Here is a 72,089-nt window from a genome sequence, read left to right on the forward strand (position 1 = left end):
TTACTTCAGTTAACCAGACCTATGACTAACCTTGGTACTGGGATTCTGAAGTCATATGGGTACCATGGTCCCCCTGGTGGCATTTTGTTCTACCTGCTGCCAAAGTACCTGGGAAGAATTAAACCACCTTTTCAGGGTGGGTCTTGACAACCTAACCTTAGAAAGTATTGCCAATGTGGCATCCATAAACTTTGTAACAGGGTAAGAGTGTTTGTCTTTAGTACTTAGATTAAAGAGAAAGGAAGATTAATAACAAAAAAGAACAACATCATGGTTTTCTTGATGAAAATTCAGGGAAAGATGGGAATAATGAGAAGAAATCATAGGGGTAAACTGTGATAGACTTTATTATTGAATGACATTGAGAAATATTAATGAGAGATTAGAGAACATGGAGACCATGCTTTCTCCATGCATATTGATTTAGGCATCTCTGCAACACATAGGTGCTACTGAATTGAGAGATTTTTTTGGATTCCCTTGATTATTATTGTTGTTTAGTTGTTTCAGTCTTGTTCAACTCTTTGTGACCCCATTTGGGGTTTTCTTGGGGAGTGGTTTGCCTTTTCCTTCTCCAGCTCATTTTACAGATGAGGAAACTGAGACAAACAGAGTTAAGTGACTTGCCCAGGGTCACACAGCTAGTAAGTATCTGAGGCAGAGGGGGGTGGTGTAGAGTGTGTTCAGGGAAGACTAGTACCTCTGGTGTGAGGGCTGCTGAGCCTTTTCAGGGCTGCTCATTCACCTTTGGTGTCCACCTCATCCACCTAACTCTTACCTGTGGCTCCAACAAATTGTAGCATGCCACACTCTGGTAAACCATTTCAGCAGAAAGGCTAAACCAGGCTGAGGGTAACTAAGGAGTCTCATATACATCAGCGAATTAGGGGGGTGTTTGCCCCAAGCATGTGAAGACTTCCCCTGGTGGAATGGGCAGATGAGAACAATTTGTTCCAATGGCCATGATGGCAACTGAAGCAGGTGCTGTGGAGCACTTAGAGCTTGATTAGACATCGAAGATGCCAAGGTCATCTACTGCATCTCAATCTATCACCAGTCATCTTGACTCTGTCCTGCCACTGGAATGTGATAACTCTGGAAGAGAGAGTGAGGCCGGTGACTTCATGCAACTCTGCCTCACTTAAATCCAATTTATGCATGAGTCAAAATACATCACCCATATAATTTTTGCTGTTCTCAGAGTCCTGTGGTGACAGGCAAGTGATGAAGCAGCAGGTGCAGATACACTGGGAGCTATAGTCACAACCCTGCACACAGGTGTCCCAGGCCATAGGGTAATCTTCTCACTGGAAACAGTAGTGGGATTTGGCAGCCCCCTAAGTGTCTAAGCAGCCTTTTAAGGATCGTACTGCTCACCTCTTGGTGTGAGGAAGGGGCTAGAAAAGGTGCCCTAAAAATTGCCTGCTTATCCAACCCTGGTCTGATTACCGTGGCAGGCTGGGATCCCACCATGTGGTCAAAACACACACAAAAAAATGTATGAAAACTTCTATAAAGATGTTTCCACTCACCATCAGTACATGGAATGTGCACACATTTATAGATAATATAAAATCCAGTAGACCTGAAAGACAAACTGCTCTTGTTGTGAGAGAACTCAGTAAGTATCATATCCAAATAGCAGCCCTGAGTGAAACAAGGCTGGCAAATGAAGGCCAGCTTACTGAAGTTGGAGCCAGATACATGTTTTTCTGGAGTGGCTACAGTGCAAGTGAGTGCCTTGAAGCTGACGTAGGTTTTGCAATCAAAACTAATCTAGTCAAGAAGCCTTTTTGCCTACCAAAAAGAGTGAACAAGAGGCTCATGATGATGCAATTACCACTTGCAGGAAAATGCCACACCACCATCATCAGTGACTATACTCCCACCATGATGAATCCTGATGAGGTCAAAGAAAAATTTTATGAAGACCTGGAGATCCTGATCACCAGTATACTAAAAGAGGACAAGCTTATAATTCTGGAAGACTTTAATGCCAGAGTAGGCTCAGTCTGCCAGACATGGCAGGGAGTTGTGAGGGATTGTCTGATGTTGGCTACGTGCCACGTGGGGGTTGTGGCGAGGAGGGGCTAGGAAGGTATATAAGGGGGGTAGGGATTGGAGCGCTTGCTGGCTGCTGCTCTCTTGCTCCTGCTCTTGCTTTCCTGCTTGGCCTTGCTGTGATGGTCTCTGAGTAAAGTTCGAGTGCTTGCACCTCCTGATCGGCTTGTCTCTATGTTTATCTGGGTGGGCTCCGAAGACTGGTAGGTGTGACCCTGGCAGCCTGCTCCTGTTAGGAGGAGAGTGCATGGCGTGGCCGGCACAGGGAGTCCTTGAGAGAAATGGAGTTGGAAACAGTAACAGCAACAGTCTACTGAAGACTTGTGCAACTCATGACCTTTTCATCACCAACACTGTCTTCCATTTACCTAAATACAATAAGACTTCATGGATGCACTCTTGTAGCAAACATTGGCATTTAATAGACTATGTGATTGTAAGGAGAAGAGACAGATAGGATGTGAGAGTGACAATGTGTGTGGCACAGAGTGCTAGACCAATCATAGACTTCGTCTCCAAGCTAAATATTCCTATTCAAGAAAACTGAGTCCCCAAGGCAAAGTGACTACCAGAAGAATTAATATAAACAGATTAGAGTGCTTCTCTGAGCAGGAATGGTTTGTTGCTAACTTGGAGGCAAAGTTGAGCCAACACACAGTTGGCAACAGTGGAGCAGAAAAGGAATGGGCAGCTTTCAGAGATTTAGTATACAGGACTGCATTTACTCCTCTGAGACAGAACACTTGCAAACATCAAGACTGGTTTGATGAAAATGATGGGGAAATTCAGAAGCTGCTACATAAAAAATGAGAACTCCACAGGGTTTACCAGCAGGATAGTTCATCCATCTCTAAGAAGGCAGCATTTTATTCCATCAAAAGTAAGGTCCATGTAGAATGTAAACAGTTCAACTTTAATAAGTTCCTTGTGATTTCTCTTTCCTGTTTACTTTTTCATGCTTCTCTTGAGTCTTGTATTTGAAAGTCAAATTTTCTATTCAGCTCTGGTCTTTTCATCAAGAATGCTTGATGGGGCAGCTAGGTGGCGCAGTGGATAGAGCTCCAGCCTTAGAGTCAGGAGGACCTGAGCTCAAATTTGACCTCAGACACTTGACACTTACCAGCTGTGTGACCCTGGGCAAATCACTTAACCCCAATTGCCTCACCAAAAAGAAAAAAAAAAGAATGCTTGAAAAGTCCTCTATTTCACTGAACGTGAATTTTTCCTCTGCGGGATTATACTCAGCTTTGCTGGGTAAGTGATTCTTGGTTGTAATCCTAGTTCCTTTGACTTCTGGAAAGATGATATCTGTAACTCATGAGACCTTTCTCAGTATTAGGGTAGTAGGAGGGAATATATATAAACACAGGGCACAAGGTGAGTTGAATATGAAGGGATGATATCTAAAAAATAAAATTAAGGGATGAGAGAGGACTGTATAGGGAGGAGAAAGGGAGAGGTAGAATGGGGCAAATTATCTCACATAAAAGAAGGAAGAAAGAAAAAGCTTTTACTGTGGAAGGGAAGAGGGGAAGTAAGAAGAAATGAGTGAATCTTACTCTCATTGGATTTGGCTCAAGGAGGGAATAACATATACACTCAATTGGGTATAGAAACCTGTCTTACTCTACAGGAAAACAGGGGGGAAGGGAATAAGAGAGGGGGATAATAGAAGGGAGGGCAGACTGGCTGAGGGGATAATCAGAAGCAAACACTTTTGAGGAGGGACAGGGTCAAAGGAGAGAATAGAATGGAGCATGGGATAGGATGAAGGGAAATATAGTTTTTCACAACATGGCTATTATGGAAGTGTTTTGCATGACTCCACATGTATAACCTGCATTGAGTTGCTTGCCTTCTCATTGAGGGTGGGTGGGCAGGGAGGAAGGGAGAGAATTTGGAACCCAAAGTTTTAAAAACAAATGTTAAAATTTTTTTTTACATTCAACTGGGAAATAAGATATACAGGCAATGGGATATGGAAATCTATCCTGCCCTACAGGAAAATAGAAAGGGGAGGGGATAAGAGAAAGTGGGATGATAGAAGAGAGGGCAGATTAGGGGAAGGGGTATTCAGAATGCACACCATCTTGGGATGAGGGAAGGGGAGAGATGGGGATTAAATTTGGAATTCAAGATCTTGTGGAAATGAATGTTTGAAAACTAAAAATAAATTTAAAAAAGTAAAGTACAAGCAAAGCTTAGAAAGATGCAGGATTCTTGGCTCAGTAAGAAAGCAGATGAAATTCAGTTTGATGCTGATAGCAATAATCCAAAGTGCTTGTATGATGCCCTGAAGGCTATTTATGGGCCAAAGACCTATAGTGCATCTCAACTAGTCAGTGCTATTGGAGCCACATTGATTTGTGATAGGGACATGATCCTAGAGAGATAGGCTGAACATTTCCATGGTGTTCTCAACAGACCATCATGAATCAATACTGAAGCCACTGGTCATTTACCTCAAATTGAAGTCAATCCCTCCCTAGTTGAAGTTACGACTGAAGAAGAGGTTTTGAATGCCATTAGGCTCCTTTCTTGTGGCAAAACACCTGGTGCTGATTCTATTCCACCTGAGATTTACAAGGCATAGGGTCCATTGCTCATACAAAAGCTGACTGAAATTTTCCAGGTTATATGGCAAGAGGAGGTTATCCCTCAGGAGTTCAAGGGTGCCTCAATTTTCCATCTCCACAAAGGTAAAGGAAATAGATTGTCTTGTGACAATCATGGGGGTGGTTGTGTCTCTTTTTAAGTCATTGCTGACAAGATCATTGCCAGAGTCCTCCTTAGTAGGCTAATCCTTCACCTGGAAGATGATCATCTACCTGAGAGCCAGTGTGGCCTCAGAAAGGGCCAAGGAACAGTTGATATGGTGGTTGCTGCCTGACAACTCCAGGAGAAATGCCAGGAACAAAACAGAGGTCTGTACACCATGCTTGTAGATCTGACCAAGGACTTTGATACTGTCAGTTGTGAGGGTTTATGGAAAATTATGTCAAAATTTGGTTGCCTGGAAAAGTTAATCAGTATTGTATGTCAATTTCATGATGGCAAGCTTGTCCAGGTTCTGGATGATGGACAATGCTCTCATGTTTTCCCAGTCACCAATGGAGTGAAACAAGGCTGTGTGCTTGCTCCCACACTTTTTAGCATGATGTTTTCAGCCGTGTTGTCAAATGCCTTCAATGAGGATGAACATGGCATCAAGGTCAGCAACTGTACTCATGATAAGTTCTTCAACTTGAAAAGGCTACATGCCAAGACCAAAGTGAAGGGAGTATTGATGCATGATTTCTGTTTGCAGGTGACTGTGCACTCAATGGAGCCTCTGAAGTTGAGATGCAACAAAGTATGGATCGATTCTCTCCTGCCTGTGCTAATTTTGGCCTAACAACACCAAGAAAACACAGGTATTACATCAGGCAACACTATACCACCCATACATGGAACCATTGATTACAGCTAATGGATAAGTTTTGAATGCTGTGGATAAGTTCACTTGCCTTGGTAGTATACTTTCTAGGAATATACTCATTCGTAATGAGGTTGATGTGTGCATTGCCAGAGCTAGCTTAGTGTTCAGGTGGCTCTGAAGGAAAGTTTGGGAGAGAAGAGGTATTAAACTGACTACCAAACTGAAGTTCTGCAGAACCATTGTGCTGATCTCATTGTTGTATGCCTGTGAAACCTGGAAAGTATACTAGGGCCATGCCAGGAAACTGAATGGCTTCTGTTTGAATTGTCTTAGGAAGATCCTGAAGAACACCTGGCAGGATAAGATACCAGATACTGAGGTCCTTTCTCAAATTAAACTGCCAAGCATTCAAACTCTACTGCATAGAGTGCAGCTATGATGGGATGGCCACATTGTTCAAATGCCAAATGTATGCTTGCCTAAAAGACTATTTTATGAAGAACTCACCCAGGGCAAGCATTCACATGGTGGTCAGAAGAACAAAGACACTCTCAAGGTCTATCTTAAGAACTTTGGAATTGATTTGTGACATGGGAGACACTGGCACAGGACATCCAGCATCGTGTGTCCTCATCAGAGAAAGGACTATGCTTTATGAACAGAGCAGAATTGAAATAGCTCAAAAGAAATGTGAGATGCACAGATTTAGAGAATCCACTCCAAATGTTCACATGGACTATTTGTGTTCAACCTGTGGTAGAGCATCCCAAGCTCATATTGGTTTGATCAGCCACAGTCAGATGCATCATACTTGAATCTTACATAGTGATGTCATTTTGGTCCTCTTTGAGAATGGAGGACAACAACCAATCTGAGGCTGAATTTGAATTCAAGAAGGTTGGCACTCTATCTGCTGTGCCACCTAGCTGTCCAATGAATCAATCAAGTTATTATTAAGGACCTCCTATGTCCCAGGTACTATTGAATTAATTAACAAGTAATTATTAAGTACCTCCCTATGTTCCAAGTCCTGGTGCTAGGAAGAAGATTGGCTTGGAGTATAGAAGGCTCTCATAAGGAGCCTTTTGTTCTGCTAAATCATAAAATGTTTGAAACTGAAAGAATTGTAGAGAGCACGTAATCCAACCCCCGCACTGAACAACCACTTTTTGAGCATAACCAGATATTCAACCAGTCTTTAATCCATCTTAGTGTAGTGTTAGCTAATCATCTTCTAGTTAGGTGACACAGTAAATAGAATGCTGGACTTAGAGTCAGAAAGTTATTGTTGTGGAGTCATCCTTATTTGTATCTGACTCTTCATGATACATTTGGGATTTTCTTGACAAAGATACTAAAGTGGTTTGCCATTTCCTTCTCCAGTGTATCCGTTTTGTGAGGCAATCAAAGTTTAAGTGACGAGCCTAGGATCACACAGCTAGGTGATGTCTGAGGCTGGATTTGAACTCAGGTCTTCCTGATTCCAAGGCCAGTGCTCTAGCATGGAGCTACTCACTACCTCCGAGTTTTGTTGTTGTTTGGTCATGTCCACTTCTTTGTGACCCCGTTTGGGGTTTTCTTGGCAAAGATATTGGAGTGGTTTGCCATTTCCTTCTCCAGCTCATTTTACAGATGAGGAAACTGAGGCAATGTTAGGTGATTTGCCCAGAGTCACATGGCTAGTAAGTGTCTGAGGTCAGATATGAACTCATGAAGATGAGTCTTCCTGCCTCCAGGTCTGGCTTTCCATCCACTGTACCACCTAACTTCCCAGGTGGCACAGGAAATAGAATGTTGGACCTGGAGTCAGAAAGAACTTAGTTTAAATGCAGCCTAACACAGTTGGATAAGTTACTTTACCTCTGTTTGCCTCATATTCCTCATCTGTAAAATGGGGAAAATAATAGCACCTATCTCACAGGATTGTTGTGAAGATCAAATAAGATTTGTAAAACTCAGTATAGTGTTTGTCACATAATAGCTACTATGTTAATGCTATTATTATTCTCCATAGGAATATGAGATACTTTAAATGTTTTGTTAAAATCTGGGAAGCCTAGATGTATAATATTCTATGCTAACCTACACCAGGTTAGCAACCCTATCAAAAAAAGGAAATAAAGTTGGTGTGGAATGACCTGTTCTTGATATAGCCATGCTGGCTCTTTGCAATCATTGTTTCTTTTTCTAGATATTCATTGACCATCTCTTAAGTGACTCATTCTAGATTTTTCCCAAAAGTAGAAGTCAAGCTCACTGGTCTATAGTCTATAGAGTGTTTTTTTCTTCCTTTATTGAAAACTGGGACAATTGACCTATTCTGATCTTGCAGTATCGCTCTAGTTTTCCACATCTTTGAAATTGTATTGACGATAGTTCGGTAAACAAATCCACTAGCTCTTTCAGCACCCGAGAATGAAATTCATATGGGTCAGGTGACTTGAATTCATCAAGGGCACCTAAGTGCTCTCTTCTCAGTTTTTTACTTAAGTCATTTTTGTTCTAGCTCTTCCACTGCAGATGCCATTCTCAATGGCAGATAAAACAGTAGCAAAGTAACTTGAATAGTTGTGCCTTCTCCCTCTTGTTAGTTATTATTGCCTCACCTACCTCAGGAAAAGATTCTCTTCTTTCTGTGATCTTTTCTTTTTTTCCCCAAATACAGTTTTACAAAAATGCTATCTTATTGTCCTTAACTTCCCTTGCCAGTTTCAGCTCAATCTATTCTTTATCTTTCATGGTACTCATTTAACATTGATTACCATTCTCACAGGACCATGTTATACTCTTATATTCGTCTTTGGTTACCTACCTTTGTTTTGGCCTTTCCTTTTAGAAATATTTTATTTTTTCCAATTAAATGTAAAATTTTTAAAAAATTTATTTTAAAAAATTTTGGGTTCCAAATTCTCTTCCTCCTCCCTCCTCCCTCATTGAGAAGGCAAGCAATTTGATATGGGTTATACACATGCAGTCAAGAAAAACATATTTCTGTATTAGTCATGTTATGAAAGAAAACACTGACAAAAAACCCAAGAAGAAATTTTAAAAAGTAAAAAATAAAGTATGCTTTGATATACATTCAGACTCAGTTCTTTCTCTGGAGGTGGATAGCAGTTTTTATCATGAGTCCTTTGGAATTGTCTTAGATCATCGTATTGTTGAGAACTGCTAAATCATTCACAGTTGATCATCATGCAATATTTCTGTTATTGTGTACAATGTTCTCCTGGTTCTGCTCATTTCATTTTGCATCAGTTTATTTAAATATTTCTGGCTCATCGTTTCTTATAGCACAATAGTATTCCATCACAATCAATAATACAACTTGCTCAGTCATTCCCCAATTGATGGACATCTCGATGTCCAATTTTTTTTTTACCACCTCTAAAAGAGCTGCCATAAATATTTTTGTAAAAATAGATCCTTTTCCCTTTTTCTTTAATCTCTTTGGGATTCAGACCTAGTAGTGGTATTGTTGGGTCAAAGGATATGCATAGTTTTGTAGCCCTTTGGCATTGATCTAATTTGCTCTCCCGAATGGATGAATCAGTTCACAACTCCACCAACAATGCATGAGGGTCCCAATTTTCCCACATCCCTTCCAACACTTGTTGTTTTCCTTTTCTGTCATATTAGCCAATCTGATGGATGTGAGATGGTACCTGAGAGTTGTTTTAATCTGCATTTCTTTGATCAATAGTGATTTACAGCATCTTTTTTTTATATGGCTATAGGTAGCTTTGATTTCTTCTTCTGAAACTGCCTATTCATATCCTTGGGACATTTATCAATTGGGGAATAACTTGTATTCTAATAAATTTGACTCAGTTCTCTATGTATTTGAGAAATGAGGCCTTTATCAGAGAAACTTGCTGCAAAATCCACTCCACCCCTTTCCCCCTGCACAGTTTTTTGCTTTACTTCTAATCTTGGCAGCATTGGTTTTGTTTGCAAAACCTTTTTAATTTAATATAATAAAATTGTTCATTTTTTATCCCATAATTCTATCTCTTTTTTTGGTCATAAATTTTCCCTTATCCATAGATCTAATAGGTAAACTATTCCATGCACCCCTAATTTGCTTATGGTATTAACCTTAATGTCTAAATCATGTACCCATTTTTACCTTATCTTGGTATATGGTGTGAGATATTGGTCTATACTTAGTTTCTGCCAAACTGCATTCCAATTTTCTAAGCAGTTTTTGTCAAATAATGAGTTCTTGTTCCCAAAGCTTAGATCTTTGGGTTTATCAAACACTAGATTACTATGGTCATTTATTATTGTGTATTATGTATCTATTCTATTTCACTGATCCACTAACCTATTTCGTAGCCAGAATCAATCTTCTGTTTCTTTGAAAAATATAAGTTGGTTGATGTGCATCCCTGTGCATCCACATATATCTTTTAATACAACTCTTGATTTTTTTCCTTCTCATTGGAATGGTTTCCCTTTTTGTCTTCAGAACTTGAATCTTAAGTGTCTCTTATCCCCCTTGGATGACTTCCTCTAGAGTTGATAGGGTTTTCCCATTCTTTTTCTGAACCCTTTGAAATCTACTTTCCCAAAGTCTATAACACATGGTAGATAATGCTACAATTTCCTCTCTTTTTCTACCATAAACTCTAGAAGGGAGTGATCACAAGTTATGGTCTCTTAATTGCCAAATCCAATGGCTTTTCTTACTCTTTGTCCTTTTTGATCTCCCTGTAGCCTTTGATACTGTCAATCATTCTCTTCTCCAGGATGCTCTCTCCTTTCTCGGTTTTCATGGCACCTCTGTCTTTGTCCTCTTCCTACCTGTCTGAGTTATCTCTCCCAGGCTTCTTTGCCAGATCTTCCTCCAGGTCAAGCCCACTAGTTACAAGTGTTTCTCTCCCTCTCTCCAAGGGTAGACCCCTTTATATCATCTTTCTAGGTGATCCCATTAGCTACTTTGGGTTCATCTATCTCCATGCAAATGATTCTCAAAGCTACTTGCTCAGTCTTGACCTCTGTCCTAAGTTCCAATTCTGCATTATTGGCTGTCTATTGGAAATCTTAAATGTTTGTCTTACAGGCATATCACTTTTAATGTATCCAAAACAGAGCTCATTATTTTTCTTCCCAAATGCTCCTTTCTTTTGAACTCTCATTACTTGAGGGTACCATCATCCTCCCAGTCACTCAGGCTTAAAACTTGGGGTGGTCCTCAGCTTTTCATTCACACTCACCCCACAGATTCAATCTGTTCCCAAGTCTTGTCATTTCTACCTTCACATCAACTCTTATACACATATCCCCTCCTCTCCACTAACATAACCAGCCCTGTGCAGGTCCTCATTGCCTCATGCCTAGACTATGGTAATAGCCTGCTGGTTGATCTCCCTACTTCAAGTCTCTCTCCATTCCAGTCCATCCCCCAATTGGCTGCCAAACTGATATTACAGGTTGGACCATGTCACTCCTCCTCCCTCTAGCCTACCCTGCAAACCCCAGCCATATAAACTTTTTGTGGCTCTCTATTACCTACAGGATCAAATATGAAGCCCTCTGTTTGATTTTTGTAATTGCTACAAAAATTATGGTAGAAGGCAAGAAATGAATAACTTTAGTGATGCTCTATAGAAATGAAAGATTGATCTAATACAAACAGGTGAAGGAGTCTTATGTGTTTCTAAATACCTACCATAAACCAAATCATTGGGACTGGACCATCATGGGCATTTGGTTTGTTTTAAGAATTTCATTAGAAGTAATATTTATTGTCTACATGGTTATCTTTAGATTAGGAAGGTGACTTTGGGAAGATGTTTCCTAAAATATGGGTACCAGGTTCCTTTCCATATTCCATCACTGAGCCTTCCATAGCCCCCTCATTCCCACTTTCTTCCCTTCCAGGGAACAATTGAGTCTTTTCTGACCCTTCTTTAATGTTCCAAATTTCTCTCTTAGCTGTGTTTTTGACTTTCCAGAATGCAATCTCATGTCTCAGCTTCAGTCTCATCCTGGGATCTCCTACTATGCTGAGCTATGTCTCCCAATGCTTAGCTCCTCCTGGGACCTGCATTTGGAGAAGAGGCCCAAGCCAGTTAACCTTCATTCTTTTTCCAGCTGTGTTTCTGACTTTCTAGAATTCAACATCATGCCTCAGCTACAATCTCTTCTTGGAACCTTCCTCAATCTCTGGGGCCTCCTCACTCTGGAACATCCCTCCACCATGCTAGTCCCATTCTCCTATTGGTAAGTTCCTCTCAGAGCCTCTATTTTGGGAAGGGCCCAGGTCAGTCAATCTTCATTTTTTATTTCTCTCCCAGTTGTGCTTCTGATTTTCCATACTTTTCTATCATTCGCCCATTTGAGTCCTTTTGTCTTCCTAGTGTTTCCTCCTATTCCCCTTTTCAGTCCCTTTTGTGTATTATCTCCCACTCTATTAAAAGTAATAATTATAGTGTAAGTATATATATAGTATATGTACTTATACTATATATATGTGTGTATATATGTATACATGTGTGTGTAGATGACTTTAAGTTTTGCTTTACCAAATATTAACTCATTTTATCTTCACAACAACCCTGACAGGTAGGTGCTATTCTTATCTCATTTTACAGATGAGGAAACTGAGGTAGTCAGAAGTTAAGTGACTTGGGCACACAGTAAATATCTGAGGCCTAATTTGAACTCAGGTATTCCTGAGTCCAGGCCCAGAACCCTATACACTGCACCACCTAGCTGTCTAGGGAAGGAACTGTCTTTTTGCTTATATTTGCGTCCCTAGCATTTTAGCACAGTTCCTGGCATATACAGTAAGTGCTTAATCAATACTTCTTGCTTACCTTTCCTTGACTTTGGTTTTTAAAGCCCTTTGCAATTTGTCTGCTCCATACCTAGTGAGAATCAGATTCAAAATAGAATTTCCCCTTGTTGATCTTTCCATTTTTGAAAGACAAATAATCATTAAGACAAATTTCTGCTAATGAGAGAGAGACAGAGAGACAGAGAGACAGAAAGAGACAGACAGAGAGAGAAGATTCCAACAGATTTCTGAATAATTGAAATCTACTCCCTTTTGCTTCAGTTATTCATGGGGGGTCTTGGTGACTCTTTTATTCATGGAATTCCTTGAGAAACCATGCTGAAAGGAGGCCTTTCCTTTCAGTTAAGACACACAGCCCTGAAAATTAGCTTTTAGTCCTTGATCATTTCATTGCTTCTTTCCTGTTTAGTTGAAGGGAGTGAAGCCTCTGACCTTGGGAGTTTCAAATGTTGGAGAGTCATGGGAATCTGGGAGTAGGAATCCAGGCCATGTTTTATAGCCGGCACAACATTGATGTCCTGAGGAACAATGAGTGATCTTTGCTAGTGAGCTTCAGGACCCCAGGACAATGGAAGGATTCACACAGCAGTCATGGCACAGCTGGACATGAACTTGGTGAAACCAATACCATGTAGGAATTGGTCTAATTTGTCAGCCTATCCCTTCTCCTCCTTGCCTCCCAAGACTGAGGCTGTATAGGGGAAATCATGCCCCATGATCAGTGATTTTGTGGTTCAAATAAATATCTCTTTGTAAAGGCTAAAAAAACAGATAATCAAAGTCCCCTCATAACTACTACATGTGTTTCTGTCCAAGGCTTATGCTCAATTTCCCAAACTTTTCATCTATTTCATTTTTATCCACATGGTTTATAGTATACCCTAATGACAAAATTACTTGTTTCTCCTCCTATTAATCTTCAACAACCTGCTCTCCACCAATGCTAAACCTATCCTATTTCTTGAATTTTTTTTTCCTTCTTGTCTTTCCTTCCTTCCTTCCTTCCTTCCTTCCTTCCTTCCTTCCTTCCTTCCTTCCTTCCTTCCTTCCTTCCTTCCTTCCTTCCTTCCTTCCTTCCTTCCTTTTCTTTTGTATCACTACCACTATCTCCACCACTGTTCCATTATAACTCTCTAAACCCATGAAAAAAATAAGTCTTCTCTTACAGTAAAGCATAGTCAAACAAAATAAATCCTCTCATTGGCCATGTCTGAAGATTTATGTCTCAATCTGTACATCTAGTCATCACCTCTGTTCCAAGAGTTGGCAAGTATGCTTAATCGTCGTCATTCTTCTGGAATCATTATTGGTCAATGCAATGATCACAGTTCTTAAGTCTTTCAGGGTTGCTTTCTTTTATATTGTTGAAGGCATTGTATAAATTGTTCTCGTGATTCTTCTCACCTTACTCTGTATCAGTTCCTACAAATCCTCCTAGGTTTCTTTTGCTCCATTCCTTTTGCTATTTCTTATTACACAACAGTAGTCCTTTATATTCACATACCATGATTAGTTCAAACATAGCCAAATGTTGGGCACTTACTTCCTTCTAATTCTGTGCTTCAACAAAAAGTATTCCTATAAATTTGTTTGTGCATGTGAGTTCTTTCCCTCTTTCTTTGACTTATTTGTGGTACTTGCCTAGTAGTGACATTGCTGGGTTTAAGAAAGTGCATAATCCAGTGCCTTTTGGAGTATAGTTCCAAATTACTCTCCAGAATGGTTATACCAATTCATTGCTCCAGCAATAGATCATTTTTGTCTTACCTTTTTTAATTCCTCTAAAAATTGCCATTTCACTTTTTTTGTCATTTTTGCCAATCTGATGTGTTAGGTGAAACCTCAAAATTGTTTCATGTTGTATTTTCATTTTCATTAGTGATCTGAAGTATTTTTTCATGCAGTTGTTGATTGTTTGCATTTCTTTTGAGATTTGCCTATCAATTTCCTTTGACCATTTATCTACTGGGGAGATGAATGACTCTTGTTCTTTGGTATTTCCATTAATTCCCTATATATCTTGGTTATCAGTCAATCTGAGAAATTTACTGCAATAATTTCCTCCAAGTTCATTTTTCTTTCTAATTTCAATAGTATTGATATTGATTTAGTTTGTTTTTCAATGTTATGTAATCAAGCTTGTCCACGTTATGTTAAATTATAACCTCTGCCATTTGTTTGATCAAGAATTCTTCTTCCATCCATATTTGTAAAAAAAAAAACAAAACCCTGTATTTTCCTGCACTTCTAATTTGTTCATTGTATGACCTAGTTTATATATCAGGTTATGTTTTATTAAGGTCATGTTTCCATTGACCAAATATTATGTTGTATGGTATGAATTGCTACTCTAAATTTAATTTCTGTCAGACTTCTTCCCAATTTTCTTAGTAGTTTTTGTCAGATATTGAGTCCTTACCCTAGTAGTTGGAATCCTTGTGCTTATTGAAAACTGGGCTACTATGTTATATTGCTTTGGGATCTTGTGTACATGGTGACTTTTCCATTTAAAAAAATTTCCATTTTATCCTCACAACCAAGCTAGGAAGTAGGTGCCATCATTATCCTCATTTTATAGAGGAAACTAAGGCAGGCAAAGTTTAATTGACTTGTCTAGGATCACATGTTAACTCATTTAAGTAAATGTCTGAGGCTAGATTTGAACTCTAGGCCTAGTGATCTATTTATTGTACCACCTAGTTCTCTAGGTAAGATGTGGTACTACTGCACTAGTTCCCCTTCCTTCTTACCCTTTTTTTTCATTATTTCCCTCATGATTCTTGATAAATGATAAGGTAGCACTTTTATAATTTCATTGGAATGGAATTGGATCTTTTAATTAATTTATATAGTGTTATCATTTTTATCATATTGGCATGGCTCAACGATCATCAATTATCATCTTTCCAACTATTTGCCTGCTGCTATTCCTATAAGGGCAGCTAGGTGACACAGTAGATAGGGTGCTTGGCCTGGAGTCATCTTCCTGAGTTCAAATCCAGCCTCAGACACATACTGTTTGACCCTGAGCAAGTCACTTAACCCTGTTTATCTCAGTTTCCTGAACTGTAAAATGAACTGGACAAGGAAATGGCAAACTACTCCAATATCTCTGCCAGGAAAACCTCAAATGATGTTACAAAGAGTCAGAAACAACTGAAAAACAACTGAACAACAAAAATTTCTGTAAAAAATATTTTGTAGTGGTATTCATGACTGTATCTTGGTAGGAAGATTCCCAGCTATTTTATATATTCCAGAGATATTTTGAATTTGTTTTATCTTCTGTTGGATTTTATAGGTAATATATGGAAAGGTAGATTATTTTGTGAACTTTATATTATGCTGCTTTATTGAAGTCACTGATTTAATTACTTAGTTGAATCTCTAAGTAAAATATAATATTAATTGCAAAAGCAATAATTTTGTTTCTTGTCTGCTTATACTTATTCTCCTAATTTATTTCACATTATTGCAATAACTACCAATTTAGAACTTTATCAAATAATAGTGGTGACAACAGAGACTCTTATTTTGCCCCTGATGCTGACTATGGCTCTTTAGTACTTGCATTCTTTTTTGGCTGCTTACAACTTTTTCTTTGACATAGAAACCATGGATTTTGGCTATGATATTCCTTGGTGGTTTTCATTTGGTGTTTTAGTCAGGAGATGATCTATTTTCATCTTTCCATTTGTTTCTAGCAGATTCAGCCAGTTTTCTTTGAGGATTTCTAGAAACATGTTATCCAGGTTTCATTTTTGGTTATAATTTTCAAAGACTCCAATGGTTATTAAATGATCTATCACCATAATCTAAATCAATTTTTCAAAATAGTAGATAAATTACATTTTCTTCTCTCTCACTGCTTTCTCCCCCTCTCTCCAATCTTTTGACTTTCTTTTAAGATTTCTTGCCTCATGGAGTAATTGAGTAACATTTTATTTTTTCTTTCAGAAAGTCTATTAATTAGGTAAGGCTTTCCTTTCTGCTCCAAACTATTACTTTCCTTCTATTATTTTTTCTCAAGAGCTGCAGGTCATTTTTATCTTTTGCTTCATTTATTTTAGTTATTCTTGTTCTCATTGTGGTCAAACCTTTTTTTTTGTTTATTTGTTTTTGCCTATGAATCTTTGCTTGTACTTGACATGGAGTTAGTCTCTTTTGGTATTACATTTCAGACTTTTTTTTAAGTCATCATATTTCTTCAACATATTAAGTGTTTTCTCCTGTTTATTAATTTCTAGCTGTAGTTTCTGGATTGGGACTCTGTACTAGGACTAGATTCTGCTTCCTCCTCTCCTGACTATTTAGTACTTAAGTAGAGTGGGCTGACTTTGCTTGGTCCCCCATTGCTTCTGCAATCTGGATCAGGAAGCTGCTATTGCAATTTGGATCAGGAAGTTAGAACTGGATCCCACTATCTTATGGATTCCCTGTCTTTTGAGTCAGTCTCTTTATGACCCAATGAAGATTTTGTCCTTGATTCTTTTCTATCTTTGCTTAACATAGGAGTTGGCTTTACCTTCTGCTATGGCCCTGACAAGCCCCAAACAGATGTCATGGATTATAGTGGTGAAGAACTCCATCTCAGGCCACCTGGAAGCCTGAGAAAAGGCTTCGTGGTCTTAAAGTTATCTGGATATTATGCTGGCCCTATCTTTTGTGGAGCAACCACAGAAGTACTGGATTCAGGTTTTTTGGAACCTCCACCAGTATTAGGGCTGGTTGGGAGGTGCACTGGTGCTTTCTCCTATTGTATCTCTGGCCTGGGCTACCTAGGCACTGTGGCCCTAAGCATGGTTTCAGGCCTGTTGGTGGCTGTCCTCTCCCACACTCCTATTCCCTGTGGTTAGTGTTGTGTAATATCATACACTGATTAATATTAGCCTGCTCTTACATGCCCATGCAGGTGTTCATTATCTCATACACATACTAAGATGTATAGAGTGTGTGTGTGTGTGAACTTGTGCAATGAAACTCTTTACAAAATTCAGGAGCATATGAAGCAAGCAAAAGTGTTACTTTGCAGGTTTGTGTATTTTATGTATTACAAAATATAACAAGCCAGAACAGGTATACATATAAATGGTTGGTTGGTTGGTGTCCTTCGTTCTTGAAGACGGCCAAAATGACATCGCTATGTTGGGGTCAAGGTACAATGTGTCTGACTGTGGCTAATCTGACCAGTATAAGCTATTTATCTATTATATATTTATGTATTAGTATTTATTAATGTATTGCATATTTAATTGTACACACACACATATGTAATACATAATTTGCTTGTGTGCTATTTAGTATAAAATTGTCTTTCCTTGAAGTAATCTATCCAGTGGTATTTTCTTGCTGTTATAACACACCTACATAATCAGAACTTATAGCCCCCTCATCTGGGCTCTAATTTTCACAATATACTCTGTCATTTTTACCCAATCATCTTTCCTTTCCTAAGGTCTTCTTTGTTGGATTATCACCCATGTTTTATTTTCTAATTAGAGATCTGTCCCCTTTCTCTCTCTCCCTTCCCACCCCCTGCCCCCACCATTGCCTTCTCTTTATATATACTTCTTCTTGGTGATTCCATCAGCTTCCTTGGAATCAATGATCATTTCTAAGCAGATGATTTTAAGATATACTGTGTATCTTCCACCCTAGTCTCTCTTCTGAGTTCCAATCCTGCCTCACTAATAGTTTATTAAACATTTCTTTTTTCTTTTTTTTTATTTGAAGGCAAGTGGGGTTAAGTGACTTGCCCAGGGTCATACAGCTAGTAAGCATCAAGTGTTTGGTCTGAGGCCGGATTTGAACTCAGGTCCTCCTGACTTCAGGGCTGGTGCTCAATCCCTGTGCCACCTAGATGCCCCTTATTAAATATTTCTAACTGAATGTCCAAGGACAGCTAGCCAGGCTTGGAGTCAGGAAGACTTCAGATTCCACTTCAGAGTTCAAATTCCACTCCAGACACTTACTGTGTGACCTTGGACAAGTCACTTAATCCTGTTTGCCTTAGTTTCATCATCTGTAAAATGAGCTGAAGGAAATGGCAAGCCACCCTAGTATCTTTGCCAAAAGAAACCCAAAAGGGGTCATAAAGAGCTGTTCATGACTGAAAAAATGACTAAACAACAAACTGAATGTCCCATAGCTATTCAATATGCCCAAAAAACTAGTTATCTTTCTAAATTCATCTCTCTAACTTCCATATTTTTGCTGATGGTACCACTATCTATTAATCACCCAATCTGCAAACTCATTTATCCAGGCTTTCTTTTCCCTCAAACTCTACATCCAATCAATTACCAAGCCTTATCAATTTGATCTCCAAAACATGTTTTTTATCTTCCGCCCCCACTCACAAGGCCCCCACCCTAATTCAGCCCTTATTGTCTCTTCTCTGGCCTATTATAATTATTTCCTAATTGGCCTTCTAGTTTCCAGTTTGTCTCCTGTCCTACCCATCCTCATAGGGTCATAGTTTGAAGAGTTGGAAATAATCTTGGAGGATACTTACTCCAATTATCTCATTTTACAAGGAGGAAACTGAAGCCCAGGGAGGTTAAATGATTTGCCCTACAAGCTATCTCTTTTCTCGTGACTAAGATTCAGGATTCTAGGCCTCCTGAAAACTGACAAGACACAAAATTACTATCTACTATGAAGTTGGACCTTGTGGGATGACCTCTGCCTCCTTCATGGACATCTCTCCAACTACTGACAGTCTGACTTGAATCATTTCTTAATGATTAGTATTCTCTTATCCCCTTAGGTTCTTCCTATCTAAGTGATCTGGAACCTTGGCTGCTGATGTACAAAGCTTGGTCCCCCATCCCCAAGTGCCCTAGTGTCAGAGAAGGGATATGAACCCTGGTCTTCTGACATGTATTTCTTATGATAGAATGTGAGCCCTTTAAAGGCAGAGACTATTTCATTGTCTTCATATTACCCATGCCTAGAATAGAGCATGATATCTAATAGTCACTTAATACTTTTTGATTTATTTATTCACCTAACATGAAATCTGATTGAGCTAAGTGTTAAGTCTGACACTGGAGGTAAAAAAAAATATACCTTACAAGTACTAAACATGATTAGGAAGTTATAGTTAGACAAGAGTTATTATGAAAAAAGATCTGTGTGTCTCAGTGGCCCACAAGCTTAGTAGGAATCAAGAGCATAATGAATCAGCTAAGAAAGCTAAAATGACCTTAGATCATATTAAGAAAATTTTACTACTGAGAAAAAAGTATGACAACAAGAGAGTGAATAGTACTGTGCCCTGGTCAGACCAATCTGGAATATTACATTGTTTAAAGTGATAAATTTTAGAAAGGGAACTGAAAAGCTGGATATCTTCCAGGTGAGAATCACCAGGATGGTGAAGGACCTTTAGGTCATTTTGTGTAAAATTGATTGAAGGAACTGGGAGTGCTGTACAGCTGATCTTGTTTCAACTATGAGTTGGATTAGATGAGCTCTGAGGTTGCATCTAATTCTGAGATTCTGTGGTTCTGTGATTGAGATGGGCTTTACTTAGGGTTGGCAATTAATTTGCCTTGCCAAGACAACCACAGGTTCATTTAGGTATATACTTTGAAAAAAATTCAGTGATTTTTTTTTGAGTATTTGGGGTTCCACTCCTTCCCTCCAAAGGTAAGATATATTTTATCACAAATTCCTTTTTAATAATTCAAATACTATCATTTAAATCTATAATCTATGCTTAATATGTTTTTTTGGGGGAGGGACTATTGTAATTATTTGCATATTGTAAATCTAGTAATTTATCTTATTTTAATTTTTTTTGCCTATTTGCTTTACCTTAGGAGGCTGACACTTAAAAAAAGAATTTTTTAGATTTGTTTTTACCAGATAGTTTTATGTGATAACTTGTTTATGTCATGAATTCTTTAAGATTTTATTGCACAGGCCTTCTAACCTGACTGCAAAAAATAGTTAGCCAAAGCTTTTTTTATTTATTCCTGTATCCTAAAATACTCTTTTCAGGTCACTTCAACCTACTTTGATTTGTTTTGTCCTTTGTAGAGATAGGAAAAAAAGCCTATCAACATTCTTCTGATAGTATAGACATATGATATATGTCTTTTAAAAGTAATTTGTTGGTAGTGGAGCCAAGATGGTGGAGTGAAAGCAGTGACTTGATTGAGTTTTCCCCCAAACCCCTCCAAATACCTGTAAAAAATGACTCTAAACAAATCCTAAAGCAGCAGAACCCACAAAAAGACAGAGTGAAACAAATTTCCAGCCCAAGACAACCTGGATGGTTGATTGGAAAGGTCTATTGCACCGGGCTGTGAGAGGAAGGCAGTTCAGTGCAGGTGCGCAAGCAAAGATCAGGCCTCAGCAAACCTGGAACAGGCCTCAGAGGACTGAATTATGGGCAGCTGTGGTGGTTTCCAGACTTCTCAACCCATAAATGCCAAAGACAACTTAGAAGGTCAGTAGGAAAAGTCTGTGAGTGTGGTGAGAGAGAAGCTTGGTCCCAGCTCCAATCCTGGATCAACCCCAGGGTGGCAGCTGCTTCCAGAGCTACCAGCCCACAGACTGAGGGGGAATTGAGTGGCTGATCAGAGAGGAATTGCAGAGATCTCTTTGCTGCTGCTGAGGCAGGATTCTCTTGCTTTGCCCATGCTTGGATCTGGGTCACAGTTCTGGGTGGTGAGGAGGAGTGTTGGCTTGGTGGAGCTTGTAGTGGCAGTGGAGAGAGAATCCTCCTCACAGTTCCAAGGCAGAAAAGAGTGCTTGTGGTCACTCATAGACCAGAGTAAAGGCTAGGAAAGGTGTAAATACTTTGCCCTTGATCATACCATTGAAAATTTCCTAGAAGTATCTCTGAAAACAGCTGCACAAAACCCCCAAAGCTTGGGACAGTATGTTCTCCATGCTGGAAGCAGACCCCTACCTTAACAAAGAGTTTAAAACTCAAGTAATTGGCTGGAATCATGAGCAAACTGCAAAAAAAAAAAGTCAGCCCATAAAATCTTTCTTTGGTGACAAAGAAGATAAAAACATACAACCAGAGGAAGATAACAAAGTCAAAGCTGCTACATCCAAAGCCTCCAAGAAAAATGTAAATTGGTCCCAGGCCATGGAAGAGCTCAAAAAGGATTTTGAGAAGCAAGTAAGAAGTAGAGGAAAAACTGGGCAGAGAAATGAGAGTAATGCAAGAAAATCATGAAAAAGTATAATTGGCCAAATGGAAAAGGAGGTACAAAAGGTAACTGAAGAAAATAATTCCTTAAAAATTAGAATTGAGCAAGCAGAAGATAAAGATTCTGAGTCATCAAGAATCAAACAAAATCAAAAGAATGAAAAAAATAGAAGAAAATGCAAAATACATCATTGGAAAAACAAATGACCTGGAAAATTGATCTGGAAGAGATAAATTAAGAATTATTGGACTACCTAAAAGCCATGATCAAAAAAAGAGCCTGGACAGCATCTTTCAAGGAATTATCAAGGAAAATTGCCCTGATATTCTACAACCAGAGGGCAAAATTGTCATTGAAAGAATCTACTGATCACTTCCTCAAAGAGATCCAAAAATGAGAACTCCAGTGAATGTTGTAACCAAATTCCAGAATTATCAGGTCAAGGAGAAAATACTGTAGGCAGCCAGAAACAAACAAGTTAAATATCAAGGAGCCACAGTCAGGATTACACAGGATTTAGAAGCATCCACATTAAAAGATTGGAGGGCTAGAAATATGATATTCTGGGAGGCAAAGGAACTTGGATTAAAACTAAGAGTCAACTACCCAGAAAAATTGAGCACGATCTTTCAGGGGAAAAGATGGATATTCAAGGAAATAGGAGACTTTCAAATTTTTCTGATGAAAAGACCAGAGCTAAACAAATAATTTGATCTTCAAATATAAGACTCAAGAGAAACATAAAAAGGAAAACAGGAAAGAAAAAAAGAATATTCAATGAAGTTAAACTGTATCCCTAAAAGTAATTTGTTGGAAAATTAAATTTTTCTTAGACATATCTCCATGTAGTGTTCCCAGACATCTAGGGACAAATGTGATTTCTCTCTTCTTAGAACCTACTTACTGACTTCTATTTTTCCTTCAAGAGTCTTTTCCAGAGCTACCATATCTCTAATAGCCATTTCTTGTCTCCTGACTAGGATCCAGGATTCTAGGCCTCCTGAGAATGACAGGATGGAAAATCACTATCTACCATGAAGTTGGACCTTGTGGGATGACCTCTGCTTCCTTCATGGGCATCTCTCCAACTACTGACAGTCTGACTTGAATCATTCCTTAATGATTAGTATTCTCTTACCCCCTTAGATTCTACCTATCTCAGTGATCTGGAACCTTGGCTGTACAAACCCTGGTCCCCCATCCCCAACTGCCTTTTCCCACCTCAGCCCAACTTCCTACAATGTTCAGCTCGAGATCTGTCCGATTGTTTCCCTGTGTCCTCTGAAATACCTTCTCTCAGACTTCTTGTGATCTTAAACCATTTCTTTTCTCCTTTCATCTTCTTGCACTCCCTGATACCTGACTCCCTCCTGATGACATTTCTTCCCTGGCTACCCTTTCTAGTACTGCTTACTTTCTCCCCCCAACTTATTGGTTAAAGTGGGGGAATAGGAATACCTCTACTTGCCATCTGAGGACCTTCATACTTCACCAGCAATGTTAAAACCATCCTCTGAGAGATCCCTCTTCTCCCCACTGCCACATTTCATCTCCTTCACATGTATTCTCCCACTTCCTTCTTTACTCTTGTTTCTCTAAAAGATACTTCTCCTTGTGAACATCAAGTAACCTTGATGAATCCTACATGCAGCATTGATGTTACCCCCTCCAGTTTTTACAGAAGATTACCTCCACTGTCATCTTCACTCTCTCTGTAACCTTCACTATCTCCCTGCTGTCTACAAACATATCCATGTTTTCTCATACTTGAAGAAACCCCTCATTTGACCCTACCATCCCTGTTAGCTATTGTCTTATATCTCTCCTACTTTTTTGGGCTAGATTTTTTTTTAGAAAGCTAGCTACACTAGATGCCTCTGATTCCTCTCCTTTCCTCATCTAAACCCTCAGCCATCTGGCTTCCTATCTCAACCAACTGAAAAGTGCACTCTCCAAAGATTCCAGATTCTCCTAACTGCCATATCTAACAGCCTTTTCTCAAGCCTCATCCTTCTATACCTCTTGGCAGCATTTGGCACTGCAGATATCTTTTCTTCTCTTGTATATTCTCTCATCTCTAGCATTTTGGGACACCACTCTTCCTTGGTCCTCCTACCTGGTAGCCTGCTCCCCAGTTTCATTTCTTGGATTTTCATACAACTCATACCCAGTAACTGTGAGTGTCTCCCAAAGCTCTGTTCTGGACCCTCATCTTTCTCTCCTCTATATTATTTCACTTGGTGATCTCATCAACACCCACAGGTTCAGTTATAATCTCTATAAATGATATTCAGATCTCTATATTCAACCCTGGTCTCTGTCTCGAGCTTCAGTCCTGCAGTATTAACTGCCTTTTAGCCACCTCAAATTGGATGTCACATAGGCATCTCAAAGTCTGAAACAGAACTTCTTATATTTCTCCCCAAACCTTCTCCTTTTCCAAACTTCCCATCAGTGTTGGGGTCACCACCATCCTCCTCCCAGCCACCTAATCTTGTAATCTTGGTGTCTTCCTTGACTCTTCATTTCTACTCATGCCACATCTTCATCCCTTTGCCAAATCTTGTTTCTATCTTCACGACATTATTCCTCTTTTCTTCCTCTTTTTCTTCACTCACCTAGCTGCCACCCTAGTTTGAATCCTTCATCCCATCGTTCCTGTATTATTGTGACAGTCTGCTGGTTGTTTTCCAGAGTCTGCTAACTGGCACAGGAGATAGAGTACTGGGTCTGGAGTCATGAAGACCTGAGTTCAAATTTGAACTCAAATACTTACCAGCTAGGTGACCCTGGGCAAGTCCCTTAACCTCTTTCAGCCTGAGTTTTCTCAACTATAAAATGGGGATAAAATAATAACACCTACCTTACAGAGTTGTTGTGAGGATCAAATGAGATAATATTTGTAAAGCACCTAGTAAAGTACCTGACACATAGTAAGAACTATGTAAGTGCTAGCCTCAGTTTTCTCAGCTATAAAATGGGATGGTGATAAAATAATAATACCTGCATCATAGGGTTGTGAGAATCAAATGAGATAATATTTATGAAGTGCTTAGCATAGTACCTGGCACATAGTAGGTACTTAATAAATGCTTATTCGCTCCCCCTTCTCTTTCTTGCCTCCAGTCTCTTCCTATACCAATCTATTCTCTACCCAGTGATTTTCCTAAAGTGTAGGTGTGTCCATGCCATTCTCCTACTTGATAAACTCCAGAAGTTTCAATAGCACCTTTATTTGTCAAAGCTGTTCACAACTTGGTGGCTTCCTGCATTTCCAGTCTTAAACCTTACTTGCTTTCATGAATTCTTTGATCCAGCTATATTGGCCTTCTTGCACACAACACTCCATGAAGCATCTTTGTGTTTTTGAGCTAGCTGCCTGCCATGCCTGTGTACTGCCTCACTTCCTTATTTCTGCCTTTTAGTTCCTTTCTTCAAGACCCTCTTTAAAAGCTACCTTCTGCTGGAAGTCTTTGTTGTCCTCACCACTACCCCACACCCCCTCATGCTTTCCCTTCTGAAGTCACTTTCTATTTATTCTGAATATATGTTGCACATACCTAGCTATTTACGTGGGTCCCCTTAGGCCTTTGTATCTGTAGTGTTTAACAGCATGCCTGGCACATAGTAAGTGTTTAATAAATGTGTGTTGACTGACTTCATTGAACTTTATTCATATCTTTCTAATGGCATTTATTGAGTTTTTACCATGACATGATAAGAATTTGTGATTACATGGATGGTGCCTCCAGCAAACACCAAATACCTCTATCCCTAGACAGTAGACAATTTCTGTTGCCTGAAGAAATTAATCACCCACAGGCCAACGTTCTGGTAATAAGGCATTCTGAACTTAGCTAGGTAGGCTCTTGGATGCCAGACATGGGATCTGTTGCTTTGCCTATACTTGATACCTTTCAAGCTTGGTGGATTCTGTAAGAGTTTGCGGTCTGCAGGCATAGCTTTTGAGAACCAAGTGTCACCTCCAGGCCACAGTGAAACATGGGAGGAGGACTTCAAGGGGAGAATTATCATATGCTTTTTTTTTCTTTTGTGCATATATATGATCATCCCTTTCTAGACTGTAAGTTCCATGAGGGCAGACACTGTTTCTTATTCTTCTTTGTGTAACTCATGACCCAGTGCCCGAAGCTGTGGGTTTATATAGACTGGGGGGCAGGGGTCATGTTTGCAGTTGCACACAAATTATAGAGTGACACTATGAGACTAGTTAGGGCTTTTGGGATGCGGAGTGGAATTCACTGGGTGATTGTCTATGGGATATTGTGGGTCCCTGGTATGTTTTCTATGCAGTGACATTAATTCTGTTTCTGTACTCAGTATGAATTATTACTTCCAGTGAATGCATAGTAGCTGTAGATCCTTTTACTCATACCTGCCAGCTGAGATCTAGACACAAGCTATATTCTGAGGATAAGTATGCATGGAACATGGGCTGGACATTCTAACATATCCTGGGGGAGCATTTCTAAAGAAACCAAGACAGGATTTTTTTTCTTGCTGTGAAGGGGCCAAGGGTGTGAAATCTAGTTCACATCAATCCAGAACCTGCAGGACTAGACCCTGATTATGTTTATAACCTTTACAAAGCTTAGTAGAGTGCATTTCACAGTTCAGTTGATGTTGCTGAATTTTGAAATGAACTAAATTTCTGTGTTTCTTCCATTGGGTGGTTAAATAGTTATACTGTGATTTCCCAGGACTGGTTTTAAGTTCTGATCTTGGTCACACTGTGATCCCCAGGACTAGTTTTAAGTTCTGAGATTGGTTATGCTGTAATCCCCCGTTCTGGTTTAAGTTCTGAATTTGATTATAGAGTGATCCCCAGGACTGGTTCAAGTCCTGAACTATATAAATAGTTTTTCCCTTAGGTAAAACAAGGGTGTTATTGGGCAGCTTCAGGCTAGGTGATAGTGACTGCACTATTTGTCCTTGGTGCTTGAGCAGACATGTACAACAAAAGTGAAGAGGAATCCTTTAAAATCTTGGTTGTAATATCACATGTCAAACACTAGGGGTCACTAGAACAGACAACATTCCTTGCTTTTTATAACTCGTTGGGTCAATGTATTGTGTCATTAATTTCCCTATGCAGAAGTTCTCAAGGTGCCCAAAATAACCAGACCAGGAAGTTCTTAGAAGTCAATGTCTGTCCGGTGACAATGAGTGTATATCAGTGTGATATCTTACCTTAGCAAGTGCCTGCCTGTTGAAGGCTTGACAAGTCTGTGAGTTGCCAGGGATGCCAAGGCTGGCTCATTAGCTCAAGGTCAGATTGTGGAAAGCAAATGGGTCCTAATTTTCTCCTTGAGCCTTCTCTAGAGAGGCAGCCTGGCACAGTGGCCACAGTCTTGGAGTTGGAATCAGAGGAAATGAACTCTGATCAGAGCGTTCAAATTCTGGGTCTGAATAATTGATATTTTGGCTCCCAGTAGGCCACTGATGAGTGGGTGGGAATGTTGTGTGCCATTCCTTACTAAGACCTTGGTTAAATTGCTTACCTTTTCTAAGCCAGTTTCCTCATCTGTAAAATGATGGATTGGGGCTAGATCATCTTTAAAGATGCTTTTGTTTCTTGTTTTATGATCTTCAGGGCTTTCTCTGCCTCTAAGTCTCTCTACAAAGGAATTCAATTCTATCACTATTCAATAAACATTTATCAAGTGCCTAATATCTTCATAGCACCGTGCTGGGGAACAGAAAGATGAAAAACATGATACATTTACTGCCTTCAAAGAGCTTGGGAACAGGAATACAATCTGCATACATGTAACTATGATAGAAGGGAGAATAGCATAAGGGCAAAGGAGAGGTCTCAATGAACAGCTCCAGTAAAATTTGTGGGGGTGGGTGGGCATTTTTAGCTTAGGACTTAAGGGAAATCCACCAGTAGAGAAATTTAATGGGGGATAGGGAGAAGCAGGGTGTGTCTTTGTTTCTTGATTTAGATCAGGCTGGCTTGCCTATAGCAAAGGCTGCATTAGCTAATTCCAGTTGCTTGGGGGCAGGTGGTCTTTTTTATTGCTCGACTTTGATGAGGGCTCAAAGCCTCCAATTGGAAAAATGAATCAATGCCATATTTTGAAAAAACAAGAGTATACCAAATTTTATAGTCAGAAAAGAATCTGCTGTGAAACTTAGCTAATTCCCGAAGTCTGTTCTCAAGGATAATGCCTTTATTCCTTTATTCAGAAGCCTTCTAAACACTGACTTTTCTCAACAATCAATAGCAGTTGAACTCCAATTGAGTTGTAGGGAACGATATCTGGTGTTGGAAAACTGATAAGAAAACATAGCTTCATACTCTCGGGAGAGAGGGGAGGACTATGAGTGTGGGGAATGTGTCATATGCTGTTAGATGTTGCTGTGTCCCGTAGCTTTGCATGAATTTTTTTCTTTGTTACAAAGAAAGTTTCATTGTGTGTTGGGGAGTGGTTTATGGGGAAATAACTATAGTAAATGTGAAAAGCAGCAATATAAAATTCTAGAATACAGTGCCAGGCACAGTTCTTTGGGTCCTAAAGTGCCTTCCCATTTCCAACCTTCTCTCTTTTCTTTGTGTCTTCTAAAATATATATCTTTTATTGATATCTTTAGTTATTATGTTCCCTGAGTTCTCTCCAATATTTGCTTCCTCACCCTCCAGAGAGCCAGCCTTTATTAACAAGTCTTTGTTTCTGCTCTCATTCCTGCTCATCTCTACTCAAGGCATTGCCAGCTGTAAGCAATGCTTGGGAATCTCACGTAGAAACCTGGTGTGACTTCTTAGGGGGTGCCATGCAGCCAAGAATGTCACACCTAGGCCCGTAGTGTTTTACGATGAGTCTTCATTTCACAGGGGGTGTGTTCATTCCTCACTCATGCTCATCAACAGCTACCAGATATGCACAGACACCACACACACAAGCTCACACACAGAGATACATGCACACACACACACACACACACACACACACACACACACTCACATATACATGCATTTGCCATGCAAAAATTACCTGGTGATGAAGGTGACTTTCTTCTCTGGGAGCAGCCAAGTGAAAAGCTCTATTGTCTGGCTTTGTCAAGCAGCCCTTCATGGACCAGATGGATGAGAACACTCAACTTTTTGGCTTCTTGACTGCTCTCTGATGGACCAACTGCTCAAAATAACTGGGTCATTTATTTTGGCTCCTAGTTGCTCGCCAATGAGCATGCGGGAGAGGAGTGTGCCACTGTTGGCTTCACATTCCTCTGACCAACACATGGTTAATGATGGCTGAGGGTTACCTGGTGATGATGATAGGTCTCTTACAAGATGTATTTTTACTCCATGGACAAATAACAGTTGGGGTGAGTCCTAATTTAGCAGCAAAGCAAGTATGATCCCCTTCTCCCTCCCCATTTTTTTTTCTTTTACGAGTTTAGCTACTCTAGACTTGAAAATAAACAGCCAGCTAATAAGCCCTTCCTCTGGAAATGAGCATAAATAATAACAAAGAAAACATCCTGTGCTTCATGCCAACACCCTCTGGGGGGGCAATATAAAAGCCACAGGCAGAAAGGCTCTGGTCAGACTTGGGGAACTCTGGCTTCGTTGCCGTCCTGAGACCTGACCAGCTGGGACCATGGGTTGCTGTCCCACGGACTGCTTCAACTGCTGTGGCGGCTGCCAACAAGACCAGTCCGGGGAATGCTGTGAGATGTGCTGCTGCCAGCCCAGCTGCTGTGGCTGCTGTGGGTCCAGCTGCTGCGGCGGCTCCGGCTGTGGTGGCTGTGGTGGCTGTGGTGGCTCCGGCTGTTGTGGCTCCGGCTGCGGTGGCTGCGGCGACTGCGGCGGCTGCGGAGGCTGCGGAGGCAGCTGCTGTGGCTCTGGCTGTGGGGGGTGCGGCTCCGGTTGCGGCGGGTCAGGTTGCTGTGGTGGGTCCGGGTGCTGTGGGTGCTGCTGTGGGCCAGTTTGTTGCCAACCAACACCTGTGTGTGACACGAAATGAAGACATCTGGAGGGAACCCAGAGGCCACATCTTTATTTGAAGAACTCAGATGGAGAGACCCCCTTCCCCATCCCACCTCCTGCCTAGGACGGCACTCAATCCAAAGACAGTGTCCTCCCTCCCACTGTAGAGCCTGTCACGTGTCCATTCAGAGAAGGAATGCTAACAAATATCCAATCCAGAGATTCAAGGCATTAGGGGGGAAAAAAAAAGACTTATCTGGTGAGAAATTTAAAAACAAAAACAAAAATAAAACTATTTCAAACGAGGACTCCAAAGAAAGAAAAATAAGGGTTCTTTATCAAGTCTTGCCTCTCATGAACTTGTTCAATATCTTGTCATTTCAGGACATCCCTCTTTTCAAGGTGTCTTTGGGATGTACTTCCTGTCTGTCCTCTCTGCTGCTTCTGAGATGCAAACAGGCTTCTTTGCTAACCTTTTAATAAATTCAAGCATTCTGGCATAATTCAACTGGTTTTCTTGGCTCTTCCTTCAGTGTATTGGGTGGGTCCAGGCAAGAAGCATGAAGTGGTGGAGAAAGAAATGATCATTCTTTCTATGCAAATGCTTGAGGGAGAGAGAATATTTGGCCTGAAGTTTCTGAGGGAGCGTGAAGGCCCGGGGCCTCAGACTAAGTCAAGACCATTTTGGTAGGGCCAAGATGGAAGAGTTCATTTAGGAGGCCAGTTTTAGCTGTGGAGGTTCCAGATGCAAGGTTTTGTGGATCAATAATTTTTTAAGATGGTTCTTGACCCTCTTAAGCCTTTCTTTCAAATACTTGTCTTTGACTAGGGTTTCCAATGTATGTCATGAGTATTCTTGTCCTGTGGGCCTATTGTCTATCTTACTTACTGAAAGCCTAGAGTCAGCTATAGCTGATTGTATACACTGGCCAGGGGTGGCCTGATTGTGATAGGTGTCCTGGAACTGAGCCAAACAAAAGAGTCAGAACTTCTCTTTCTTTTCTTCATCTCTCAGGCAAAGAGCTTTTAAAAAAGAAACCTAAAGTCACTGGATGGTAGATTAAGAGTTGGAAGGGATTTAGAGCTCATCCAGTCCAACTCTCTCATTTTACAGATAAGGAAATGGAGGCCTGGAAAAGTTAAGTGACTTGCCTAGTGTTACATATGTTAGAAGCCATAGCAGCTGTTTAAGAATCCAGGTCCCCAATTTACATTGCATTATGGTGGTTCTCCCAGTTGAACATGACAATGACAAATGCAGAATTGAATTAAATTAAACATTTTTCCTGGGTAGATGGTGGTGGTGGTGGTGGTGGTGTGTGTGTTTGTGTGTGTATGTTTTTCCAGGCAAACTCCAAAGTGATATTACCCCGTTTCATCCCAGATAGCACCAAGAAATAGCCATATTGGGTATAAGATCTGAGGTTGTCTGTAAGCTTTCTTTCCATACTGCTCTTTCGTCTCTTCTCTGGCTTTGGTGTGGTTGGGATCTGCTCATATGAAAACCAGATTCTCAAATTCCCAAGAAGTAAACCAAGGACCAAGTCATAGAGTTTTTGTGGAATGAACCTGTAAAGGTTTCTACACCCGACAGTCACAGTCCTGCATTCCTGGTTCTCTAGCTTATGGTATTCTTGGCCCCCAGGAAAGGGACTCCCTTTGAATGAATGACAACAAAGTAATCTGTTGTTATATTGCTGATTGGGGGATCCCCTACATTGGCTATATCCTTTGTGATCTTCACTGTGTAATAGACTTAAATAGATAAATAGATCCTTATTTAGCTAGGCAGAATTAAACAAATTCAGCATCTAACATCATTACGTTTGACTGGACTATAGGCCAGAAAGCTCATCTCTTTTTATTACTACATCTCACCCTCCCACACACATATTTTTGATTAATGAAGAAAGAAAAGAGAAGTTCTGACTTGAACAGTTATCTCAGTTCCCATATATCTATGTGAATCAGGCCTCATTTAGTAGGTCTTTAATCTTCAATCAATCAACAAGTATTTATTATGCATCTACCATGTGGCCATACACTGTGGTATTGGGGAAACAAGTACAAAGAAAGAGACAGACTCTACTTGCCATGAGCTCACATTCTAATAAGGAAGACCAAGAAGTACATATACAAATATAGCGTAAGTATAAAGTTCATAAATACCAATGTATACAAAGTAATCCATGAAATCCATTCTTATTGCTCCCAGGATTCTAGTTAGAGGGATAAACCTCCACACTATTTTCCAGTGATATGGATTGGGACAGGGGAGGAGGGTGTCTTGGGGAGGAAAGCAGGAGATTTTTCCATTTGGAGTATTCTGACTGACTGCTAAAAATGTCTGCCAGAGATACCCTGTGTGATAAGTGAAGTAAAGGTGGAAGTAGAGGGAAGATTTAATAGGGCAACAGATATTCCTAAGGCTGCACAACACTTTGCAGAGTTGAACCAAAAGGCTTATTAGTTTTCATGAGAGAAAACTTGACTTCTGCCCTGAAATGATAACACATCATAATTGCTTACCTTCATATAGTGCTGTGAAGCTTAGAAATCACTGAATGTGCATTATCTCATCTTTTCCTTCCATCAACTCTGTAAGGGAGGTGCAAAAATTAAGCTCATCTTACAGATGAGGAAACTGAGGTTCAGAGAATTTAAGTGATTTTCTCAAGGTCTCTCATAGCTTTGGGCACAATTAACTCCCAGGTCATCCTGAAGCCAAGTCCAGTGCCATACTGAGATGTAAACATTGACTTCTTCATCAGGCAGAAAATCTGACTCTGGTAGTTTAAAACATAGTTTATTTCTCATTTCACTCCAGCTTATAGCAGCAGGGGTAATTCTACATTGATACATGTCTTTGAGATACAAACACCAAGAGAGCACATATATGGCCTGATGTCTTTTGATCTCACCTTTTGCTCCTTTTCTGACTCTCAAAGTTAGGAGCCACTCAGTCTCACAAGTGGATAAGAAGGAGATGGAGCATCTGAAGGATGCTTGCATGGAAGGCAGGGAGGTCTTGGCAAGTGATTACTATGAGCGGGGAAAATGAATGGGCTTGACCAATCCTTGTTGGTTTCAGAACTTTGGTTGTCCTGTGGTGGAGTCAGGAATGCTTGGTTTTGTGGGAGACATCTTGATGAGAGCTTGGCCTCTGTAATCCCATGTGCTCTTTGGGCCCCAGCTCACCCATTAGTAGAATAGAAGGAATGCAGTAGCTGATCTTTAATCTGTGAGCATATGAATCTATTGTTAAAATTGTATTGATAAATTTTGTTTTCATATAATCTTCATTTCCAACTATATCCTGTCTCCTATTGAGCAAGTCATTCTTTATAACAAAGAATAAAAAACCCAGTTTATCAAAGCTAATCATAACAACAACTGGGTCTGATAACAAAGGTGATGCTCCACACCTCTTCAAAGAAGGATTGTTGTCATAATTCAGTCACGTCTAACTCTTCATGACCCCATGGACTATACTGTCCATGGGGTTTTCTTGGCAAAGATACTGGAGTGGGTTTGCCATTTTCTACTCCAGTGGGTTAAGGCAAATAGTGGTTAAGGGACTTGCCCAGCATCATACAGCTAGTGAATGTTCGAGGCTGGATTTGAACTCAGATCTTCCTGACTCCAGGCCTAGTGCACTATCCACTGAGTCACTATCTGTCACCTCAAAGAAGGTTAGAGGACATAAATTTTCTCATTGCTCTTTCTGGGCCCAACTTGTAAACCTTTCATTCTAAATGTATAGCTCATTTGACACAGAAGTCAGGGACTATTTGTTACCAGACAAACGGTAGCATCAAGGAGCTCAGATCTATTTGTCTAGTATCATAGAATCATAGCTGGAAGAGTTTACAGAGGCCTTCTAGTCCAACCACCACAAGCAATATTTTTCTCCCCAGGAATAAATTAGGACATTCTGGAGACAGAGAATTTATAAAAATATTGGAACTTATCATATATCTGTGTACACATATGTAGACATGGTAACGTCCTACTAGTTAACCAGCAACAGCCCCATAAAACAAAGGGCCCCATGGAGATCCCCCAAGTATAAGAAGGGCATACATTTAGCAAGAAAATAAACAGAAACATTTTAATAAGGAGACAAGCAACTCTTCTGCAAACAAAAAACACTCTAATAAGATGTTTCTGTGTAAACTGGTCCAAACAACAACAAGGAAAAGATGTCATGTCTTGAGGAAGCACCCATGACTTAGGAGATATAAAAACTCCAGGGCACACAGCAATGTTCACACTCAGGTAGCTCTCTCCCTACAGCTTAGAGACTTATAGAAAGAAGTAGGTCCAAGATGTCTAGCAGCTGCTGTTCTGGGACTTGCACCATGGTGCCAGCAATTTCTATCTGCTCCACAGACGTGAGCTGTGAAAGTCCCACCATCTGCCTGGCCGCTTCCTGCCCAAGTCCAACATGGCAGCTGGTTAGTTGTGAAGAACCATGCAACACATCCTCAAGCTGTGCCCCAAGCTGCTGTGAATCCTCTTGTTGTGAGCCCAGCTGCTGCCAGCCAGTCTGCTGTGAGCCCACTCCATGTGAACCATCCTGCTGTGAGCCCAGCTGCTGCCAGCCCATCTGCTCTGTGCCCACTTGCTGCCAACCAGTTTGCTCTGTACAAGCTTGCTGCCAGCCCATTTGCTGTGAGACCAGTTCTTGTGAGCCATCTTGCTCTGTGCCCACTTGCTGCCAACCAGTCTGCTCTGTGCCTGCTTGCTGCCCATCCATATGCTCTGAGTCCAGTTGCTGCCAGCCAGCTTCCTGTGTGACATTGGTCTGTGAACCTGTCTGCCATCGTACCATCTGCTGCCTACCCACTCCTTGTGAGTCAACTTGTGTAGCCCAAGAGCCTTCCTGTTGTATCCCCAGCATCTGCACACCAGCCTGCTGTCAACCCACCCCTTGCCAACAAAATGTCTGCCTGCCCAGTCCATGTCAACCATCTTGCTATGTAGTAAGACGCTGCCAGTCAATTTGCTGTGAACCCATTTCCTGCAGACCAACTTGTGTGCCAACTTCCTGCAGACCAACCTCCTGCCAACCACTCTGCTGCCAACCAGGGTCTTCTGCCTCTGCTGTCTGCCGGCCAGCTTGCTCCCGACCCACTTTCTACGTGCCGGGTTCCTGCAGGCCACCTTGCCTTGCCTCTATTTCCTACCGCCCTTCTTGTTACCGCCCCATCTATTCCTCTCCTCTAAGCTGTAGACAGCCTTACCTGACTTCTCTTTATCGCCCAAGTTGTTACCGCCCAAGTTGCTACCGCCCAGGCTACTCCCTACCCTTTCTGCGCAGACCAGCCTGTGTCACCTCCGTTGCTTCTCGACCGGCATGCTGTCAGCCGGTTTGCTCTGAGCCAAGTTCCCCTTGTAAGCCGACTTGTGAAAAGTCCACTTCCAGTGAAGCAGATGGTTCTGAGTCCACTCCCTGCAAAACAGCCGTCTCAGAGACTAGTCCTAGTGAGCCGACATGCTCAGTGACCACTTCCTGCACTCCCACCAGTCCAACCACCTGCGAGTCAGCTGCTGGCAAAGCAGAGGATAGCAAATCATCTGGCTGCTGCTCTAAATCCTGCAGATCCAGGCATTAGGAAACAAGGTTCATCTATGAAGACAAAAGCTTCTGGCCCCACAAGGGTTGGATGAATAGTTAGGACATGTCTGAACCCCACCTCCATCCCTTACCCTATTCTGCTTATGCCATTACAGCTCTGTATGTGATTTAGCACTCAAGATGAAGACCCAGTTAGGAATGGAAAAAAGTGCATCTGGTATCCTTGTCAGAGGCTGCTGTCAAACTATGGAGAGGTGAATGGTGTCTCTTGTCTCTTGGCCCATCATTTTCATTTCAGAAGCTTCTTCTGGTCTGCGTGGGTCCCTTGAAGCCTGTTTCCTGTATTTCTGGTCCATCATGTTCTTTTAGATGTGAGAAATTTCTCTTGTCTTCAAATAAAATTGGCCAGGTATTACTCTCGTTACTGGTCACTTATTCCCATGCACTTAATGTTATTCCTCGACCTTGAATGGAGCCATACAACTGGAATTAGGTCAATGGCATCAGGGGCGGGGGCTTTGGAAAGGACTTCTTACAATAAAAGGGCAGTAAAAAGAATAAGAAGTTCCACTAGGCCTGGTCCATAGGAGAATAATGTTCTAATACTTCTTTTCCTAGGAAGCACTCTTCATAAGGATTCTATATATCCCTTATTGAGATATAATAATATAGTGTATAAAATGCTGGATTTGGAATCAGAAACACCTGGATTCAAATCTTGCCTCTGACCATGTATGACTATGGGCATACCAGTCTCTGAGGCTTAGTCTCCTATCTGTTGAATGATGGGGTGGGACTTGATGACCTTTCAGTTCTAAAGCTAGGAATTAATAATAGGTGACATCTATATGGCACAGTATTTATAGACATTATCCAGTCTAAGGTTCACCTAAACATTGTGATACGGTTGTGACAGATATGGTTATCCCAAGTCTCTTCTGACCCCAGGTCTAGGACTTTACTATACTGCATTGTCTCTAAGAACTGAGTCCATCCAAAGAAGAGCTCTGCAGGCAGCACCCTTGAAGGAAAAGGCATAATTACATATGTATATATAGAATACATAATCATAGGCATAATCAAAGTTCATTCTGTATCTCTAATTCAATTCAAGAAACATTTATTAAATACCTGTTATGTGTAAGGACTGTGCTATATGCTAAGGATTTTAAAAAAAATGAGGCAATTCCTGCCCTCTAAATGTTTACTTACTATTGGGACATAAAATACACACACATGCAGAAGTAGCTGTAAGGTAATATGGGCAGGAAGAGAACATTAAGAACTGGGATCAAGGAAAGATTCATTTGGGTGGCATAGTGGACAGAGTGCTGGACTTGGAATTAGGAAGACCTGAGTGCAAATCTGGCCTCAGACACTTAACTTGCTGTGTGATCTTGTGCAAGCTACTTAAACATTGTCTACCTTGGTTTCTTCATCTGTTGAACAGGGATAATAATAACACCTACCTCCCAGGGTTGTTATGAGAACAGAATGAGATATTTTTTAAGCACTTTGCAAACTTGCTATTACTACTTTTATTGTTTCTACTACTACTATTACTACTACTACTGTTACTGTTGCTGCTGTTACTATTACTACTACTACTACTAATTATTAATATTATTTCTCCTCCTCCTCTTTTGGTACCTGAACTGATTCTTGAAAAAAAAGCTGAGAGACAAAGGAGGGAGTGAAATCCAGGCTTGAGGGAAGGTTGTAGGAAGGCATAGAGAAGGGAGATGGAGTGCCAGGTTCAGGAGACAGCTTAGTAGTCTAATTTGGCTGGGATGTAAGGTGCATATAGGGGAATAATGGGAAGTAAGGGTTAAAAGATAGGTTAGGGTCATTGTGGAAGGCCTTACATATTGGAGGGAGGAGCTCATATTTTATCTTAGAGACAATAGGAAACCATAGAAAGTTTTATCAATTTCATGAAAGTCTAGGACTATATGAGATGGACACCCTAGATATTCTCCCCATTTTGTAGATGAGGAAGTTGAGGCTCAGAGAGGTCAGGACAGGAAAAGAGGAATATGAATTGCAAAAGTTGTTACATGCTGTTGGTTGATAGGGTCCCTGGGGTCTGTCACTGTTTCTTCTCCATGGCCATGTGATTGGCTAATCTCATCTTTCTTGGCATGGGACATCCCCCCTACCCCAATCAGGGTCCAGGGAGCTTCTCTAGAAGCCCAAAGGTTTAAGAGATGGACAAAATTTAATTTGCTCCTTTTATTCCTCCTAAGCAGAATGCACAAAGAATGTTTGAAGGTCCTGAGTATCAGAATGTTAATACCAGGAGTCCCTGGATGATATGTTGGTTGGCCTCACTAAATCACAGCTACCTCCTCCATAAAAATCAGAGAATGAATATACATACAGCCAGGGCTGGAGGTCACACAGTAAGAGGAAGGATGATGAGAACGGGATAACGCTAGCAGATGGGGATATGGATCTGGCATTATCTTCTCTGTTGTCAGCTGAACTGAGAGACTCATAGCATTTAGGAGGAGAAAGGGCTCTGGTCCTGTTGCCTCATACAGAAGAGGACCAGAAACCAGATAAGGGAAGGTCACAGGGATAGTAAGAAACAAATTCAAAATTCAAACCCAGCTCCTTTCTTCTCGTTCCAAACCCCATGCTTTCCCTAACGTATCACTTCAGCAGAGAAGCCACAGCTCTTCTCACTATGAAGTGCCTCTTTTTTTTAATGAAATATTAAGTGCCAACTATGTGTCCAGGCACTGTTCTAAGCATGTTACAAACATTAACTCATGTGATCCTCACCATAACCTTGGGAAGTAGATGCTAATATTATTCTCCATTTTTCCGATTAGGGAACTGAGGAAGACAGAGGTTCAGTGACTTGTTCAGGGTCACTCAGCTAGTAAGTATTTGATGATGGATTTGGACTCAGGTTTTTTTCTTTTTGACTTGGGGCCCAGTGTTCTTATCTACTGTGTCACCTAGGTGCTTAAGTGATTAGGTCACATTAAACAGGATATGCTTTGAGGTAGGTTCTGAAAGGGGAATCAACTGTGAAGAAAGCAGGATCATTAGACACACTAAACTATCCTTTCTTGTCTTTCCTAATTGTCTAGTTGTTTCAGTCATGTCCAACTCTTTGTGACCCCATTTGGGGTTTTCTTGGCAAAGATACTGGAGTGGTTTACCATTTCCTTCTCCAGTTCATTTTACATATGAGGAAACTGAGGCAAACAAGGTTAAGTGACTTGCCCAGGGACAAACAGTTAGTAAGCATCTGAGGCCAGATTTGAGCTAAGAAAATTAATCTTCCTGAGTCAGGTCCAGTGCTCTGTGCACTATGGCACCACTTAGCTGCTTCATCTTTTCTGATTAGCTTGTCCCCTTCTGCTGTCTCTGAGCGTGAGTAAGAGAATGCAGGTGTTGACCAGGTAACCCCCAAACTTCAAAATCCTCCTCTCAAAAGAGCCCATCAAGGAATAAGGAGGCAATAATCTCACTGTATTCTAGCTTGGTCAGACCAACCCGGAGTCCTGCACTCAGTCACTTAGGCATCACATTCTAGGAGGGGCATTGGTAAGCTTGGGAACATCTAGAGGAGCAGACTCATAAAAGACCCTGAGGTCTCGGCTTCTGAGGATAAGTTGAAGAAACCTGGGATGCATAGCCCAGAGAAGGGAAGCCCAGAGAAGGGGGATGGTAAAGGTCTCCAAGAATCTGAGTGATTGTAATGTAGAATTGAAATCTCACTTGTTCTGTCTGAATCTAGAGAGCAGAGCTAGGAGCAGCGGGTGGAAATTTAGGCTTGATATAAGGATGAGCTTTCAAATGCAGACATGTGTCATAGTGGAAATCATGTCAGGAATACCTTGAGTTTGAATTCTGCCTCAGGCATTTATTTGTTAGCTATGAGACCCTGGGAAAGTCACATAACCTATTTCAGCCTCAGTTTACTCATCTGTAGAATGAGGATCATCACAGTACCCACGCTGTAGTTTTGTGATGAGGACCAAATGGGATAATTTATGTAAAGTGCTTTGTAAACCCTAAAGTACCATGTAAATGCCAGCAATTAGAAAAATCTTAGAGTAGAGAGAGAGGGAGTGCCTCCCATTTCAGCAAAGGCCTTCAAATAAAGGATCAATGGACGTTTTACTAGTTTTACCAGAAAGGAGATTCTCACTTAGGTATTAGTTGAACTGGATGGCCACTGGGGTCCCTTCCAGTTCTGAAATGGCTATGATCTTGGGAACAGAAAAAGTTCTGAAAGAAGAGGAAGAGAATTTTCATTTTCTTTGGCATCTAATTAGGTCCATCCGGATTTCCTCCTGACTCTGGGTACATGGGGCTGTACTTTGCTTCAAGGCAGCATCAGTGGTTAAGGGCAAACATTCCAAGCAGGAGGAGGGAGTGACACTCACTTAGGTATTGATGGGGGGTGCAGCCTGATGAGAGGTTAGCTCAACTTCTGTTCCTCCTCAGGTGAGGTTGAGGAACTCAACTCTAAATGAGACAGCCGAGTTTGAGGGCTAGAATAGCCTGACCCCAAATTTAGCTACCAAGGCTCCAAACCCACTGGACAAGTTTTGCTTAAGTGGGGCCAACACCTCTGAGGCCAATGAAGCCTGCTAATCAGATGTTTGTACGTACATGAACCTAAACAATAACAAGGAAACGATGCCCAAGACCATGCCCACATGAAGTGAGGATAGACTATAAAAGCCACAGGATGTAAGGGACCTTAGACACAGCTCATTCACTTCTTGAACCAATTTAGCCACCGACAGAATTCTTAACACTATGCCTGATAGCTGTTGTCTCAGAACCTGCCAGGCTGTTCCATCTGCACCTACCATACCCTTCTACTCCAATGGTGGCGCCCATGGAAAGGCTATCTACCTGCCTAGTTCCTGCCAAGGCAAAACGTGGCAACTAGTTACCTGCCAAGAAAACTGCCAGCCATCTAGCTGCAACTTGAGTTGCCCTGACCCTACATGCTGTGAGCCCACATCCTGCCAACTGACTTGCCTTCCATCAGCATCTCATGTGGGTTTCGTCTGCCAACCCATTTGTAATACTGCTAGGTGTTGTGAAGCTAGTGGTGCCCAATCGGCTTGCATTGTCAGCAGTTGTCTGCAACCTTGCTCTGAATCTAATTCCTGCCGATCGACTTGTGATACCACTGCCTGCCAACCAGCTTCCTGTCAGGAAGCTGTGTGTGAGCCTGGGTCATGTCCATCAGCTTGCTGCCAATCAACAGGCTGCGAGTCCAGTTCCTGCCAGCCAATCTGCTCTGAATCCAGTTCTTGTCCTCAGATGTCCTGTCAGCCAGCCATCTGCATGCCCAGTTCATGCCAACCAACTCCTTGCCAGATAAGTTCATGCCAACCAACTAGCTGTGAAGGCCAGTCCTGTGGACCAACTTACTATCAGCCTGTCTACTTTCTCAGCTCTTGCCAACCACTTCCTTACATGCCTGTTTCTTGTCAGCCATCTTTCTGTGTGCCTAGCTTTTACAAACAAACTTCCTGCGTTCCTATGTCCTTCCAGTCCTTTTATTGCCAGCCACCTTCTTATATGTCTTATGTCTGCCAGCCAACCAGCTGCCAACTCAAATGCTCTGTGCAGAATTCCTGCAAATCAGTCTGTGGAACGTCTCTCTCCTGCCAACCAACTCGTTGTGTGCCCTCTTCCTACAAAAGGAACGCAAACAAGTCCACTTCTTTCCAGCCGGCTTGCTGTGTGACTGGTTCTGAAAAACCATCTAGCTGTGGCATTGGTTACTACCAACCTACTTCCCCAAGTTACTGCAAGACAAGTAGACACCTGCTCAGGTCCTGCCGACCCAATAGCTATGCATCCAGCATCCACAAATCTACCTATTGCTAATGGAGAAGACTGCCTCATATGAGAAGTCAAGTCTGCTGAACAGCACCTTGCTGCATTGCTTACGTCTTATTTCTTGGTATACAACAAATTCTCCCAAGCGTATCTTTCTGCTGTTCATCAACTATGCCATACATACTCTCTGATTCCAATCCCGAAAGTCTCTGCAGGCAATGGAAGCAGATGCTAGGAAATGATTTTCTTAAAACACAAGGGAAAGACACTGGGCAACAACGGGTCAAACTATGTTTTGTGTTTCTTGATTCTGTCAATCTCATTTCATTTCAGCAAATGATCTTTCCTGGGTTCTTTCTATACTATTTAAAAGGCAACTTACTGCCTTTGTTAGTAATGGCTAATAAATGTAATAGATTAAACAGCAAATGTCATTCTCATGGCTCTTCATTGATTACAATCTATCCTCTGACTCTATTTCCTCTATATTTCATTTCAACTTGATAACCCTGTAATCATAACTTTAGATTTAATAACCTAAATTTCTAAATTGCTTTAAGGTTTACATGTGAGATTGGGTGGATCAGGGGATAGAACCCTTGGCCTAGAGTCAAAATTACCTGAATTCAAATCCAGCCTCAGACACTTAACAGTTGTGTGACCTCGAGCAAGTCATTTAACCTCTGTTTGCCTTAATCCATTGGAGGAGAAAATGGCAAACTACTCCAGTAACTTTGCCAAGAATACTCCCTGTACAGTATTAGCATGCTCTGGTCCACAGGGTCATCAAGAGTTGGACATAATTGAATGACTGAATAACAACCATGTGAGATAGATCATTAAAATATTATCTCAAACTTAGATTTTAAGAAATTGAGGCTCATAGTAGTTACAACTTGTCCATAGTCATACAGTTAATAACTCGAACTTTAATAACGACTATAAATCTGTTCTTTCTACTATACTATATACTATATTCTACTATACTTTCTACTATACCACAATACTTCTCTGATGTTAGCGCTGTTAAATCCATGGCCAGTAAGTGCTAGGGTCATCTATTTTCTATCTGCTTTTCTTCATGTCACTGGCTTAGTAGTCTTCCTGATGCACAAATGAGCACGACATTCCTCAAAAAACCATCATGGCTCTTTATTATTCATGGGGTAAAACACACCCTCTGTATCTTTGCGCTTAAAAGCCTTCACAATTTGGCACAACCTACTTTTCTCACATTACTCTTTATACATATTCACAAACACTTATTCCAAAATGACTAGTTCGTAATTTGATAGCACTTTTTCCAATATTTAAAAACTTTCTCAATTTTATCTTAAAGCACCTGCTGGATGTCTCTATATGATGCCAATACCTCAAGCTTAATATGTGAAACTGAATCTGTCATCTTGACTTCCTCCCTACTCCGTACCTTCCCCATTTCTGTTGGAAGATGGCACCACCATTTTCCCAGTCATTCAGGGTGTTTCCTTTGCCCTGCCACCCTATTCCACTCTCCAATCCCAACCTTTGTATATTAAGATTATCCACTCTGCTCCTCCTCCTCCTCCTTTTTTGCTCAGGCCCACATTGCTACCCCTAGCACCCATGATCATGGCACCTGTCTTTTGAACTTACCTCTCCCACTCCCAACCCCAAAGGGAGTTGAGAGCCAGGTTCTCTGGAGGACAGTCTGCCCACTCTGTTGTCTTGACCACACCTTTGATAGGGCTGTCAACTGTCCTCTGCAGTGCTATAGTCCCCCTCTCCCGACTACCCCCAGGTAAAAGAATTCCTATTTAGGGATCTGTAAGTACATTGTGTATTTCCAGATCACAGTAGCTGTACATTTAATATCAGGTTCCTTAGCATCTAGAATAGTACCTTGCACTCATAGGATCCTTTAGTATCATAGATTGAGAGCTAGAAGGGATCTTAGAGGTCATTGAGTCCAATCCTTTCATTTTACAGATGAGCAAACTGAGGGTCTGAGAGGCAAACAACTTGCCCAGGGTTACACAAGTATCTAAGGCAGGATTCAAACCTTGAGGTCTGTGGTTCCATCCATTATGATCTCTAGTTTTGTTGTTGTTGTTGTTGAGTCATTTCAGTTGTGTTTGACTCCTCATGACCCCATTTGGGATTTTCTTAGCAAAGATACTGGAATGGCTTGCCATTTCCTTTTCCAGTTCATTTTTACAGATGAGAAAACTGAGGCAAACAGGGTTAAATGACTTGCTCAGGATCACACAGCTCATAAGTGGCTGAGGCCAGATTTGAGCTTAGGTCTTCCTGACTCCAGGGTTAGTATTCCAACTGCTGTGGCACCTAGCTGCCCTAGCTGACATCTAGCTAGCTGCTCCTTAAGCATTTAGTAGTTGTTTAATAAAACTTTGATGAGTTGTTGGTATATTACATTGGTGCAACTTCACATAGAAATCTCTACTTCAAAGTCAAGACAAACTAAGCATGGAGTAAATGTGCCTGAGGCCTCCAAATCCATACTCTACACTTGACTTATGCACGGATTCTGATGAACAAGAAAAGCTGAGAATGGAATGGTCTACATAAAGTGGGAAAGTTGGGAAATTAGGGGATGATGAAAGGGAAGAAGACTGTGTTGAGCCCCATAGATCATGAAGACCAGTGGATTATTAGTCTTGGGAGGTTTAGAGTTGGTGGGCCATTCTGTCACAGCTAGAGATGGTGAATGAAAAAAAATCATAAGGAGAGATGGATGGTTTTGGGAGGAGGGTAAGTTTACTCATAAGAAGAATGTGTACCTGCGTGGTATGAATTCAAGAATTTAGAGAAAGAACACCACTCCTCAGACAACTCCTTCACCTACCCTCCATTGCCCAGAATTCCTTTAAAAGGAGACAAAGCAATGATGTGCTCATGTTTAACAACTGGCTCACCAAAAAAAGTACCCATAACACATTTTTAAGTTTGGTTTGAATCATTCACATTTTCTTTGTCATTTTCTTAAATCTAGATGATCAATAAAATAATATATCAAGTCTTGATCTGTAGAATTTGCCAATTTCCAATGTGTAAGTTCTCATGCTGAAAATTTAACAATTAGCTCTCAAGAGAGCTGATTATGTCTGTCCCTAGCACACCTCTGAGACAAAGTAACAACTGGATTTTGTAATAAGGCCTAAAATGCAGATAGAGGTAATAATATTGACAAAGGTAACATTTCAAACTCATGCTAAGGTGTAAATAACTAGTACCAGATCATAGGGATCATAGACTTAAAGTTAAAAGGGTCTTTAGAGATCCTCTTGTCCAACTCCTTAAATTTAAAGAGAAGACTACTGGGTTCTGGAGAAACTTAAGTCACACAGGTATCAGACCAATTCCTGAGAGGAGGTTTTGATAGGGAAAGGTAGAAAAGTATTCATATATTATATGCCAGAAAGCAATAATAGCTAGTATTTATATAGTTCCTTGTGGTTTTCAAAGCACTTTATCCTCATCGTATCCTCATAATAACCCTGTGAAGTAGGCATTATTATTACTCCCATTTTACAGATGAGAAACTGAGGCTGAGAATTATCAAATGATTTGTTCAAGGTAACACGGCTAGTATGTGTCTGAGGCAGGATTTGAATTTGACTACCTGACTCCAAGTCTACTAAGGTTGGCATATGGTGGGGGGGGAGGAGGAAGAAAGAAATGGAGGACACTCAGAAGAAGGTGCAAAAGGGAGAAGGGAGAGGAGGAAGAAACTATCCTCTGGATTGTTGCTCTACTTTGCCTGGAAGTATAAGAGCAAGATAGAATTAAGAAAAGAAACCAGCCTTCTTAGAGAAACAGAATGAGATGAGGACCTGGTCTAGGAAGGGCAGAGATTTAGTAGCATATTATATGGAGAGAGAAAGAGAGAGAGAGAATAAGAGAGAGAGAGAGAATAAGAGAGAGAGAGAGAGAGAGAGAGAGAGAGAGAGAGAGAGAGAGAGAGCCTATTTCTTTGTCTGTCTCTCTATCTACCTATCTATTGATCTAGAAATGAGGAAATTCCTCAGCCTGGTGTATTAACATCTAAACTGGCCTTTGTATCTATATGATGTGTGTCCCTGTAATTTATGTCCTGAGATTCCCAACCCTTCAATAAAGTTGTGTCTGGTATGCTAAATGACTAGCTGAATGTAGCTTAGGAACTGACTCATTGCCAAGGAATGGAAAGGAGATAAAAAAAAAGTCTAAAGGGCTTCTTTCTTCTGGAGTTATAGAGTTATAGAAAGTATGGTAAAGAATGAGGGGAAAAAGCATAGGATTTGGAATTAGGTGATGTGGGTTCAAGTCTCTTCACACATACTTATTATCGGTGTGATTAGGGGCATCACTGAGCTTTGGCCTCTTGACTTGTGAAATGAAGATAAAGAGAATTGTACTACCCATCTCCTCAGGTAGATGTGAGGAGAAGCTCTTTGTGAAATATAAAGTGCTATGTAAATTGAAGGGATTATTATTATTAGTGATGATAATAACTGTTCCAGCTGGATGGAATCTGGTCCAGCACCCTAATTTTACAGATGAGGGAACTCAGGAAGGGCTTTAGCTTCAAGAGGGAACTCCCCTGCCCCACCCCAAGCTACCTCCACTCAAGTGGGGTTGACAGAAGTAACTGGCAGGAAAATTGAGGCCATCTATTAAACTCTCCTTATTGTTTCTACTACTTGTCCTCACCCCAGTTTCCAAGTCTTGCCTTGTCTATTTCTAAAGTATCTCTTGTCACTTTTCTAGTCCCTTGGGTAAATAATGCCAACACTTAAAAATAATTGATCAACCAATTGGTTTGGTTGACTGATTTAACCCCTCTGAGATCAGGCTTTTTAAGTGTTAACATAGCAAATAGTTTACTGTCCTGTGACTCAGTTTCTCCAATTCTAAATGGGGAAAAGAGGGGGACAGCTAGGTGGCACAGTGGATAGAGCTCTGGTCTTGTGGCCTCAGACATTTGACACTCATTAGCTGTGTGACCCTGGGCAAGTCACTTAACTCTGATTGCCTCACCAAAAAGGAAAAAAATAAAATAAAATAAATGAGGAAAAGAGACAGTGTGATGCAGAAAGACTTCTGGACTGAGAGACAGGAGACCTCAGATCAATGCCTGGCTCTACTCATTATAAGGTATGTTACCTTAGGCAGGTCACTTCATGTATGTGAGCCTATGTTTCCTCATCTATGAAATGAGACCATTGAACTAGATGGTCTCTAAAGTCCATTCCAGCCCTACAAATGTATATATGATTCTATGTGGTACAGAAGGAAGGGCACTGGTTCTAGAGTCAGAGGGCCTGGGGTTGAATCCTGCCTCTGATGATTATGAGCTGTATGACAAGGTACAAAATCTACCCAGGCCTTGGTTTTCTCAGCTGTCAAGTGAGGGAGACTCTGAGGTCCATCCCAGAGTAATTATCTATAACCCAATGTCTCTAAATTACTATAATTCACTGTATGGGGCTGTTGTTAAGAAAAAACTAACAACCATAATTTGAAGAGCTTTCCCAACCTAGCTATTAATTGTGCCCTTTTCCAATCTCTTATGTGATTATATCTGCCTTAAGAACATATTAAGAAACTATGACAATTTAATTCAGCGAGTGTTTGTTAAGTGCCAATTATGTGCACTGTGGTAGGTGCTGAATGTAGGAGATTAAATGATGCAAATTCTTGCCTGCAAGGAATTTATAATATATTAGGTAGAAATGCAACATGTACATCAGTGACACAACAAAGCCAACTGTGAGAAGTACAAGGAGAGGTCCAAAAAATACGTCAGAAAATGTGAGGAGGGAGAGCTCACTTTCCAGGAGAATGGGGATTTTTTCTTCACCTTGGGTGGTAGTTTATTTTGCATTTCATATATTGAAATCACATTCACATTCTCATAGGATCAGCAATGGTAATAGCCACTACTCCAAATTTTGAGTATAAGTGAGACTACTGTGGGTAATAGGTAAAGCACTTTAGGACCAAGTAGTAATATGACATATGCTCACAAAAACAAAATGAAATTGCATAATTTTTATCCTTTATTTAAAAAAAACAACAACTAATGCCTGACAAAAATTCTTATTACTGAAGAACAGAATCTCCTTTCTTCAAGCTTCAAACTAAACATTAACTTATCTGACAGGGCTAACCACTTCTTTTTGTTAATTGCACACAAACACACATGAAATCCTTTATGATGCATAAAGATGCATTGTTACACATGGTACAGAAACACTCACACTTTTTTGGTTGTTTGAAAATTCAGAAAGGATGATAGCAACTGGCAAGGTAGGGAAAAGCACGTGCCCTGTCAGAAGGTGGAGAGGGGACACAGAAAGCAGAGAAAGGATTCTTCATAGAGGAGCCAGAACCAGACTTGCATCATGAAGGAAGGGAAGGATTTCAATAGGTAGCAATGGAATAGGCACAAATGAGCCAAAAGACAGGAAAAGGACAGGAAAACAAAGATGTCCTTGCAGAGACTGAACAATCCAGCTAAGTTGGAATGTGGATTATATGAAAATAAATGGTGATAAATAAGGTTGGAAAGGTAAATGTAGACCAGAATTTGGAAAAGCCTTGAATGGCTAAGGAATTTATTTGGTAGGAAATGGGGAGCCATTGAAGGTATTGAAGTCTAGGAGTGACATGATTAGAGGGGTGCATTTGGAAGTTTTCTTGGCTGGGCATGTAAGATACAGACTGGAAAGGAAAGAAATTGGTGATTGGAAAACCTGTAAAGAGGTTAATACAATAGTCCAAATGAGCGATAGTGAAGGACTAGGTTGAGATGATTGATACCAATGGGAATAGAAAAGTAAGAGATATTTTGGAGGTAGAATAAACAGGATTTGGAAATTAGGTGAGGGAGAGAGAAGGAGAAGGAAGATGATTCTGTTTTCTGGGCAACTGGGAGGATGTTAGTGACTTCAAGAGAGGTAGAGAAGTTAAGGGAAAGGCCAGATTTTGGAGAGGAAGACGATGAGCTCCTTTTTTGACTTGTTGAACTCAAGTAGTCAGTGAAACCTTTGGTGGAGTTTTCTGTTGGGAAGTTGGGGGAGAGACCAGAGTTAGAGGTGCAGGTTTGGGAATTGTTTCCAGTAGGATGAGGGAATTCATGGGAATGACTTGGAACAATCATTCCATCCATCAATCAACCAAACTAATTAAGCACCCACTATTACCAGACCTCATGCTAAATACTAGGATTATAGAGAACAGCAAAAGCATGGCACCTGGTCTCAGGAAGCTCACATTTTAATGGAGGGGGTTATGACCATGCAGAAAACTATGTACAGAAGATGTATAAACGATTAATGGAAGTAATCCCAGGGAGAAGGCACAGCAGGGGGGCAGGAGTTGGGGGGAATGGGTTAGGCCTCTTACAAAAGGTGGGATTTGATCTGAGTCTTGAAGCCTGAGAACAAGGAGATAGAGGTGAGGAGACAGAATGTTACAAACATGAGGGAGAACTAGTGAAAAGACAAAAAGTTGGGAGGTGGTGTGCTTTGTGCAAAGAAGAGTAAGAAGGCAAATGTGGCTGAATCCTAGAATATACAGAGGGTAGTAAGTGTTAGAAGACTAGAAAGGTAGGAAGGGGCTGGATTTAGCTTTAAAAGCCAAAGATCATTTTGAAATTTGATATTGGAGGTCATAGGGATCCAGTGGAATTTAGTGAGTGGAGGGGATGGGGTGGGGTGTATGACACGATCAGATCAGTATTTTAGAAAGTCAGTTTCATAGCTGAGTGAAGGGTGGACTAGAGTGGGGAGATGCGTGGGGCAGGAAAATTAATTAGCAGGTTATTGAAATGGTCCAGGTGTGAAATGATGAGGGCATGTACCAATAAATGGTGAAGAACAATGCAAAGAATCATTTATTAAATATCTACCTTGTACAGAGCACTGTGGCAATACAAAGAGAGATACAAAACTAGATAAAACATGGTCCTTTACCTTTATGGGGCTTGTAGTTTAAGAAGATAATAAAACACCAAGACAGTGTGGTATACAAACAAGACCACAATTTTGGTTAGCAGACAGAGTGTTAATGGTTATCTCTTATAATTATGTAGTTGTGCAGGGAGGGGAAAAGAGGAGAAGAGGAATTCATTCCCTTTTTTCAAAGTAATGGATCCCGAAGTGTCAGTGAATATCATGGCATATTTATATAGTTATAGGGAGCTATTTGAGGGATGACAAGCAAGCATACTTCAGTGAGGTTATGGGTAGAGGGAAGGGAGGGGGTTTCAAGGACACATTTCATGCTCCCTCTGGGTTTTATAGATCTAGAAACTGGCTCTGAACAATGGAAGGGTTTGAGACAAAATTAAACATGTCGGTGGCCCAGATAAGATGAGATAAGATGTAAGTCTTACGCATGGGAGTAGATGGGAGAGTTAGTGATACTTGCAATATAGGGACCCAACTCTTGAAAGTTAAGATTGATCAGAACTCAAAGAACTGACAGATGAGGCCTTGAGTGGCAGTGAGAAAAAGTTGTGCTAATTTTGTAAGTTTATGCACCACAATAGATTTCCTTGCTTTCAGCTCCTTCTCATTTCTAATACAGGAAACCTTGTGTGTGTGTGTGTGTGTAGTGTGTGTGTGCATTTTTAGTTTGTGGTCAACAATATAGAGTATTAAGCAATACAGTCAATAGGAAATCAGGTGAGGCAGATTTCAGCTATAGGTGATAAATTATTTTTCTATGAGAGAATGAATGGATAGATGGGTAAAAAACCCACTTATTTAGGACCCACTAAGGACTAGGCAGTAGAGACCCAAATGTGAAAAGCAAGGCAGACCCACTTCTCAAGGAATTTGCATTCTAACAGGGAGAGATGTCATCCAGGGCAGTGGTGATTAGGGAGGGGTGTCTTGCTCTGGGGCGTCACTGTGATGTTGAGTGTTGTTGTAAGGCAGTCCATTTACATCTGCTTCTGCTTTCCAGAAGAAATGGTAGAGTTGAATTAGTTACTGTTTGGGGAACTAGTAGAAGTGGTTGAGGGAAGGGCATGGCAGAAAGATGACCAGGATAAATCAGAGTTGTTATTTTCACTAGATACGGTAGGCTCACAGTAATTGGGACAGCATACTCCCAGGGCAGAATTATCAAAACTGATAGACTAAACTCTTCAAGCTTATTATCTCTGAATGATAGAATGGGATAAGAGGGCCAGTACTAGCAGCTGGAAAAGGAGGGGAGGCCCTCCAGTAGGTAGTACTGAGCCTCCCTCCCCCAATCTGGCGGTAGTGGTGACAACAGTGTTGGATCAGTATGGTAGCACAAATAAGATATCAGGAGTGACTCATCAGATAGCTTTGATTTGAAACATTATATGACAAGTAAATTAGAGAATTACAAAAAAAGTGCTACATGAGGACAGAGTGATAGAGGAACCAAGGAAGGCTTCATGGAAGAGGTGGCATATGAGTTGGATTTTAAAAGAGGAGGGGTCTATTGATTAAGATGATCAAGTGAAAAGTTTTAGAGGAGCCCAGCCCTTACAGCATTCTCCAGCAAAGTTCTAAAAGTTCAATAGAAGGAGCAATAATAAAGAAAACAGAAGAAAAATGGCAGTAAGTTCTTCTACCCAATACACAATGTCCCAAGAAGACGTCTGAAGATATTCTGAACAGAGACCAGCCATGAGTGGCCAAAGAGATTGTCCAGACTTGTATTGGAAGCATACTAGGAGACAGGGTTAGAACAGTGCTCAGGCAGCCCATACCTGAACTGTAATAGAAGTGATAATCATGATTTCAGACAAGGCAAATGTAAAAATAAACATAAGAGATAACCAGAGAAGTTACATTAGGCATAAAAGCACCATAGAAAATGAAAACATTTATGTTTGTTATATATGCATCAAATTAATACTCATGGGTTGAATTTATGTATACAAACAAAAAAGCATTAAGGATCAGATTAAAAACACAATCCAATAAAACATTGCCTACATGAAATACCCCTAAGACAGAATGATACTAAGAAATTTTAATTGAAAGGACGAATTAAATCTAGAGTATAAATAAAGCCACATCTGACTCTCTTTCATTTACCTTAAGTTCCACATTGACATTGCTATTGCTTTCCTAGGTTCCTGTTTTTATTGCCTTACCAACCACTAGTCTAAAGGAATATCTATTCCCTAGTCACTTCTTAAGTCTTTTAAAAGATGAAATTACCACTCTGGTAAATAAAAAACTTGCAGTTATCCTCAGAGTGGCCAATGGATATTGGGATACTTGAAGTTTGTTACTACAACTATATCATCCCTTTGAGCTAACTTTGAGACCTGCAACAAGCACTCATCATTCATCTTCCTTTTATAGTTGGGTGGTTGCTATTGTAATTCCAACAACAGCAACAATAAAATTTGTTTTTTCTTTTAAGTCTCACCTAGAATTTCCACTGTGTATCTTTCCCCTTTATTATCACAGTTTAAAACCTTCTGAATATATAATGCAATTCACTTGTTTATACTGTGACCTGTTGGGGGCAATACTGGTAAATGATACTTCTTGAGAATATGACTCACTTATTTTCATAACCCTTGTGTGGGTTTTGTTGTCATTTCTAAGAGTCAGACACTTTGGTCACTGTTCCAGGAGAATTGCAACCTGTTAGTGATACCATTTTTGGTTCCACTCATCTGTGTGCTATCAAGTGTGTGCAGACTATAAAGGGAGGGCTGGAGCTTGGAAGCACACTCCTTCCTTAGTGGAACCTAATAGCTGAGGCCATGGGTCTACTATGACATTTGGCATGCACACTAGTATACAGTAAAGAGCTAAGAAAAAGCAATAGTCTTCACAGAATTTCAGAGAGAACTCAAGAGGTAAATTGTGGCTTAAGAAACTAGATCTCCATTTAGTTGGTTTGCAAATACCTGCCATTGGCTACAAAGGCATAGATTTAAGGATCATGGATTTAGAACTAGAATGACTCTGTAGGGAGGATTCATTCTACATCCTCTGACTCTAAGGTCAGAATTTATTCTCTTGCATCAGGATGCCTCCCTCAAGTCAACCTAAATCTGTGACTATTAGTGGGAAATTGGCACAATGCTGGCATTGTATTATCACCACCATCACCACCTATGTGGTACAAGTCAATTAGAATAAGTTTAGCTATGCAAATGAATCAGGTTTATTAGAAAACTCTGATGACATCTGAGAACATTTAAGAATAAGAATAGGAAAGACAATATGAGAAGTGTAAAGATACTGGAAACAGTTTTAGAAGCAAGGGAAAAAATGCTAAAAATTGCAAGGACTAAAGCTTGAGCAGTTTGCAAACTTGGATACAGTTATTAGAGGGTAAATATGAGGGCATGACCACTATAAAGTTTGTTGCACATCTTTTTGCAAAGGATAGAATTGGCGGGGCAGCTAGGTGACTCAGTGGATAGAACACCAGCCCTGAAGTCAGGAGAACCTGAGTTCAAATCTGGCCTCAGACCAAACACTTGACACTAGCTCTGTGACCCTGGACAAGTCACTTAACCCCAATTGCCTAAAAAAAAGAAAAGATAGAATTGGCAACTGGAGGTTCCCTCTATCAGTAGACACAGTGGCTAAGCAGAATGTATTATTTTGGGAAGGGGAGGTCAGGGAATGATCTGGCAAAGGAATCCAATACACAGAAAGCCATCGAAGATCTTTGATTTGGCCAACAGCAATATCATAATAGTCACAATATCCTTTAGCATCTAAATGGTATGAAACTGATTCCTCACCTACAAACTTGTCAAAAGATAAGGGCCCCAAAGATAAGTGGAAGATTGTAATTTCTGAAAGGTGAGTTGGCAACAAGTATTGCACAGGATGGTCATCAGCATTATTAGAAAAAAGGTAGGTTATTAGACGGTATGTTGGTCAATAATAGTAAGGTTGGCAACAGCTGTATAAACAAAAGGTGATGTGGCAGCAGGTTGTTTGGGAACAGATTGCTCAACAGCAGGTGGTCTGGCAGCAAAATGGTTGGCAACAGCTGGAGCTGCAGGTAGATGGTTGGCAGCAGCTAGACACACAGCAGGATGGCTGACAGCAAGGTTGGTAGCAGGTGGGCCCACAGCATGTTGGCTTACAAGATGTGGTTTTGCAACAAAGCATCCTGCAGCACGTTGACTGGCAACAACTGGACATAGCAGCTTGGGTGGCAACGTTGGTAGCAGCTGGTCACACAGTAGCTTGGGTGGCAGCAGAGCTGGCGGCAGCCAGATACTCAACAGGCGGGCCCACAACAGGTTGTCTGACTACAGACTGTCTTGTAACATATTGGCTGGCAGCAAGTGGGAGCACAATTGCAGGAGCTGACCATGGTCTTGATAGGGTAGATTTCTATTGAGTTGCAATGGAAAGTTTTTCAGAGTCTAAAAATCCCTCATTCTATAGGGCTTTTTATATATATCCTCATTAGTTGAGTTTGGACTAATAAGCAGGGTCTTTCCTTGTTATTGTTTATACCATATTCTTTGGTAACGAAGAATTGTCCAGACTAGTGGCTGTTAATTATGTGTTATTACAAATCTTTTTAGACTAAATGATTTGGTTAGTTCCTTCACTTGGACTCATCCAATCTAATATTTCCTCAAGCATTAAAAAGTCCATCTTCAAAGATGTTCATTATCATGGAGCCATATATCATTGTAAGTCAATAGGCCCATCACATGACAATTTGCTCACATTAAGAGGGAAGTGACCTTAGAAAGAGTTTAATCCAGGGGTGGGGAACCTGTGGCCTTGAGGTCACATGTGGCCCTGTAGGTCCTCAAGTGTGGCTCTTTGGATTCAGTCAAAGGACTACGTTTGAGGACCTTGAGGGTCACATGTGACTTTGAGCTCACAGGTTCTCCACTCCTGGTAATCCAATCTCCTCACTTTACAGATGAGGAAGCTGAGACCCATAGAGGTTAAGTGGCTTAGACAAAGTCACATATGTATTAAATAGCACAAATGACATTTAAAACTAGATCCTTTGGCGGGGGTGGAGCGAAAGCAGTGACTTGATTGAGCTCTCCCCCAAACCCTTCCAAATACCTGTAAAAATAGTTCTAAACAAATTCTAAAGCAGCAGAACCCACAAAAAAGACAGAGTGAAACAAATTTCCAGCCCAAAACAACCTGGATGGTTGATCAGAAAGGTCTATTGCACTGGGTGGGGAGAGGAGTGCAGTTTGGCGTGGGCATGAAGGCCACAGTGAACCTGGAGCAGGCCTCAGAGGGCTGAATCTCAGGCAGCTGTGGCAGTTTCCAGGCTTCTCAACCCATGAATGCCAAAGACAACTTGGAAGGTCAGTGGGAAAAGTCTGTGACTGCAGCGAAAAGAGAAGCTAGGTTTCAGTCGCAAGTCTCAAACATGGCCCCAGGGCAGTGGCTGCCTTCTGAGCTTCCGGCCCACAGACTGAAGGGGAATTGAGTGGCTGATCAGAAGGGGATTGCAGGGATCTCTTTGCCAGTACTGAGGTGGGAATCTCTTGCTTTTCCCATGCTTGGATCTGGGGCATAGTTCTGAGGGGTGGTCCTGGGGCAAGGAGGAGTGCTGGGGTGGTGGAGCTTGTAGTGGCTGTGAAGAGGAAACCTTCCTCACAGTTCCAAGACAGAAAAGAGTGCTCATAGACCACATACAGGGCCACAGGCCAGGAAAGGAGTAAACATCTTGCCCTTGATCATAGCACCTCGGAAGAACTGAAAATTTTCAGGTCCCTGGAAGTATCTCTGAAAACAGCTGTACAAACCCCTGAAGCTTGGGACAGTACATTCTCCACATTGGAAACAGACTCTCATCTTAACAAAGATTTTAAAATTCAAGTAATTGGCTGGGATCATGAGCAAACCTCGAAAAAAGAGTCAGACTATACTATCTTACTTTGGTGACAAAGAAGATTAAAACACACAACCAGAAAAAGACAACAAAGTCAAAGCTCCCACATCCAAAGCCTCCAAGAAAAATATGAATCAGTCCCAGCCTTGGAAGAGCTCAAAAGAGATTTTGAGAAGCAAATAAGAGAAATAGAGGAAAAACTGGGAAGAGAAATGAGAGTGATGCAAGAAAATCATGAAAAACTAGATCCTTTGACTCCCTAAACTGTGCTTTTCCCATTATACTTTCCTGGCTTACTCTCTCCACCTTTTTCTCTTTTGTTAGATTGGTTCATATTAAGTCAGGATGTTAACAACAAGCTTGTTAATTTAATCCTGTAGCTGAGTGTACTTGAAAGAACTTAGCCTTTCAAATCTCAAAATCAAGATTCAAGTTGAAGTTGAGTCCCTCATTTCACTGTATGACCTTGAACAAGTTATTTTACCTCCCTAAATGTTCATTTCCTTATCAATCACCAGGGTATAAAAATATCTCTCACGCATTTTATAGTGTTGTCAGCATTTAATGAGATAATTATGTTAAATGCAATGTGTTTTACAAAAATATGAAATTACTGTTCTGAGTTTAAATTTTGCACACACACACACAAAATCTGTTCAAAGACAGATTGTGTGTTTTTCTCTGATGATTTCATTGCTAAATACACTAAGGTAGAAACCAAATCTCATATTTCCTATGTGGTGGGAAGGAGAAGAATCTGCAGTGGGGAAGGGGGAAGACTGTCAGAACTTTAGGGATGGCTACATCTGGAGAACAAGCCCAAGGCTAAGTGCCTTCATGTCTGAGACTGGGACATAGTCAGCCAGTCCTTTCAGGTAGGTGGCAACAGCTGTCGTTGTTTTGTTCATATAACTGCTGCAATGATGGGAGGGCTCTACTTACCAACTGCCCACTCAGCAAGTATGAGCCCTCAAAGAGCCAGTTGTGATGCAACTCTGATGGTTTTCATCTACTCTATCCATCACCAATTTTTTGGGAACTTTACACACAGGGACACAAGTTTGGAATCTTTAGGCAGGAAACAATTTTAATAATTCTGTTGGACCAAATATTCTTCATGAAGTTGTACAATAACTGGAGCTTACATAGGCTGTCAGACAGCAAGGTTAGTAACAGCTAGACACACAGCCAGTAGGATTTTGGCAGCAGACTATTCTGTAGCAGGTCATCTGACAACAAGGTTGGCTATGGTTTGTTGGCAGCTAGACAAGTTGGTCAACAAGAAGTTGTTCTGTAATATAATAATAATAATAACTGGCATTTATATAATACTTTAAAGTTTGTGAAGGGCTTAGTTTTTTTTCCTTAATTTTATGTATTTCATTTTGATCTTTCCAACAACCTCAGGAGGTAAGTGATATTATTATCCTGATTTTACAGAGAAGGAAAATGAGACAGGTTAAAAGGTTTTCCCAGGGTCATACAGCTAGTAAATTAGGGTTTGAACTCAGGTCTTACTGATTCCAAGTCCAACACTCTGTGCTGTACCACTTTGCTGCCTCTAAAGACAAGAAGAATACTGGCAGCAATTTAGAATTCAGTATATTACATTGATTGACAGAAACTGGATAAACAGTCAGGACAGGAGGAAAAGCTAAGCTTTTTCCTACCTAACTATTGATAATACTATTATCAGATTGTCATGAGATGGAACACATTGAATCATGATGATTGCTAATTCAATGAAAATGATGAAAATCTTTGAAGAGGAGGAAGACAAAGTACATGAGCCCCAATGGAGGAACCACCTAAATTATTCATTCTGATAAGATCCATCATCACTCTTAGTCAATAACTCCCAGTCTAGACAGTTCTTGTGGCTATGGTACATGGTATAAACAATAACAAGGAAAGATCCTGCCAATTGGGCCACATTTGATTTGTGAGATAAAAAGCAAGGAGAGCTTGTTGGGCTTTGGGAAAGTCCTCTGTAACCCAACAGAAGCCTCTATAACCAAAGCCATGGTCAGCTCCTGCTGCTGTGCTCCCACCTGTTGCCAGTCAACATGGACTGAAAGACAATCTACTGCCAAACAGCCTGTTGCAGGTCCACTTGCTGTGTGTCTAGATGTTGCCAACTTCTCTCCTGCCAGCCTACTTCCTGCTCCATACCTTGTTGCCAACCAACCTGTTGCAGGACAGTGTGCTGCCAAACAATCTACTGCCACCCCATCTGCTGCCACCACCAGCTCTGCTGTCACCCTATATGTTATGTGCCCAGCTGCTGCTAGCCTTCCTACTGTTGACCTTGGCTTTGCCCAACACTTTGTTGGGCACATTTTGCTTCCAATCAACCTGATTTAATCCAACTCCCTGTCCATCATCTTCCTGTTGAAAGTCCTCAAGTCCCCTGGATGATGCACTTTGCTTGGCATCACTGGAAATAATGCAAGTTTCCTGCCTCTTTATCTGGTGTCCACTTTGCAGGTTTCTTGCTAACTGGCTGCTAAAGCATCCTGGGTTTGTTTTATTGCTCCAGTTGGCCAAGGCCCTGACATTTGGCCATTCTCCTTTGGATCCCAGAGCCTGCTTAGCCACTATGAGCTATCTACTCATGGAAGATACTCCCTAGATTCAACTTTAATCTTTGCATCAAGACAACAAACCAGCCTGGCAACAGACAATGGGAGTTATTCCTTTGTACTAACACTCTCACTAATTTGCCCTAAGAACTAATTCCTCAGTCCCAAATCTTTGCAATTTCTCAATGTCGTTTCCTTATAATATTGTTCTCTAGTTTCTTCATTGTTTTCTTATTCTCCTTCCTACTTTGCCTGATTGCTTCCATCTATTGATATAGAAACAAAAGGGCTTTACTTTTATCTCTATAAAATCTTATTTTATTAGATCCAATCCTTTGAGCCTGTTACATTCTGTCTGGATTCTGATTCTATCATTCACATCTCTGTCTAGGTGGAATAGACAGTGGAGCCCTTTGAAACCCCTCTAGAGTACTTCCTGGGGGTAAGAACAATCCACAAAGAGGTGGAGTGAAGACATGGAACCTTCTGCCTTATGCAGAAACAATCAAGTGCAAGATGATCCGAATATTCTCTCTTCCAGGAATCAATTTTCTTCCAGGACTCAATCCCTGTGACCAAGAAATTCAACTCTCCTCTTCCTCTCCCTATACCTGTGATAATGAATCCCTAAATACCTAAGTATAAGCAATACCCTTCCCAAACCCCACTTCCCATTATCTCATCCACATTTAATTCAGTCTTCCACCTGGGTTTTGGAAAAAGAGCATCACCGGTGGAATTGTGAATTGATGCAACCATTTTGGAAAGCAATTTGGAATTGTAAGACAAAAGTGAATAAAATGCCTATACACTTCAACTCAAATATTCCACTACAAGAAAGGCCCCCAATACACCCTAATATTTATGGCAACACTTTTTGATAGTAATGAACTGAAAACAAAATAGATACTTACTGATTAGGGAATGGCTAAACAAATAGTGGTACATGAATGTCACGAACTGTTATTGTACTGTTAGAAATGACAAACACAGTGATGAAGGAGAAATAAAATGTAGCAAACTATACAAGGAAACAGTAGATATCCACTAATGTAAGACTATTTCTTGTCTGAGATAAGAAATGCCTGTAACTTTTTCTTAATGGTTATCTCAACTCAATCTTAAAACAAATCTCTTTAATAGCTCTAAATGTATTTAGTAACATACTCTTCTTTCCTATTTTTGAATAGGAATGTTTTCTCAGTCATATAATAAATCTGCCAATTGTATTACTTCCCCTTTCTCGTTTGAATAATACCTCCTTCCTTTACCCTACCTCTCTGGGTAAAAGGTTTTATTTATTTATTCTCAATTGCTATAAGATTTTATTGATTGGTACTGTAAACAGGGTTGAAAAGTATATATATATATGTATACATATATGTATACATATGTATATATATGTCCCCTAAGAAATGGCAAGAAGAGATGAAAAGGTTTTCTTAAATTAGTAATGCAAAATTATAGAAGAAAACAATAGAATGGGAAAGATGAGATTTCTTTTAAAAATTAGAGATATCAAGGGAAAGTTTCATGTAAAAATGGGCATGATAAAAGACAAAAATGGTAGGGATAACTGATAACTCCTTTACTGATAACTTCTTGCCATGTGTACAGCAGGAAATTGACAAAACCTTGGTAGTAGTTGATACTTATTTGGGCAGAGGCTCAATCCTCTAGTAACTGGTTGACTGAGAATGCACAGTATCAGGCACAAGCTTATTCAATCTTGTTCTTACTCTTAATAGGTTGTCATCCCTAAAGTACTGACAGTATGCTCCAGGCATGCTGTATGCATACAGTGGTATGTTATATTATCCAATAAGAAAAATGAAGTTTGATTTCTAATCTAATGCACTTGAAATAAAATTGCCAGGAAATGAGATGCAGTCTGGCTTTGAGTAGAAATTTTTTTGTGTGTGTGTGAAGTTGAACAATAATACTAATTGATATTTTTTCATAAAATAAATTTTCATTTACATGGTTAAATAACTAAATGCTGACAAAAATTCCTTAAACCTAAAAGACAGGTTTTAATATTCTCAGGTTGTAGGTAAGGAAATGGATTTTTAGAGATGTCATGTGACTTGTTCAAAATCATTCAGTGAATAAGTGACTCAGATGATTTTGTGACTTCAAATTCCAAGTTCTTTCTACTATATTTAACTATAGGGTCAAAATTGCAAACTTACTATTGTTAGGATCCTATTTTACATAACCAATTTAAAATAGGGATAGAACAAGAGCTGGGGAGAGAGTGAACCTTCATGGTGCAATGAGAATGTTATACATTTTAGAGCAGGATGACCTGATTTCCCATCCTTGTCCTTCTTATCACCTGTATGCCTTTGGTGAAATCATTGAACCTCTTTGTGTTTCCTCAGCTATAGCATGAAGAGGTTAGTTTATCTTCTATCTAGGGTCACGCCCCTTTTAGAATGATTAAGTTATCATATGATGTCTTGAAGCATGATAATAGATGCTTTCATGATAGTGAAAACATCTTTGAAGATGGACTTTCTAACTCTTGAGGAAAGATTGGATTGGATGAGTTCAAATGCAGGAGCCAAAAAGTCATTTATTCTAATAAGAATTATACTAACTCTTAGTCAGGAGTGATCTTGTTTGATCAAAGAACATGGCATAAACAATAACAAGGAAGGGCTCTGTCCTTTGACCCACGCTCAGCTACTGAGGTTATGTATAAAAAGCCCTAGAGTGGGAGGGCTTTTTCTGAATACTTTTCTACTGAAACTCAATAGAAACTTCCATAACCAGGACCATGGTGAGCTCCTGCTGCTGTGCTCCCACCTGCTGCCAGCCAACATGCTGCAGAACAGTTTGCTGCAAAACAACTTGTTGCAGGCCCAAATGTTGTGTGTCCCACTGTTGCCAACCTTGCTGTCATCCAGCCTGCTCTGGGTCCAGCTGTTGTATACCTTGCTGCCAGCCCCCCTGCTGCTGGACAACCTGTTGCCACCCCACTTGCTGTGTGTCCAGATGCTGCCGTCCCACTTGTGAAACCACTTGCTGCAGAACAACTTGCTGCCATCCAGCCGCTTGTGTCTCTAGTTGCTGTCAACCCTCCTGCTGCTGATTGATTTGCTGTCCAACAACCTGTCATGTTTCTAGTTTCTGCTTACCATCTTCTTTCCCAAAACCTGGTTTCCAACCTACTTGCTTTCCTATGGTCATTCTCTTGCTCATAGTTTCTGCATCTATTTGATGGACTAATATTGCTATCTGCTACTTAACTTTTACTTCATCATCTTTTGACTAGCTTGCAGACAATCGATCAACTTCATACCACCTAGCTGCTGAAGAGTATTGTTATCATTTTGTTACTGCTGCTAGCCAAGTCAAAATCCTTCTATGGTTCTCTTTGTAATGAATTCCTTTGCCTGTAAATTCCCTGTCCTGTCGCATCCCGAATACTCTCTATTTAGCCACTTTGTCCATTGATGGAGGGAACCACATGGAGACAGTTCTAATCCTTCTATAGAGATATTCAATAAGCCTTGTAGCAAATATGTTGTCATATTTATGGTTTGTGAACTGAATAGATTGCCTCAGAAACATCTCTAACTGTCAAACTGTTAAAGCTTCAATCATTGCAACTTTCAAACATTCTTTGGTTCTAAAATTGTTTCCAATTTCTTTATTCTATTTACATTGTATTTCTTCCTCTTATTCTTAAATGTTCTTATGATCATCAGGACTTTTGTGTTTGTCTCCTAATAAACATCATTCATTTATGTAATCAGGTTTATTCTTGATTTGTACCACTTTTGTAGTGATAACACTGATGCTGATGCTAATACACTGTCAGTAGATCTTCTACACCTTTGTACTGATTTCTCACTAATAGTAATGGATTTATGTTCATCTGAGATAGAGGCATCCTGGTGTAACAGAATGAATGCTGACCTTGGAATCAGAGGACCTGGGTTTGAATCCTCCCTTATAAGGTCCCTTTCAATTCTAAATCCTGGATCTTATGATTTATATCTGTATGTCCAATAGCATATATTTGCAAACCAGCTAAATGGATTATACTATGAATTATATTTTATACTATTAACACCACAAATGTTGCATAAACTTGACCACTCACCTATTTGAGATAAATAAGGATCTAGTTTTTGTATCTCAACTTACCTCTTCTAAGAAATGGGTATTTCTTCTTAGATCTTTAATGCACACCATTATGTGCATCAATTTTTATGGCAGATTCATAATTTCTGCTATTAGGCCCAACTAAGGAAATAGTTTCCTTCATCCCTCCAATACCTCAGCCAACTTCAATACAGTGAAAACATTTGATAGCATATAGATTATAGAAGTCAATAATGGTGCCACTAGAAATACACAACTATGCAGGGACAGAAACCAAGTGTAACTGGAGGACTAGCACTTCTGATGTGAGGACTTGTTGAGTCCTTTTCAGGGTGACTCATCTACCTTTGGTGTTCACCTATCACCCAATTTTCTTATGTGACTCCAAGAAGCTATAGCATTTGCAGCCACCACACCCCTGTAAAACCATCTCTGCAGACAGGCTAAAGCAGTTTGAGGGTAACAAATAGGCTTCAAACCTGGTGGCATGCTAGGGGGATATCTATTCCGAGTATGTTAAGACTTCCCTGGGCAGATAGGTGGATGAGAACAATTTGTTCCATTGGTCATGAAGACAGCTGAATCAGGCACTGTGGAGTGCTTAGAGCTTGGTCAGACATTAAAGTTGCCTAGGTCATCCACTATATTCTAGGCCTTTGCCAGTCATCTTGACAACTTGCCACTGGAATTAGTTGACTCTGGAAGAGAGACTAAGGTTTATGACTCTGTACACTTGAATCCAATTCCTGTGCAGGTCAAGATATCACCCATCATCCACTATTTTACCCTAATATTGTGATGTCATTGATCTTCTTCAAAAATAAAGGATGAACAACAAACAGCAACTCCCTAGGAAATTCTAAGAAATCTTACACAAGAGAAATGAATAGATTGCCTCAGAAACATCTCTAAGAAATGAATCATTTTCATTCATTGTCATCACTACATTAGGACTCAATAAGAGCAGCAATAAAATTGACTTTTACATAATGAAATTTTCAAACTTTGAAAATGAGAAAACAAAGACAGGGCAGAGAATGTGGGTGGGGCTGAAGAGAAGGAGAAATAGGAGGGTTTTCTTTTTTTTTCTTGGGATACTGTCAACCACCTGCTAAAAAGGAGCACATACATCATGAATTCTTGATGCAAATCGCTAAGCTTGTTAAAGAATGATGACTTTGTTTCAATGGACCTTTTCAAGTATTTTGCCACCAACTGAAGTTCCCACTGTGTCAATAGCTGTGTATTTTTACCTTTCTATGTTGATAATTTTATCTTTTAGGAGGTATAGGGGGTGGTTGTGGAGCTAAGCAATGTAGACTAATGATGAGGAAATGCTTGATGAAGTAGTAGGAACTTAGGGACAATTCCAACTTTGATTTTAAGCTAACTAAATAAAAGACAGCCAAGTATATTTTGATTTGTACCCTAGAATTCTAGCCTCTTGAAGAAGGTGAAAGATGAGAGTGCAAAAGGGGGCTTGTAGCTTAACATAAAAAAAAAAACCAGAACTAGGATCTTGGCAACTGGCCCCATCATTTTCTGGAAAATTGAGTGGCAGGAACTGGAAGTAGTGTCAGATTTTATATTCTTGGGCTCAAAGATCACTACAGATGGTGAATGCAGCCATGCAATTATATTTGCTTCTTGGCTGGAAAGCTATGGCAAATCTGAATAACATACTAAAAACAGAGGCGTCACCTTGCCAACAAAGGTTCATATAGTCAAAGCTATGTTTATTTTCAGTAGCAATGCATGGCTACAAGAGTTGGATTATAAAGAAAGCTGAGCACCACAGAATTGACACATCTGCATTGAGTTGCTGAAAATGACTTTTTTTTTTTTGCTTAGGCAGTTGGGGTTAAGTGACTTGCCCAGGGTCACACAGCTAGTAAGTGTCAAGTGCTCTGTCTGATGTCGGATTTGAACTCAGGTCCTCCTGACTTCAGGGCCGGTGCTCTATCCACTGCGCCACCTAGCTGCCACTAGAAATGACTTTTGAGAATTACTTGGACAGCAAGGCGATCACATCAATCAATAGTTAAAGAAATTAATTCAGGTTATTTACAGGAATATTAAATGCTGAAGCTTAAATACTTTGGTCACATAACGAGAAGATAAGACTTATTGGAAAAAACTCTGGTGTTGGGAAAGATTGAAGGCAAAAGGAAAAGGAGATGGCAGAGGATAAGATGGATAGACAGTGTCATGGAAACAAAAAACATGAATTTGGACAGACTTGAGAGATAGTGGAGGATAGAAGGGCTTTGTGCGCTATGGTCCATGGGGTCACAAAGAGTCAGATACAACTGAATGACTGAATAACAACAACACTGGGTAATTTTAGTCCATCATCTCAAGTTAAATTTCTTAGTATGATTCTGTGATAGTTGTTTTCCTTATAGTAAAAATTTTGTTGGTTTATATTTTTAATTTCTCTATTAGCTATTTTTATAAAAGAATTCAATTTTGGTATGTTCAATATTAATTTTTCATTTTCCCTGAAGAGAATATAATTATTCTTAGTCATTTTATAAACTTTTGTTAAGGCACAATGCTTAGTGCTGGGAATAGAAAAAGGCAAAGAGTCTATGCCTTAAAGGAGCTCAAAACCTAAGGGTGAGAGAAGATCAAAGCTTCTATTTACAAATATGTTATATACAGAATAAATTGGAGATATTCAACAAAAGAAAAACACTAGAATTAAGGGATGGGAAAGGCTTCCTCTGCAAGCTTTACACATACACATTCTTTCAGGGCATGAAACATAGGAATTATATTTTATACTATTAACTCCACAAGTGTTGCAAGAAACTTGACTTCTTTGCCCACCTGTTTAAGGTATATTGCTGTGGATTTGACAACTTTCTCACCCCATCATTATATCCTTGCTTTTTCTTTCTCATTCTTTATTTGTGAGGCATATAATCAATTTATATTTTCCTTCACCTTAAAATTTTTAAAAATGTTATTTATTTTTAACATTTAAGAAAAATTTGAGTCCCAAATTCTCTCCCTCTCTCCAGTCCCTCCCCTGCCCACTGATAAGGTAAACAATATGATACCCATGACATACGTGAAATCATGCAAAACGTTTCCATATTGGCAATGTCACAAAAAGCGAGAAAAATAGAAAGTGAAAAAATTATACTTCTATTTGCACTCAGAGTACATTAGTTCTCTCTTTAGAGGTGGATAGCAATTTTCATCATGAGTCTTTTGGAACTGCCTTGGATCATGGTATTGATCACAGTAGCTAAGTCCTTCATAGTTGATCAGCCTTATAATATTGCTGTTACTGTGTACAACGATCTCTTCATTCTACTCACTTCACTTTGTAATGGCTCATATAGGTCTTTCCAGGTTTTTCTGAAATCATTCCACTTGTCATTTCTTATAGCACAATAGTGCTCCATCATAATCACATACCACAACTTCTGCAGCCATTCCCTAATTGATGGACATCCTCTCAATTTCAAATTCTTTGCCACCAGAAAAAGAGCTACTATAAGTATTTTTGGGATACTGAAATTGTAGCAGTATTGCTGGTTTAAAGGATATGCATAGTCTTATAGTTCTTTGGGCATAATTCCAAATTGTTCTCCAGAATGGTTGGACCAGTTTCCAACTCTACCAACAATTCATTAGTTACCTATTTCCCCCCATCCTTTCCAGCATGTATCATTTCTGATAGGTGTGAAGAAGTACCTCAGAATTGGTTTAATTTGCATTTCTCTAATAAATAGTGATATATAATTATGTAGATATAGATTTATAGATATTTACAGATATAGAATATGACTGAATAGCTTCGATATCTTCTGAAAACTGCTTGTTCATATCACTTGACCATTTATCAATTGGGGAAAGGCTCATATTTTTATAAATTTGACTCAGTTCCCTACATATTGGGAAATGAGGCCTTTTTTCAGAGAAACTTGGTTTCTGGTACATTTTAGCAAAATATAGTTTCCCTGTTTACCCTTTTAAATTAGGTCCATTTTTGCTTCTGCTTAGTCTGAGATCATGATTGCTACTCCTGCCTTTTTTATTTCAACTGAAGCAAAAATAAATTCTGCTCTAGCTCTTTGTTTTAACTCTAGGTATGCGGTTTTTTTTTCGTTTTTTGTTTTTTGTTTAAAGTGTGTCTCTTGTGAAAAACCATATTGTTGAATTCTGGTTTCTAATCCATTCTGCTACTTGCTTTCATTTTATAGGTGAGCTCATCCCATTCCCATTCACAGTTATGAATACTAACTGTATTTCCCTCCATCCTATTTCCCTCTGTTTAATCTCTCTCTTTTTGTACCCTGTCCCTCCTGAAGAGTGTGTGATTTGCTTTTGATCACTGCCTCCCCTAATTGACCCTCCCTTTTATCACTCCTCCCTTCTCTTATCCCCTTTCCCTCCTACTTCCCTTTTGGGTAAGACAGATTTCTCCAACCAACTGAATATGTGTATGTATATATGTGTGTGTATGTATGTATACACACATATACATATATACACATACACACATGTGTGCATACATACACATATATTATATATTCATATGTGTTTGTGTGTATATACACACACACATACACACACACACACCTCTTATATTCCCTCTTTGAACCAATTCCCCTGAGAGTGAGGTTCAAGTGTTACTCTCCATGTTCCCCTATTTCTCCCTTAACTATGAAGGATCTTCCTTACATGCCTTTTTTTTTGAAATTATTTTCCCCATTATTCCTCTCCCTTCCACCCTGTTCTAGTGTATCTCTCTTTCTCATACCTTCATTTTTTTTGGAAATCATGCCAACATAATTGACTCACATTCATGCCCTCTGTCTTTGTATATATATTTTTAAACTGCCCTAATAATGATAAAGCATGTTCACCTTTTTATGCTTCTCTTAAGTCTTGTGTTTGGATATCAAATTTTCTATTTAGTTCTGATCTTTTCATCAGGAATCCTTGAAGTGCTCTATTTCATTAAATTTCTACTTTTTTCCCCTGAAGGATTATACTCAATATTTCTGGGTAGGTTATTCTTGGCTGTAATCCTGACTCCTTTGCTTTCTGGAATATCATATCCCAAACTCTTTGTTCCTTCATAATGGAATCTCTGAAGTTTGTGTGATCCTGACTGTGCTTTCGTGGTATCTAAATGGTTTCTTTCTGGCTGCTCATAATATTTTCTCCTTGACATGAGAGCTCTGGAATTTGGCTGTATCATTCCTGGGAGTTTTCATTTTGGGATTTCTTTCAGGAGCCTTTCAGTGAATTCTTTATTTTACCTTCTGTTTCCTGGGTATCAGGGCAATTTTCTTAGATAATTTCTTGAAGTATAATGTCTAGGTTATTTTTGTTTTTGATCATGGATTTAAGGTAGTCCAATAATTTTTAAATTATCTCTCCTCAATCTATTTTCCAGGTCAGCTGTTTTTTTTTCTGATAAGATATTTCACATTTTCTTCTATTTTTTCATTCTTTTTACTTTGAAAATTGTTTCTTGATATCCCATGGAGTCATTAGCTTCCACTTATCCAATTCAAAATTTTAAGGAATTATTTTCTTCAGTGAGCTTTTATATCTGTTCTTCCATTTGGTCAATTTTGCTTTTTAAGGAATTCTTTTCTTCAGTGAATTTTTGTGCCTCTTTTACCATTAGGTCAATTCTGTTTTTTAAGGTATTATTTTCTTCACTATTTTTTGTGCCTCTTTTTACCAAGCTAATAATTCTCTTTTCATAATTTTCTTGCATCACTTTAATTTCTTTTCTCACTTTTTCCTCTACCACTCTTACGCTTTTCTCAAAAATTTTCCAGAAATTTTTGTTGGACTTGTGTCCAGTTAGCAGTTTTTTTTTGAGGCTTGCTTATGTCTGTTTTTGTATTATTTTATTCTTTTGAGTTTTTTTCTTTGTCTTCCTTGCAACTGTAGTAGATTTCTATGGTCAAGTTCTTTTTTTTTGTTTTTGTTTTTTGCTTCTTTCTCCAGTCTATTTCTTGACTTTGAAGTTTAAGTAAAAGTTTGTGGGGAGGCACTGTCCCAAGCTTCAGGCTTTTTTGTGCTGCTATTTTCAGAACTACTTCTGGGGGTCTGTGCATTTTTGGTACTTCCAAGATAATGTGATCTCAGGATAGGTGTGGTCACTGCTCTTCTGGTCTGTGTTATGGTCCTTACCCAGGAATGACTTTTGCTTCTCTGCAGCTACAAGTACTAGTACTCCTTTCTGCTCTGGAACTGTGACAAGGGCCTCTGCTCTCTAGCTGTCACAAGGGCTAGTGCTCCCCTCCGCTATGAAACTATTACCCTGGCTCCTGATTCCTTGTGGCTGACCACAAGTGCTCCTTTCTGCTCCAGAATTAAGACCAGAACTGCATATGGGCAATAGAGTTGCCAACCAGCATTAAACCCTGGACCCAGTGCCAATCACAGATCCCCTGTAATCTCTTTCTGGCAAGTTGTCCAATTCCCTTACTATTTCTGGGTTGAGAGCTCCTGAAGTTGCTACTCTTGCTCTCATGGTCATCTCCAAAGCCTACCATTTGTGCTGCTACCATGTGTGCTTTGGGACAGTCCCCACTCCTATGTCACAGATCTCTCCCGCCAGCCTACTAAGTTGTCTTGTCTGGAAAAATGTCTCACCTGGACCTTTAGTTTGCTCTGTCACTCCAGAATTCAATTTGATGCATTATTTTAATGTTATTTGGAGGATGTTGTTGGGAGAGTTTGGCTGGTTACCTGCCCCTACTTTGTCATCTTGGCTCAGTCCATTTCCCTTCACTCTCATTCCTGCCTTTTTATCCCTTTCAAGACCATCTGGGTTATTTGTTAATCAAAACAATGCTACAATTAAAAAAAATCCCCCATGGTGATTTTGATATTGGCTAGTTAATCACAATTTTAAAGCTCTTATGAATTATATGAATTATTTAAAAATTTTGATAATATTTTATTTTTTCCAATTACATGTAAAGATAATTTTTAACATTCATTTTTTATAAAATTTTGGTTTCCAAATTTTCTCCCTTTCTCTCTACCCTCCTTCCTCCCTAAGATAGTAAGTAACTTGATATAGGTTATATATGTGCAATCATGTAAAACCTATTGTATGAATTAGTTTGATGATGTAGCTTTAGCTTTGTGAATTTGTTCATTTTACATTTGAATATTTTTGTTGGCACTTCTTACCATAGTATTATCAAAATTACATGTGTTTTTAAATGACCATTTTTTATCTTAATAACACATGCTTAAGAAGAATTATGGGAAATCAATTTGATGGTGAAATTCTATGATGTAACTTTTGCTATAGTCTGTAGAAGTTTCTTTCAGTTCTTATTTTTGACATATATGATGTGTATTTAACTTCTTTTTGGTGTGTGGTATGTTTCATAGTGCCTTAAAATAATCTCCTAGTGATTGTAGTTTTGAAAATTGACTTTGAAATATCTAGGTAGGGTGAATTGGAGTTCTAACACCGTTGATCTTTTATAAATTGTGTTGATATGAAATCTGTTCTTCCTTTTCAATGTTTCTATAAAATTTCCTTCTATGTATATTTTTAACAATATAGTTATCAGATTCTTTTGTTCACTATGACTTGTGCATAATAACACAAGTGCAGAGCTGCCTTGCCTAGAATTTCAGAGAATCATACATACTACCTCACTTCTTGAATGCTTGAATGGGAGTTGGGGGGGAATGGTGCATTAATGAGAGGATTTCTTTAAATTTTAGCAATCATAAGAATGCACAATCTAGATTACCTGTATGATGCCAGAGAGAACTTTAATAAGGAAATGAGCTGATAGTAGGGGTCGATGAAAATGAGTGGAGTTTTTTAGATTTTTTTTTTGGAACCCCTATTCCTTCCAGTCCCCTGGCACATAGTATGATTCCAAGTTCTACTTCTCTCAAATGGTGTCATGAAGGATTTTTATATTTTTCCTGTTTTGGGGACTTTTTTCTTTTATTTCTTTAACTATTTTTCTTTGCTTTTGAGCACTTTTTCATAATTGAAACAGGAATTACATTTAGAATGTTCAATCTGGAAAATATTCATTTAATATTTTTGAATTTTGAGATGAATTTTTGGTTCATTATTCTAATTCTTTGCTGTGAGATTTCCTTCCTCTTTTGATTTTTCTTTCACTAGGATGCTTATTTTGGAAACATTTATTTTGCTGACTGAAATTATCTCCAGTGCTGAATATTTTAGAACATTGTTTTCTTATTTGTGTGTGCCCCACTTCCCCTTGGTTACTGATAGCTTTGCTACTGGATAGAAAGGTGACCTCAGAGTCAGGAAGAGTTAGCTTAAAGTTTTGATCCTGACATAAATCCAATGGCTTTTCCTTAATCTTCAATCTCCCTTTGCTCTCTGAACCTTTTGACACTTGGTCCCTCCTCCTCCTCATTGACTCTCTTCTCTCTAGTCTTTTGAGAATCCACTCTTTGCTGGTTTTCCTCCTGCCTATCTGACCACTCGTCTCATTCTTCTTTGCTGGGTCTTCATCTAGACTATACTCTCTGACCGTAGATGATCCACAGGGCTCTGTCCTTTTCTCTTCTCCCTCTATTCTATTACATTAGGGGATCTCTATAGCTTCCATGGTTTTAATTATCATCTCTATGCTGACAATTCTCAAATAAACCTATCTTAAACCAATCTCTTTACTGACCTCTAATCTTTAATTGCCTTTCAGACATCTGGATGTCCAGTAGAAATTTTAAACCCAATATATTCAAAATTGAATTCAGTATCTTTCCCTTTAAACTCTTTGCCCTCCTACCTTCCCTGTTACTACAGAGGGTGACACCATCCTCCCAGACCCTTAGACTTACAACCCAAGAGTCATCCTGGATTCCTCTATGTCTTTTACCACACATAGCCAGGTTATTGCCAAGGCCTATTGATTTCACCTCTGCAACATCTCTGTATAAGCCCCATTCTCTCCTTTGACACTCTTGCGACTGTGGTGCAGGCCCTCATTAACTCTTGCCTGGACTATTGAAATAGTCTGCTGGTAGGTTTTCCTGTCTCAAGTCTCTCCTCAATACAATCCATCCTCCATTCAGCCATTGAAGTGATTTTCTTAAAGTGTAGGTCAGATCATGTCAGCTTCCCCTGCATCTCCCTCTCCCCTCACTCAAAAAATTTTGGTGGCTCCCTATTATTTCCAGGATCAAATACAAAGTCATCCATTTGGCATTCAAAACCATTAGTGTTCTAACTCTCTCCTAGCATTCTAGTCTTTTTTTATACCTTCCAGTGACACTGGCTTCCTTGCCATTCCACAAACAAGACACTCCATATCTCAGCTCCAGGCATCTTTTTTAGGCAATTGGGGTTAAGTGACTCGCCCAGGGTCACACAGCTAGTAAGTGTTAAGTGTTTGGTCTGAGGTCAGATTTGAACTCAGGTCCTCCTGACTCCAGGGCTGGTGCTCTATCCACTGCACCACCCAACTGCCCCAATTCCAGGCATTTTCTCTGGCTGTTTCCCCTGCCTGCAATGCTCTCCTTCATCTCTACCTTCTGGTTTCCCTGGCTTCCTTTAAGTCCCAGCTAAAGACCATCTTCTACAGGAAGCTTTCTCAACTCCTTTTAATTCTAATGCCTTCCCTCTTTTTTTCCTGTTTGAATTTTATATGCTTCATACATAATTATTTGTTTGTTGTCTCCCTCTTAAATTGTGAGCTTTTTGAGGACAGGGACTATTTTTTGGCTCATTTTGTGCTTGTGACATATAGCACAGTGGCTAGCATATAGTAGGCTTTTAACAAATACTGACACAAACTGACTCTATGGACTTTACTCTTGCAGTGCATATTATAAAGAAGGTATTGATTTGCATTGGTGAAAGAAGTTCCTTTTTGGGAGCTCCCTACATCAAGGAAATTGATAACTTTGTAAAAAAAAAACAACAAAATAAAACAAACCAAACTGCTCTTTCAAGATCTCTCCACCACATTCAAAGACTAAAGTCCAAGAGAGATATTAGAGGTTAGTAAGTCCAAGCTTCTCACTTTATAGGTGAGGAAACTTAGCCACAGAAAAGTTAAGCAATTTGCCAAGAGCCATATAACTAGTTAATGTATGAAGCAGGATTTGAACCCTTGTTTTCCTGACTCCAAGGCTGATCAACCTCTTTCAAGTAGTTGTGATTCATTACCTTTTTTTTTAAGAGTGTAAGTTGCATTTTTCTTGTCTATGATTAGGAGCTTAAATGACTAGATGAGGGTGGCTTATTAATAGTCCCTAGGAAGTAGGGATCTATGATTTTTCACAAAAAATTGAAAGATTAGAAAAGTTAAACTATGGCTAATTGCCCAACCAATTGTCATATTCACTATAGGTCCCAAAGGAGTAGAGAGATCAATACAAACCTATTACCTTTACCAGAAAATGAACCCAAGTGCATAGATGATCTATTGATGGATGAATAGTATCACCACCACCACCATCATTTGTATTTCACAAATTGACAAGGACAAGTGAGATTATGCTAACAAAAAGAGTTTATTAGGTGACCAGCTGGGAAGCCCTGCTGGTTCTAAGAGGACTTTAAATGTAGTAGAAAGAATAATCAGGAAATATGAGAACAATAAAATGGAAAAAATATTAAGAAGGAAACAAAGTTAAGTGGTTACAAAGACTAAAACTTCAGGGATTAACCCTTTGGATATACTGGATATACTGACAAGAAAAGAGTGACTTCTTGTCTGTCACTGTTTGGTGATT

The 72,089-nt window shown here is 39.9% G+C and overlaps 4 protein-coding genes across 4 annotated transcripts in view; all 4 read left to right on the forward strand.

The window, feature by feature from the left end:
- The first annotated feature begins 29,048 nt into the window (after nt 1–29,048).
- On the forward strand, nt 29,049–29,908 carry LOC114049286 (keratin-associated protein 17-1). The gene has a single exon (XM_027870530.1). It carries the CDS (start codon nt 29,086–29,088, stop codon nt 29,449–29,451), a length of 366 nt encoding a protein of 121 aa, XP_027726331.1. The 5' UTR covers nt 29,049–29,085; the 3' UTR covers nt 29,452–29,908.
- Nucleotides 29,909–33,702: 3,794 nt separating this feature from the next.
- LOC114049285 (keratin-associated protein 16-1) lies at nt 33,703–35,398 on the forward strand. Its single transcript, XM_027870529.1, has one exon. The coding sequence runs from the start codon at nt 33,743–33,745 to the stop codon at nt 35,030–35,032; it is 1,290 nt and encodes a 429-aa protein (XP_027726330.1). The 5' UTR covers nt 33,703–33,742; the 3' UTR covers nt 35,033–35,398.
- A 4,345-nt stretch (nt 35,399–39,743) lies between these two features.
- Nucleotides 39,744–41,216, forward strand: KRTAP29-1 (keratin associated like protein 29-1). The gene has a single exon (XM_027870623.1). It carries the CDS (start codon nt 39,781–39,783, stop codon nt 40,867–40,869), a length of 1,089 nt encoding a protein of 362 aa, XP_027726424.1. The 5' UTR covers nt 39,744–39,780; the 3' UTR covers nt 40,870–41,216.
- Nucleotides 41,217–60,018: 18,802 nt separating this feature from the next.
- LOC114049146 (keratin-associated protein 4-12-like) overlaps nt 60,019–72,089 on the forward strand; it is a 30,476-nt gene continuing 18,405 nt past the window's right edge. The window contains exon 1 of the mRNA XM_027870320.1: nt 60,019–60,331. Coding sequence (XP_027726121.1) covers nt 60,019–60,331 — 313 coding nt within the window. The remainder of the gene's footprint in view (nt 60,332–72,089) is intronic.

This window comes from Vombatus ursinus, unplaced genomic scaffold (assembly GCF_900497805.2).
Source record: "Vombatus ursinus unplaced genomic scaffold, bare-nosed wombat genome assembly UNPS02014797.1, whole genome shotgun sequence".
In the NCBI taxonomy this organism is placed as follows: domain Eukaryota; kingdom Metazoa; phylum Chordata; class Mammalia; order Diprotodontia; family Vombatidae; genus Vombatus; species Vombatus ursinus.

Bases quoted from the DNA above. Each gene is read 5' to 3' on its own strand.
- KRTAP29-1 (XM_027870623.1), top strand. From the start codon at position 39,781: ATGCCTGATAGCTGTTGTCTCAGAACCTGCCAGGCTGTTCCATCTGCA.
- LOC114049285 (XM_027870529.1), top strand. From the start codon at position 33,743: ATGTCTAGCAGCTGCTGTTCTGGGACTTGCACCATGGTGCCAGCAATT.
- LOC114049286 (XM_027870530.1), top strand. From the start codon at position 29,086: ATGGGTTGCTGTCCCACGGACTGCTTCAACTGCTGTGGCGGCTGCCAA.